Source organism: Cupressus sempervirens, chromosome 6 (assembly GCF_028749045.1).
Source record: "Cupressus sempervirens isolate cs-2001-9-10 chromosome 6, ASM2874904v1, whole genome shotgun sequence".
In the NCBI taxonomy this organism is placed as follows: Eukaryota; Viridiplantae; Streptophyta; class Pinopsida; order Cupressales; family Cupressaceae; genus Cupressus; species Cupressus sempervirens.
In genome coordinates this window covers 163,719,806-163,791,894 of record NC_143123.1, presented here as the reverse complement: position 1 = coordinate 163,791,894, position 72,089 = coordinate 163,719,806, and the positions used below count along the sequence as shown (strand labels likewise).

General features: G+C 36.1%; 1 protein-coding gene and 1 pseudogene across 1 annotated transcript; one reads left to right on the top strand and one right to left on the bottom strand.

The window, feature by feature from the left end:
* Positions 1-18,062: 18,062 nt before the first annotated feature.
* LOC149551765 (uncharacterized) lies at positions 18,063-28,364 on the bottom strand (annotated as a pseudogene).
* A 10,016-nt stretch (positions 28,365-38,380) lies between these two features.
* On the top strand, positions 38,381-65,814 carry LOC149551764 (uncharacterized). Its single transcript, XM_089787263.1, has 2 exons — positions 38,381-38,660; positions 64,736-65,814. Exons 1-2 carry the CDS (start codon positions 38,564-38,566, stop codon positions 65,404-65,406), a joined length of 768 nt encoding a protein of 255 aa, XP_089643389.1. The 5' UTR covers positions 38,381-38,563; the 3' UTR covers positions 65,407-65,814.
* The last annotated feature ends 6,275 nt before the right edge of the window (positions 65,815-72,089 follow it).

Sequence of the window (72,089 nt, the reverse complement as noted above, 5' to 3'; positions counted from 1 at the left end):
TCCCACTTTGATACCACTTGATGAGGGCATGAACCAAGAAAAAATGAACACAACAGGAAAGGAGAATATTATTATTAGAAATTATATGTTTTTAAATTTAGTACAATGAAAATAGACTCGACTACATGCCCTATGGACATACAATGATATCAGATTCTGGAGAAATACCCTTCTCAAAATACCTTGTCCCAAACTCTAAAAAACTGCCTTTACAATGCAAGAAATGACCTTAAGTAACTTGAATTAGGTTTAGGGTAAGGAATGAAATTTATAATATGCCATTTGGCATCCACCATCAAAGCAAAAGGTGGTAGAAGACACGTCAAAAATTGATGCAAAATTATGAGAATCCATAAATGATAGTCCAACTTTCAGCTAACATAACTTTTGAACCAAGACTCTGATTGACGAACCATTTACATTTTCAGAAAGGTCTCCAAGCACTCTATATCACTATGGAAAATATTATATTTTTCCCATTTTTGGGCCTGTACAAGGCCATTTAGTGCCTCAAATCTGACTTTGAATCATTCTTAGGGGATCTCCATGCAACTTAAAACTGCAATAATTTTCAAACCATAAAGCCTATTGACCTATTTCATTTTATAGAATGTTTTAAATTACAATTATAATAATCCCTCCTACTTATACCCTCTAACTCATCATAATTATGGCTCAATTTATAAATAACATATTTTCTACACTGGCACATATCCTGAGGTGCCCAAAAACACTAACCCAGAAAACCAATAGTGGAACTATGAGAGTTGGAATTTTTATTTGGCCCAAATGGATATCTAGAAATACAAACACATTAAACAAAAACTCACACTAAGCATATTTTTGGGTGATACACAATTGCCCTTACACCATTGGATGCTCCTACATCAAAGCTACGTAGGGCACAATATAGATTGAAATAGGTACCCTGAGCAAGGTATAAAACATCAAACTCTTATTTGATGAGAATTAGTTTGTCAAAAAAAATGAGAACAATAGCTCATACTTGAAAAGTGAATCGGATGATAAGATCTTGATTGCTAAAAATTTTGTTGATGATATTATATTTGGAGGACATGAACTAGTGTGCAAGGCATTTGCTAATGAAATAAGGCAATAATTTTGTTGAGCATTCCTTTTGTATGATGACAATGACATGAATTGTAATGAATAACAGGGTTGGAATATCCTCACAGGGATTCAAAGTATCCTAACACAGACTGATATGTACTGAATATATTTCATTAGCTCCTAACAGAGTCCATCCTCTTACAAGGAACTTATATAGTAGTACATCATTTTGTGGTACCATCCCCACAAATATTTTCCCTCTCATCAAGGGTTTCCCTAGTTAACATATATAATGTTATTGTGTATAGTTGTATTCTTATGGTTGTTGTTTATGTTGATCACATGTTTGAGAATTAATAAGTGGTGCAAGGGCACCTAGGTAGGCTTGTGAAAGACCTAGGGCTCCTAGGGTATTTTGGCTTGTAGTGGTGCTAGCCACACCACTAGGTGAATAATAGGGCTAGCCTAGTCGTAAGGTGAAGTTTTTAAGGGTAAATTGCTCATAGTTACTCCTAATTGCTCGATGAAGCCAAATGGAGCATATTTCTTGTTAATAGGGTAAGATGGAAAAAATGAGGATTTAAGGACCTTTTTACTTGTATCTCATCCATTTAAGGCCTTTGGCAAAGTTTAGTAATCACTGGATCAAGTTTTAAGGTCAAACTCCAAAAGATGTAAGTTGCTCAAAAGTTGGCAATGTTGTCATTGACAACATTGACAACTTTTTGTTGCTTCCAAGAAACTTTGTAGTTAGAGTCTTGTAACTATCTAAAATAGTTAGGGAGTGACTTGGGATGTGTTTATAAGGCCATCCTTGACCTTTTTGCAGGGTTGGAAGTTTGTGAAGATATGATGTGTATGGACTGAACAACCAATTCATTACCATAGTTTTATACTTTTTAAGATTTTGGCATTTTAATGTATTAGTTTGAGAACTATTATTGCTTGAAGTGATAGAGAAGTTTAATGTATGTATTTTGTACAGTGCTAGTTTGTAGTTTTGTAGAGTTTTAGTTGTTTGTATAAATTGTTTTGGTCTTTGTTATCATGTTATTTTGAACCTAGTGATTGAACAAAATGGAGTCATAACTCCATCTTCCACTATAGGATCTATATGACCTCTTGGGATTTTGGAGATGAATCCTTGTACATACTGTAAATAAAAGAAGGGCCCTTGGAAAGCAAATCAAACATTTCTATGATGATGCCCTAGGCGAGCCAGAGATGCATGGCTAGGGATCACAGTCAAATATGGAGGTGTTAGTGTGATTGATTGTTCTTGATACTTCAATCAAGGCTAGGTACGTGTTAAGTGGGTGTGTAATGAAGCTCCAATATTACTAGATCATTAGTTTACTAGATCCCTTGTTTAGGACTTTTGCAAGTTATCTGTGATTTCCTTCATTAGGAGAGCTAATTGCTTGTAGCCCTATTACAAGCATTTGAGTGAATTCTTGCTTGATTTTTGGAACTTGATTATGGTCTCAATTTTGATTTTGATTGTGGACCTTGAAGGAAGTCCAAATGCCTTCCTAAATGACCATTCAACCATTGGGGAGTCATTTGAGCAATTGGAGTTGATTTGAGTGGTTAAGAGTTATTAACCTTGCTAATTTGTGTGTGCTAGTTGAATGGCCTAGGGCCTCATGGTTAGGTTCCTAAGGAGATTAAGGTGATTAGCAAACCTATTAGGTCAAGTGGGAGACCTAAGGTGTCCCTTGAGGAAACTAGGGTGGAAGCAAGACTGATTGTCACATCAAAGTGGTATCAAAGCAATTTAAAGACTTGGGAAGAAGGTGTATGTCTGTAACTAGTGGAGAGTCAGTGGGTGAGTCAAGCATGGCGACTAATGCAGACCTAGCTAAGGAAGTTGATGAGAAAAAGGAGAAGAATAGAATCCTTGAGGTAGCCTTGGAAGAGGTGAAGATAAAGTTAGATGAAATTGTTGATGCAGCTAAAAGGAAGGAATAAGAAGACGATGAGAAGGGTAAGGAGGTAGTAGAAGAAGATGTTTTCCCTAAGACAAACCCTATCTTAAATGAGGAACCTTTCTTGAAAGCTATAAAATCCCTAGGTGGGAAAGTCATGGAATGTGTGCCACTATTCATTGGAAAGATGGATATAGATGTAGTGATGGATTGGTTGGATGGCATGGAGAACCATTTTGAGTGTGAAGGGGTGTTAGAGGCACAAAAGGTCAAAGTGGCTAAGTCAAGGCTTAGAGGCTCAGCCTTAACTTGGTGGAAATATGTCCAAGATGAGAGGATCAACATGGGCAAGAAGCCTATAGCCAATTGGAATGCTATGGTCACCAAATTGAAGGAGAATTTTCTACTTGAGGATCTTGAAATCTAACTTCACAAGATAAGAAAAGGATTGAAACAAAAAGATTTCGATGTGGCCTCTTATACAAAGGAGTTTCAAAGGTTATGCCTTAGATCCAAGAAGCAAGAGAAGGAACCAATAAAGGTGGCTAGGTATCTAGGTGGTTTGAAGTGGAATATTCAAGAGGAGCTTGGCTTATGGACACCTACTATTGTTCAAAGGTGTGATCAGTTAGCCCTATGTAAATTTAGAGGAAAAAAAAGTAACAAGAAAGGGGATTCCAACTTCAAGGAAAAAGGCAAGGGCAGAAATCAGAGAGGACAAAGAGGTTACCAAGGTAGAGGTGATGAGCAAGGGAACCAAGGTGAAAACAAGTTGATAGAGAAAGCCATTGAAAGCACTCCTAGATGAGGATATAACAGAGGAAGAGGCAACCAAGGAGGTATAAATAGAGGCAAAGGATAAGGCAGAATTAACTCAGATTTTGCTAGTATGAAGTGTTATAGTTGTGGCCAATAAGGCCACCTTGAATATAGGTGCCCTAAAAATCCCTCTTCTTCAAACCATGACAAAAGAGTGGCATATGAACAAGAGAATAACTCTGGCTGCAAGGAAAGTGAAGTGGATCACATAGAGTCAAAAAAAGGAGAGAATCTTATGTTCAGAAGAGTACTGATCAAACAACCTGCTCCTAATGAACCTAAGCATAAGAGGGCTCTATTTAGGATTGGATCCAAGATCCTTGGAATTTTTTGCAAGGTCATGGTGGATTCAGGTTCTACTAATAATATAATATCAGAGGAGGCAGTTGAGAAGCTTAAGTTAACTAAAATACCACAAGTGAACCCATACAAGGTAACTTGGCTCAACAAAGGTCAAAGCATACTAGTGAATGAGCAGACTTGGGTGGACTTCTCCATAGCGAGGTATAATGATAGATTATTGTGTGATATTTTTCCCATGGATGCTTGTCATCTATTGTTAGGTAGACATTGGCACTATGATAGAGATGTAGTTTATGATGGCAAAGAAAACTCAATATCCTTCAAGAAAGGAGGTAGAACTTTTAAGATCCAATCTTTGTTGGAGGGAGAAGAGCCACAGTCTAAGGTGTCTAGAGTGTTGTCATGCAATGGGAATAAGTTTATTAAGGATCTTAAAGATGAAGAAAGTCAAGGCTATGTAGTGGTGCTAAAGTCCAAGGGAGAAGACAAGACAGTCATAGAACTTTTACTTGTAGAGGTTCATACATTGCTCAAGAAATACAATGACATTGTGAGTGATGTCACTCTTGCTACCCTACCTCCTAGAAGAGTTATAAGCCATCAAATAGACTTTGTTGCTGGTGCATCCTTACCAAACAAAGAAACATACAAGCTCACTATAGACCAAAATTTAGAAGTGGTAAGATAGGTGCAAGAATTGATAGACCAAGGTATGATAAAAAAGAGCATAAGCCCATGTGTAGTCCCTGTTGTACTAACATCCAAAAAGGGAGGAAAATGGACACTATGTATGGACTCAAGGGCCATAAATAGGATCACAATCAGGTATACATTCCCTATACCTAGGATTGAGGATCTCATGGATTGTATTGGAGGAGCTATGTACTTCACCAAATTGGATTTGAAAAGTGGATACCATCAAATTAGGATTAAGGAGGGAGATGAGTGGAAAAAAACATTCAAGACAATAGATGGGCTCTATAAATGGCTTGTGATGCCATTTGGTCTCTCTAATGCTCCTATCACATTCATGAGGCTCATTAATGAAGTGCTTAAGGACTTCACTGGAAGGTTTGTGGTGGTGAATCTAGACGATATCCTCATCTTCAACAAGACCAAGGAGGAGCATATGAAGCATGTGGAGGCAATGTTGCAGAGACTTCATGAGGAGAAGCTTGCTATAAACCTTGAGAAGTGTGACTTCTTTAAGAAAGAGCTGGTGTACTTGGGTTCTATGGTGTCTAAGGCATCCTTGAAGATGGATCAAGAGAAGGTTGTTGCTATCCTCAATTGGCCACCACCTACTACATCTATTGAGGTAAGGATTTTTCATGGTCTAGCTCAATTCTAGAGGAAATTCATTAGGAATTTTAGTGTCATATGTGCACCTTTTCTAGACACCATAAAGTGTGGGGTCAAGTCCAAGTTTAGGTGGACCTTAGAAGCTGAAAAATTATTTAAGATACTCAAGAAACAAGTAGCTACCCAACTTATTTTGCAATTTCCTAGCTTTGAGAAACATTTCACCCTAGAGTGTGATGTTGGCCTAATAGTAGGTGGAGTGTTAAGTCAAGAAGGTAGGCGAGCAACCTTCTTTAGTGAAAAACTTAATGAGGCCAAAAAGAAGTATTTGTCCTATGACCTAGAACTATATGCCCTAGTTTAGTCTCTTAGAAAGTGGAGACACTACCTATTACCCAAGGAATTTTTTGTCTTTACAAATAATCAAGCTCTTAGCTATAGTAACACCCAAGAAAAGTTGAGTAATAGGCATTTGAAGTGGATGGAGTACTTATAAGATTTTACCTTCATAATCAAGCATAAGAAAGGGCAGATGAATAAAGTGGCAAATGCATTGAATAGAAGGTTACTAATAGTTCAAGAGGTATAGTTGCATAACATTGGGATGGAGAGCTTCAAGAATCTCTATAAGGAGGATGAAGATTTTGCAAAAGCATACACGGTATGTTCTAATTTTGAAAATCATTTTCATAGCAAATTCTCTAAGTTTATAATGCAGAATGGATTACTATTTAAGGGCAATCAGTTATGTTTACCAAGGGGAACAATAAGGGAGAACCTAATTTAGGGGAAGCACAATGGAAGCATAAGTCGACACTTTGGTGTGAGGAAAACCTTAGAACTAGTCCAAAGATTCTACTATTGGCCTAAACTAGTGAAGTATGTGACTAAGTCTGTGGAGCAATGTGTGGTGTGTATGAAAGCTAAGGGGGGAATGAGCAACGCAGGTCTCTATCAGTCCCTACCAGTTCCAAATAGGCCATGGGAGTGTGTGAGCATGGACTTTATAGTAGGACTACCCAAAACAAAATTATGATAGTGTCTATGTAGTTTTTGACAAATTCAACAAGATGGGGCACGTCATTCCATGAAAAACTACCAATGATGCAAGCCACATTGCACTTCTATTATTCAAGGAGGTTGTGAGGATTCATGGCCTTCCATTGAGTATAGTGTTAGGTAGGGATGTAAAATTCATGAGTCACTTTTGGAAGACCTTGTAGAGAAGACTTGGTACAAACTTTTCATTTGGTTCAACATACTATTCTCAAACTAATGGTCAGATTGAGGTGGTCAATATGGTGCTAGGTAACCTCTTGAGGTGCCTAACTAAGGATTATGGGAAGACTTGGGATGTAATCATTCCCCAAGTAGAGTATGCCTGCAATGATAGTAGGAACAAAACCACATGTAAAAGTCCCTTTGAAGTTGTATATGGAATGCATCCAAGGGGTGTGTGTGAATTGAGGGATCTTAGAGGAATGAATCATAGGAGTGGACATGTTAAAGATTTTTCTTAGATCATGAAGGAAATCCAAGAGAAAGTCAAAAAGATTATTCAAGATAATACACAAAAATTGAAAGCCAAGGTGTATGAAAGAAGGAGAGACATTCAATTTGTTGTTGGAGATTATGTCATGTTACATCTAAACAAATCTAGATTGTAAAAAGGTCTACCAACCAAGATGCAAATGAAAAGAGTGGGACCTTGCAAAATCCTAGCAAAATATGGAGAAAATGCCTACAAAATTGATTTGAACATCTCTCCTATTTTCAATGTACAAGATTTGGTTAAATTCAAGGGTACACTACTTCAGAGCAATCAAGGAATTATTATTGATCTAGAACCTATAGTAGCACCTACATCAGACAAGTTCAAAGTTGAAAAAGTGTTGGATTCTAGAGTGAAGAAGGCCACCAAACATCAAGTATATGTGGAGCACCTCATCAAATGGAAGGGTAAACTTGATTTAGAAGCAACTTGGGTTATTGAGGCAAATTTCAACAAGGCAGGCATTTCCCAAGACCTATTGTCCACAGGAGTGGCATAAGTTTCTTTTGTGGGGGAGTATGGTGTAGGGGCACCTAGGTAGGCTTGTGAAAGACCTAGTGATCCTAGGTTATTTTGTCTTGTAGTAGTGCTAGCTACACCACTAGGTGAATAATAGGGTTAGCCTTGTCCTAAAGTGAAATTGTTTAGGGTAAGTTGCTCATAGTTGCTCCTGATTTCTTAATGAGACCAACTAGAGCATCTTTTTGATTAATAGGGTAGGATGACCAAAAATAAGGATTTAAGGACCTTTTTACTTGTATTTCATCCATTTAAGTACTTTGGAAAAGTTTAGTAACCATTGGATCAAGTTTGAAGATCAAACTCCAAAAGATGTAAAAGTTGCTCAAAAGTTGTCAAAGTTGACACCTTTTTGTTGCTTTCGAGAAACTTTGTAGTTAGAGCCTTGTAATTGTCTAAAATAGTTAGTGAGTGACTTGGGATGTTTTTATAAGGCCATCATTGACCTTGTTGCAGGATTCAGGATTGGAAGTTTGTGAAATTCTGTGTGTATGGACTAAACAGCCAGTTCATTACCATAGTTTTATGCTTTTTAAGATTTTGGCATTTTGATGGATTAGTTTGAGTATTTTTATTGCTTGAACTAATAGAGTATTTTAATGTGTGATTATATATAGTTATAGTTTGTGGTTTTGTAGAGTTTTAGTTGTTTTTATAAATTGCTTTGGTTTTTGTTATCATGTTGTTCTGAACCTAGTGATTGAGCAAAAAGGAGTCATAACTCCCTCTCCCACTATAGGATTTGTATGACCTCTTGGGATTTGTGAGATGAATCCTTGAATATATTTTACAAAAAATGAGGGCACTTGGAAAGAAAAGAAAACATTTCTATGGTGATGCCCTAGGCAAGCCAGAGATGTATGGCAAGGGATCATAGTCAAATGTGGAGTTGTTAGTGTGATTGAATGTTCTTGATACTTCAATCAAGGATTGGTAAGTGTTAAGTGGGTGTGTAATGAAACTCCAATCTCAATGGTAGGAATTTTTGGAAGCTCTATGGTTGACAAAACTTGTTTCCTTGTATACAACTTGTTAACCCTTGAAAACCTTTATTTTAAGACATATTTTGTGGTCGTACTATACAAATAGTTTGGGAACCCTAGACCACCCAAACCTCTAAGTTATTTGAAAAAGGTGTCTAGATAATTAGTTATTAGAACCCTTGTTAAGAACTTTTGCAAGTTATCTATGATTTCCTTCATTGGGATAGCTAATTGCTTGTAGCCCTATTACAAGCATGTGAGTGAATTCTTGCTTGATTTTTGGAAATTGATTAGGGTTTCAAGTTTGATTTTGATTGTGGACCTTGAAGGAAGTACAAATGCCTTCCTAGATGACCATTCAACCATTGGGGAGTCATTTGAGCAATTGGATTTGATTGGAGTGGTGAAGAGTTATTAACCTTGCCAATTGGTGTGTGCTAGTAGATGGCCTAGGACCTCATAGTTAGGTTCTTAGGGAGATTGGGGTGATTAGAAACCCTATTAGGTCAAGTGAGAGACCTAGGGTGTCCCTAGAGGAAGCTAGTGTGGGAGAAAGATTGGTTGTCACATCAATAAGGTTAATAAAACTTGTATTGATCATATAACTAATTCACCTGCCCCCCCTCCCTAGTTTTCTTGGTGGACTTTACTTTCTAACACTTCCTTCTCAATTAATAGTGTTATAGCATACTTAAAAATGGAACTATTCCACATTTCAACTATACAATTCTACAATGGTGTCCTCGGTGCTGACAATTCTCTCCTTATTCCATTCTCATTCCAAAAGTTAGTAAACTCATGAGACATGAATTTGCCTCCTTCGTCAGATCTCAAACATTTCAACTGCTTACTTGTTTCTTTCTAAACTCGTTGCTTATACCATTTGAACTTTTCTAATGCATCGGATATTTCTTTTAGAAACATTACATACATCATTCTTGACAAATCATCAAAAAATAAGATAAAGTATTTATCACCATAGTATCTTTGCACTTTCATAGGACCATATAGATAAGTATGAACCAATTACAATACATCTTTAGATGAGTAAGACTTGCTTTTGAAACTTGACTTAGTCATTTTCCCAATTTTACATTTCTTATACATCACTTTATTAGGTTTTATCCAGCTTGGTAAACCTCTCACTCTTTCTACTAACCTTGATTATGTTTTCAAAATTAACATGACATAGCCTTTTGTTTCATAACCAAACATATTCAGTTCTTGCAACCCAATATGTATTTTCAATAGAATCCAAGTAGAATAGGTTACCTCTTGATTTTTCACCAATACTGATTAGATTTCCACCATCATCATATATTTTCATCTTTCAATTTTGAAACTTTAGTTCGTGACATGTGTTGTTTAGCTAAGCCATGCTCAAAAGATTATACTTTGGTCCTTGTATCCAATATGCATGATCACTAATATGACATTTTTTTTCTTTCATAAGAAATGGAGAATCATTTCCAAGTTTAACAAATCCACCATCATAATGTTTTAGATTCTCAAATTTACCAATATCACCTGTCATATGATGTGTGCAACCACTATCAGTAATCCAAGTGTCATTATTACTTACTTGAGAAATGGGAGGCTTTTCCTCTTCATACCTTTCTTCACTTTTAGAATTTTTCTTCATGAAAACATACACAACTTCCTCGCCTTTCTCTTGATCAACAATGTTATACTTGATGTCTTCCTCTTAAGCTAGGTAAAAAGCCTTCTTTCCTTTGTCTCTGTAGTCTCTATTTCCTCGATATACATTCTCTCTTTTATCATTCCTTTTAGCTCTTTTCCTATTAGGACATCTAGATGAAATGTGACCAACCTTGTTACATTTTAAACAAATCAAAGGTAGTTTACCTTTATACTTTCCTTTGCCTCTCAATAGTCTCTTAGTAAGTAGTGCTTCAAGATCTTCTAGGACAATATCATCTAATTAATAAGAACTATCATTTTTTATGTGATGAGCCTTCTTCTCTTTCCTTGAACTTGCAATAGTTAGAGATGTCCTAAATTTAGATTTAATCTTAGGTAATACACAATTATCAAAGTTATTCAACTCAAAAGCATTTAACATTCAACTCCTCCTTCAAAAACATCACTAATATTAGCATCTTTGAATCTCTAAAAGATAGCATTCCCCTTAACACTTGTATCTCTATCGACAAAATACCTTGTCCTATAAGAAGGAGTAAGAAGCCATATAGTTAGGGTTGCATGATTCTTACTAAAAAGTAATCATCTCATGACTTTATTGGTTCACTATGACTCAATACCATGTAACCTCATGATTTCCCTAATGGCATCAAATGCCACAACATCAAGAAGGTTGATATCTGGTAGAACTAATACCCCTACTTCTTGAACAAGTTTTTGTCCTTCCTCAAGGATAATAGAATGAAATCTTGCATTGATTTCATCTTTTTACCTCTTTTACAATGTCATTCTCAGGAACATCTAGTATATGTTCCTTCCTATCTTCAACCTTGTGGTTATATTCACAAATGTATCTTTGCCATTAAAACTACTAAATCTCTAGGAAATCTACCTATATCTCCTAGGATGTCAAGTCATGTGCTTGGGCAATCAACATAGGAGGAATTACCCCCCTCATCAGATTATCAAGGACAATGACCATATCCTCTTCTTCCTCCTCTTCTTCATAATCAAACTCTAGGCAATTTGTGTAGTGCCTTTATCATTGCCATTACTTACTTCTTACCTTGCTCCTTTCCCTCATCAATAGGAACCATAATTACTTGTTTTGTAGAAGGATCCTCGTCAGGGATCATCTAATGATGCTCCTTAGTAGGTTGAGGAACAAATGGAGGAGTTGGAGAAGGAGGAAACATAGATTTCCTTGGTGGATCATTAGCTTCTTGATCCCTAATTAACTCACTAGTTAAAGGTCCCATCCTAGGAACTTTCCTTTGATACAACATGGTCTCCTTTCATTTACTTCTTCTCTTTTATTCTTCATATTCACTAGGTTCATCACCCTCTCTTGGCCTCTTATGCATAGTATCATATTTGGAAACAAGGGATATAGATGCATCAACATCTTTGTAGACTCTACTAATACCACCTTGGCATTCTTGGATTTACCCAATTTCTCCCTCAAGGTTGCATAGATCTCATTGAAGTGCAAATAGTTCCATGGTTATCAAAGAGGAAAAATGATCATATTATGGGTCAAATTTATGGATATCATCCATCATTCTCTTGTATGTAAACCATTTCATTATTTTGTCATCTTGTTCCATAGGGTTAAATTGACTCCTGATCACCTCCTTAGGGAAATGAAAAATATACAAATCAGTTGGATTCAATTTATACCTTTCCATCACTATATTGTAAAAACCCTCTACATTATTCATCTTGGACACACTAGCCCCCATTCTATATGGTCTTAAAGTTTCACCAGTTTTGGTCCATCCCCCTCTAAGCATGGACAAGTGATAGAATGCTATTAATTTGGGGAATAGGGTACCCATATTCTTATTAGCCAAATCTCTATCTTGTGTCTTCCCCAATTGCCTCATTATCTCTAAGAGTCCCATCTTGAGGGTGACATGGAATGACATGACAACAATAAATCTTAAAAACCCAGACAATCTGAACACAAGACTAACAAATGATATCTCCTTAATTGTGAGATATAGGGGGAGAACACCTCGAGTCAAAAAATCTTAAGAAATTAATGAGAGGAGTTGGGATTCTCTCCATGCATATCATAAGTCACTTCCTTAATGCTATAGATAAATGGACATCAAATAAAATAAAACTTTCCCTTGGTTAGTCAAGAGACATGATAGTAGACCACAATTGGACTGTCAATGCCTCACCATCATGCTCAAGATCTAGAATCACACTCTGCCTGAAGTAAGCATATTTCTACATAAGATAATATGCATGAATAAAGAGTACCATGCAAATTTTAGTTTTATCCCCTCATGCAACTATAATAACCCTTCATTTATCTTCTTTTCCAAATAAGTGGGATAGTCACAAATGGTGACAAATCTAGGGGTTTGAATCTGGATGCACATCCATAAGGTTTTCCTATCAAAATATCCATTATTTGGCAACCTTAAGACTTGACTTAAAGAGGTATTGTGCATCTCTAAGAGGTATGTGTATACATAAAGAGGTATGTATATTATAGTGGGTTACCTATACCAGATTGACTAGACCATTGTCTACAAATTTCTAACCTAGTAGTTGGCATGAAGGAATCTCTAAGCCTTCCGCATTATATTTCAAACCTAGCCAAATATTTGTTCTCCTCTTAGTCCATTCAATAGTGGACAATTTCTCCATTTTGGACTAAGCCAATTAGTTGAGTAAATCATCAAAAACATGTCTCTTAGCATATTTTAATTTTAATTTTAATTTGTAAGAGTGGATTTTTTGAGGCATGGTTGTAATTTTACAATTCAAAGTACAAGGATTCTCATCTAAGGGTAATGTAGGCAATTATGACTCTTAGAGAATTCCCAACCCTCAAATTATAGCAATAAATTTTGGAGAAATAGGAAACCCTGACAGTAATTCGAGCTTTCAATTATAAGATTATCAGACTAGGGCACAACCACCTGTAATTCTCTATAGATTTGTCTCCAATTTTGCAACAAGACACCAATTTTGAACACACAGAGGTGAATCTATGTTAAATCAACTCAGGAGGCCAATAAAACTACAAAGGATGCAACATTAATTTCATATGTCAAGAGGAATAATCAATTTGGATTAAAATATTATAGTTTTAAAATCCCCCAATCAATATTCGTCTACCTTATCATCAACGACTTAGAATGATCCTTGACCTTTGTTTAACCTCCTTAACAATAGTTGGGACCCCTATTCAACCAATCATGATCACATAATGACTTGAGTAGAATCCATAATGACCATCTAAATTTTCAAAGCAATCTAGGGGACTAACTCCACATAAAAAGATATCGTGTTGCTATCAAGTTTAACAATCAAGCGGTTTTGAAGGTGACGAAAATATGAATTGTTGATCTTATAAGATAATTAACATCTATATTCACCTATGAACATCTTAATAGTCAAGCATATTTTCATTAGGATTAAAACATAATCATCCAAATTTGTACATGCAAAAAGGTGGTCCTTTTAGTAGTGTGGTCTTTAAGTATTGATGAATTTGCTTGCTCTAACACCAAGTTGACTTATCATACATGGACGAATGAGATCACAGGAAAGTTCCACCATAATAGGACCCACCTAGAAACTTCACTCAATGATTGATGACATGTGATCTAATCTCAATTAGATGCAACTATCCTCCCTTCAAACTATCCTATTGAGAAATTTTTTTAAAATTGAAGCATCATGGATTTTTCTAAAAATTTCAGCATTTGATAATGATGATCTGCATAATCTGTAGTGGAAAACAATCACTATGTTTTCGTGAATTTGGAAAAAAAAGTTTGACTTTATTTTGTCTTTAGTGCATTTTGTTTGGAGATTAGCATGTCCCCAATCTCATGTTGTTACCAAGATTAAACGTCAATCAACTATGAAGGCGACAAAGTGTTGGTTGTAGATTTTATCATTGTTTTTAACATCTCTGAAGTCCTCAGCCCCACTGATACATCCGATCCAAGTCATCGATCATTCTACATGGAAGCATCCTATAAAATTTTATCAGAAGCATTGACCAATCACATGAAAGGATCAAGTGAAGCAGCCCCAATTAACCAAGCTACATGTTCAGTAACATGTGGAGCAATCTCATGTTATCACCAAGTTTATCTATCGAGTAGTTTTGAAGGTGCTAACATGATGGTTGTCGAATCTTGCAAAAATTTAGACATAGCTTAACATGGTGGGCCTAGCAAATAGACAAGTGGCATCATGACACATTGTCACCTAAATATTGCTAACATTGTTGAAACATAGCAAAAAAACACGTGAAGTAACATATGGAAAATGCAGACAGAAGCCCTACTTAATAAATAAATAGTGATCAATGTTCGACCAACATTAGACTTAGGAAGATATTTATGTATACCATGGGAAAAAGATGTTAAGCTTAGGTTAAAAAGAACATGACCTTGCCTGATGTAACAAGGACCCTTCAACTTAAGTGAAAAAAGTAGCTTCAAAACATAACACATGAAGGGTACTTAAGGAAACAACGACGCATAATGTCTAGTTCCTGCCGATAGAAGAAAATAATATGAATTTTATGCAATAGTAAAATGTATAAAGTCTCTAAAATAATTTGTTGCATTTTGTGTATAAATAATTAAAAGCCCTAGAAAACAACAAGTCAATTTGTCAATAAATATATTTGCATGAATTAATATAGATGAAAGCTTTATAATTACAAAAAGTAATTGAATAATAAATTGTTTTGATTGGACAAACAAATAAAGGAAAAAGTTGCACTTCCTACTGTAGCACAAAACAACCACTCAAATTGTCAATAAATATATTGTGTCGAATTATTTTAAATACAATAAATATGAGAACTTTATAGCTCAAAAAGTAATTGAATACTAAAGTGTTCTAATTGGACAAACAAATTAAAAAGTAGAAGTGTATTGAATGTTATAGTTTCCTGCCTATGATAAGAACTAATAAGATGAGTCTTCAACAAGGGTTTTCCTAAGGTTTTTTCAACATGAAGCAAAACCCTAATCCAAGGAGATTTAGATCAAAATACTTAGGATAAATTTGTAGGAAAAGATAATTGAAAATTAACACTACAAGGTTGGATGAATCTTTGGAGATAAAAGATGACATTTTCTAAAATGTTGAATGAATTTGGTTATGACAATCTATGAAGTTGGTTGATATTGACAATCTAAGTCTTCAGGAGATGATAAACTCACTATGATGTTGACAAAGATGATCAAAGTTTTGATCTATGTAAGTTTCTAAGTTAAGGATGATAAATCTTGATAGGGAAACTCACTAAGATGTTTGTATGTTAAATACTACAGGTTTGATTTTTAATAAAGTAAACTTGGATATGAAAGATTAGAAGGATGGAGATGGAAATGATTTTCAAACTAAAGTTGATGTTTTCTCAAGGTATCTGATGTTTTTGGAACTAGAAAGTAGAGCTAAATGGGTATTGAAATATATTTTTGTTTTTGACTAAAATGTCCCTAATTGTTATCTATTGTAAATATGTAGGAACAAATGCAAAAATAGATTTGACCGATGCATAATTACACCATACAAATGCACAAAATTGCTAATTACAAATGCACAAAAATAATGAATTAATGCATAGGTATAGTAAAAAGATACACAAATTTGGTGAATTTGTATTTTCAATTTTATGATATTTTTGTATTTTTGGCAAGAAGTTTATGCACACACATAAAAAAAAATGATGATACCTAAATTTTGTTTCTAGAATAATATGTACAAACACACTACAATTCTAAGGTTGGCCAAGACAATATATGTCGAATTCCCACTTCGACTAGGTCTAACCATGCTAACTCAATATGGATAGCCCAAAGGGATGGAGGCATAGACTCCCCCTTATAGTGCACTCCCTTCTTGGGCACACCAAGATTCAAATTCCAAGAGTAATAAAATTCCAAGGAACAACTATCTCTACAAAGAACAAGTAGCATGGGATGTCTTTAGGAACCCTTTTGCACCAACTAATATAATGTTTTTGGATTTCTATAACAAGGTATTTAGTAAGGACATCCATTTGGAAGGTTATGATTTTGACAACTTATACCTATTAAGGGGACCTCTCAACCTATAAAGGTTACCCTCTATAGGTTTTAACGCACCATGCAAGTACTAAGAAAGAATCACATCCTAACATAACATTATCCACTTCAAGTAGCTTTAACCACAATGGGTATTTATTTACAGTGGTTTAGAAGACCACTTGGGTCATACCCTCTCACTTGTCCTTATGGGATGCTCAAGAGACACACCCTCTAAAGATTAATTCGAGTTTCTCTTACACCCACGATCCATGAATGAGAAGGGGAGAGGATACATTTGTATTAATCTTGGAAAACAAATACTTGCTTATTGCACAAAATACAACAAACATATATTCTAATTTATGAAGACACACACAAAAAAAAGAGTCATATTTTAAGCCCAAATGAAGATTTTAGTTTTCATTTTAATAACCCCTTTTAACATATGCAAATAAATGATTAGAAAAATAATACTTTTGAGTCTTCGACTTATGACTTGTAAAACAACCTATATTCTACCAACCAAAAAAATAATTTGTTAAGTTGTTAGTGATACAAAAGAAACAATGAAAATTATAAAAGAAAACTATAACACTATTTTAAATGCATAGATATGAGGTGTGCCAACGGAGAATCTATAGACATGTAATATGGCGATACATTTTTTTCATATTGCCCTACTTCTACTAACTTATCTATACTTATATATAACAAGTACAAAGTAATCCTTTAGACAACTATTTTTAAATAATTCTAACCCACACCCCAAAAAAAACCCCCAAAATTAATGATAATAATAATTAGCCAATAGGCTTTCCCTAGTAGGTTTCTTGCAACCAAAATTTGACTCACGTTGTAAAACTACTATCGTTCCCTATTAGGTTGCTTGCAATCGGAATTTGACTCACACTGTAAAACTACTACCGACAAATGGTTTTAAATTACCCATAAATGGTTTGGAGAACAAGGTTTGCCAAAAAGTCATTTTAGAAAGAAAGTTTGTTGCCAAACATTGATGTGTGGGCTATCATCAACCTGAAAGAATCAAACCAAAATCTATTTTTAGATTATGTTGGATCTCAAGAGAGGATTTTGGACGAGGAGTTTTTAAATCTAGCTGTGCAGCACAATTGAAAAAACTTTAATTTAATTTGGAGATTTGGAGATCATTTTGTATCTCGAACAAAGATTTTTCTTTGCCATTCTTAAAGTCTAGCTATGTAGCACATTTGAGTCTGAAATATAATCCTATTCTTATAATATTATTAGCTAATTGGGCTTCACCTCTTAGGTTGCAAGTTGTCTTATACCAGAAAGTTGTTGTTAATTTATTAGTCAATCATAAATAGTTTAAAGCAATCCTTTGACCTTGACACAAGCCACAAATGAAAAGAAGACACACATGGTAAAGAAAAGGATGAGGTTTGACTTTTAAGTAAAGGCTGAGTGTGTTCCAACTAGAAGTATGCGCCATCAAAGAGTCCAAGTTGGTTTTTTCTATTGATGGCAATGTAAATGGATCATTTCAATTTCTCAACCATCAAATGGTTTCTAGAATATACAACAGATTTTATATTAAAGATGCCATGCATCCATGGTACTGTTGGGCATCTGGCCATAATTATTTAGTCTTCAAAGCCCCTGCAATTTCATTCCATGTCTATATTTTCTCCTCATGCTTTGGAAAGCTTGGATCAAAATGTCTCTTTTATGATCTAGAAATGTCACTTGAGGCAAAAGTGTTGGTACTCCTATCTGCATTCATATTACAGAAAATTTTGAGAAAAATTAAAATAAGGCACTGGTCATCTACTATTGAAATCCAAATAGAGTTTCACCTACTACATTGCCAACATAATGCATTTTAAATCTGTAGCGCATTGATGTTTCTTTCAAGTTATGAAATGTATTGAAGCTTTCTTACTCTAGATCTTTGTGCAGATTGCTTATTTGCTAAAATCTTGGAAAATAAGAAAAACCTTATAAGAAGAGGAAGGGAAAACCCAATAACAAGACACCTATAGATTAATACCATTCAAGTGATTCTAAGAATTTGTATTTCAGGGCTTATGATTTAAGATGTAAATTGGAGAATGCTTACATCTTGACCCATTTTGGATCAATGTTTGGGTCAAGTTCCATTGCTAACGATGATGAGGACATCTCAATCTTGGTGGTCTGGAGTGGTTTCTCACTTTTGTTAATACTTTGAACTTCTAGTGCACTTTTGAATTGGCCATATATATTCATTACTTTCTCTTCCACTAAAGGCTCATTAATTCTATTGTGATCAGACAGAGTGGAGGGATTCTCATAGGTTGCTTGTTTGTCTGAACATCTATTATCTAGAGTAGATGTATGATGATTATGAGGATAAGAGGATTGGTTTGAATTACTTCTGTTGAAAGGCTCAACATCACTAAACATGGACATAAGTCATTGCTCATCCAATCTATCAAAGTCCTGAGATGCTTTGGAAGGTATACATGTTGCACTTCTACAAACTCATCTTCCTCTGCAATTTCCTCTGTTGGATTAGAATTTGTGTGGGCTTCCATAAATGTAAGTGAATCGCTCATTGATCACCTATGATGGACACTCTTCTTTACTGGTATCTCACAAAGCATGTCCAACAGATCATCTATCCATGATGGCTAGCATTGTGAGAGATAGCCTACTGAGGGTGTGCACTTATGTTTCAAGCTATGCCCTTAGAAAGATAAATTATACTATCCCATGTACATATTATTGTTATCTTGACCACTATAACCCATAAATGAATTGATTTTAGGGGCCAACTAAGGAAGCTTTGAGGAATTGAATCCCTAATTTGCTCAAGAATTATAACTGAATCCGAGCTATGCCTTTTATAAGAAATATAGGAACAAGCTTTTATTGATGGATGATAACATGCATTACAAAAGAAGATTCCAATGACACATCCTGCAATGCACAAGGTCTAATAATATCAATGCCGAAAATTTAAAGGATCTTGCAATGTCATTTTAAAAATAATGTCATCAAACATTAATGTTATTGTCTAGGCATAAATATAAAGTTAATTCCTAGGTACATTTCATAAGACACATTGCTAAGATAACTGTTAAAATTTTTTCTACAATGCTCTTAACATCACATTGTCTAGCACAGTTGAATGTATTATACAATGGCCACAAGATCTAATGAGATTAATATGAACAAAAAATTAGTCTTGCAATAACCACAAGGTTTTATGAGATCAATGCAAACAAACTTCAAGGTGCCAATACCTACATATTTTTCAGAGCATGATTTTTTAAGAATAGCAAGCAACGATGCCAACAATTTAGTTCCATAATTTCACTTTACACCTAACTGCATTTTCTTAAACACCTCCAAGGACTTGTCAATGAAAGCATTTTGTGCTTATCCAGAAATAATCAAATTCCACAAGGTGTTTGTGCACATCTTGCGATCATTACATCCATGAAAGTGTAACACTAAGACATCTAATCAAAAATGTAAGATGATTTGTGTGTGCTTCTACACTTTGGATACATATTTACCAAGCCTCTTGCAACTAGATCTAACATAAAGGGACAAACTTAAATTCTATAGTCCAAAACCTAAATAACAATCATGTATAAGTTTATTTGGACTATTAAAGATGAGAATTGTGGTGCCTAGAAAACATCTGATATTAGTTGTTTTCTCATATCAGAATGTAGAAGAAACTAGAAATGTGGGTAACAATAGATCTAGACTAGGAAACTAGAAACATCTGAGAACTGGAACAATAAATTCTCATGATCAATAGAATGTAGAAGAAACTAGAAATGTGGGTAACAATAGATCTAGACTAGGAAACAATGTAAACACTCATAATTACCATTGGCCACGTTTCAAAAGAGAGTGCAAGATGCATAAGCATGCATAAAGACACCTACACTTTGGACTTTTCACAAAATATCATGGTAGATGCTAACAACAATTGTCACTCAGTAGGACTAGCAGATAAAATGAATTATTCAAATGTTTTAAAAGATACTACTAATAACACTTTTCAAGGTAATGAATTAACAATGCTTTAGCTTCCTCAAAATTTTTAATAATACTTTCTCTTTATAATGGTAGATTGTATGTGTAATTTAGAAAGTTATACAATTATTTAACAAATGATTTTAAGCTATTACGATTAAAGGTAACTTCAAATTTAGAGATAATTTCCCAATTGTTACTAACTTATTAGTTCCTAGGTCCACAACATAAACTGTGATTAATCTTCTTTCCCACAACCAATGACATTTTTTTCATTTTCCTGCTCCTATGTTTATTTCCTATGTATCTTAGAAAAAGATGATTTATTTTTAAGGGTTATTGTTATAATACAAATGGTGTCACATTTGTATTGGGCATTTTGGAGGCTTTCCCAGGTTTCTATGCAAGAGGAGGGAAAATCAAAGTGACCATCTTGGGGCTATTGTTTTTCAGATGACCTTAACAACTAATCTTAATAGCTAGTGTGTGTTGGCTCTTTGCATGTTTTCTCTCCATGCAAGCGATATGTGCTTTGTTGCCTTGGATCCTAACATTGATTTAGGTGACAACATTCACCCATAACAAAAGAAAAAAATATATATAAAATTTTACTTGCAACTCACTTTAACAGTTGTTCAAGAGGTTACAAAGGTCATCTACTAGACTTATTAGTTTTTGTTAAAAAATAGAAAACAAAGAAAACTAGAATATGAGTAGAACCAAAAAAAAAAGAATTAATTTTATTAACTCATAACTATCTGTGATTGAGATACATATGTTACAAAGAATTCATTTATTTTGGAGTACCACACCCTTGGAGCCTATTTAAGACCATATAGTGATCTTCTCAATCTACATACTAGATGTTCTTCACCATCTTTAACAAATCCTAGTGATTGTTACATGTAAATCTCTTCTTTTAAGTCACCATACAAAAAAGTACTTTTTACATCCACTTGGAACATTTTCCATCCACACTTTGCAGCCAAAGAAATAATGGTAGGAATTGAAGTCATTTTAGCAATTGGAGCAAATGTCCTAGTGTAGTCAATACCTTCTTCTTGTGAGAAACCACGAGCCACTAATCTTGCCTTGTATCTCTCAATGGCTCCATCTAATGTGAACTTTGTTTTGTAGGTCCATTTGCATCTAACCAAATTCTTTCCTTCTAGAAGTGTTGTCAATTCCCAAATATCATTCTTCATCAAGGAGTTGTACTCGTCTTGCATATCTTCTTTCCATTCATCTTTTCCTTTAGCTTCCTCAAATGTGCTTGGAGTCTCAACGTGCATCACTTTAGCCATAAGAGCATGGTTAGCAAAGATCTTAGGGTTGTCTTGATAGGCTTCTTGAATGCTTCAAGTCTTCCTTGTCTTCCTTGTGTCCTCATCATCGCTGCTACTTGAATCTTCAACTTGCATAACTGCTCCTTCTGGAAGAGATGTCATATTTTGATATGAATCAATAGTGCCAATAGATTTATCTTCTTCAAGCAAAATTGGAAAATGAGAAAATATGGGAGATTTATTACTTTCAATATCTTCATCAAACAAACATTTCTTTTAACATGAATCTCCCCTGTATGAGGATTATATAGCCTATAACCTTTTGACTCTTCACTATATCCCACCATTATGTACTTCTCATTTTTTCTTTCTAATTTACTCCTCTTTTCATCAGGAATGTGAGCATAAGTAGTACAACCAAAAATATGGAATGAGACACAATAGGCTTTCTTCCACTCCAAGCCTCTTTAGGGGTTATATTCATAATAATCTTTGTAGGAGTTCTATTGAGAATGTAAATTGCAGTATGAATTGCTTTAGCCCATAGATTGACTTCTATATTTCTAGAATGAATCATACACCTAGCTATTTCCATTATAGTCCTATTCTATTTTTCTGCAACCCCATTTTGTTGTGGTGAGTAATAAATAGTTGATTATTTTTTTATGCCATTTTGTTTACAAAATCCCAAGAACCCCTTATTCATATATTTAGTTCCTCTATCTGTTCTTATGATTCTTAGAGATTTCCCACTTTGTTTTGTTTTGAAAATTGCAAAGAATCTTGTACACCATGCCAGGCCCAAACACATTGAAGTTCATCATCACTTCGTCTGTGACTTAATGGAGAGTGAAGTAGTGGACCTACACTTTTGTGGCACTGAAGATCAAATTGCAGATATATTTCCCAAAGCATTATCTATTATCAAATTTCTCAAGTTTAGAACCTTGCTATATCTCAAAGAGGTTGATGTTTGAATTCACTCTTGTAATAATTTCTCCCACTTAAAGATGCATTAGTGGTAGAAATTACGGGAAGGTGTTCGAATAATTCCACCATTGAATGAGTAATTATCGTTGTTTGTTACAACTAAACAACAAGTTGTTATTGACATCTTCCAGTCTATTAATTGGTGACTAAGCAAACTTGCAATTTTGTCATCTTTACCTTCTCCACACATGAAGTCAGTTGACATTTTCTTGGTTCTAGAAAATGTAAAAGTCTCTATATATAAAGAGGTAATTACAGTGCAATAATCTATCAATAAACAATATCTATCTCTTTCAATATGTTTTGTGTTGTTTTTCTTTTCTCTTCAGTTTATTTATGTTTTCTTCATATAGAAAAAAAATAGAATTTATTTTATTAACTCATAACTATCTATGATTGAGATACATCTGTTGTAGTTTTACCTATAATTTATAGACTCTCAACAACTCTACACTGTAAAAGGAATGTTTTGAATTGAAGGTATGTGGATGACTACAATGATGTATGACCTAGTCCAGAGGAAGACGTTTCTATTTGTTACCAATATTGAAGGAAATATGTGACACGATCTGTAGTTCAGTTATAACAACACGGTGATGTGGAAGAGGGAGTATTAATTTCTAATAGTTTTAAACTTATTGTGTATATTCCTCTTTACTTAAGCTTGGGGGATTGAACAGATTGCATGTTTAAAAATATAGGGCATCATGTCCATGTCTTATGGCTAATGTGTGCTTTCATTCTACTTAGTGATTTTGAAATTATGAGTTTGCCTTCTTTTCTTCATAGTAAGGTTTGTAAATTGATTTCACATGTGAATTTAGGGTTTATGTGTTTTTAGGTTTCTGATTTATATTAATCTTTCAAAATATAGTAGTAAATTTTGATTTTAAATCTATCATATGCATTTTTCTGATACCAAATATGAATATTACGATGTTGGGATTCCTTTGGATAGATTCTGTGTGCATTTTGCAAACTTGTATTGAAGTTTTTTTAGCTTTAAGGACGATCATGAAATATTTTCTGTTCCAATTCAATACTTAGTGGTAGAGTATTTCAAATATCTTTCAATCTCCACTACAAAATACATCCCCGTCCTAATATAATGCCATGAGGGAACTCATCTTCAATCTCAAACTGAACTATTTACGATAAAATAGTGAACACAAATAAATAAAATATTTATGCCTCTCATTTACATATGGATTGTTGTTCTTTATGGTATTATACCCACCCTATTTTTAGTTCTATTATAAGTAATTCATAATTGTCTCTTTACTTCAATAATTAGCTAGATATTAATAAATTATCATTTATATATTATATTAAGAGTATATTAAATTTTATTATTAAATCTCTAAATTATTAACATGTTTTTTTGAAACAACTTACAATAAATTGTGTAATTATATAATAATAGATATTGGTCACAACACATTTATTCATTGAAATTTCTAATTTTAAACCTTAAACCTACTTTCAACTTAAAAGCTTGTATAATATTATGTGAGTTTCTAGATGATATCAAACTACATTTATAATTTTTTATTTGTATTATAATTTTTTAAAAATATATATTACAAATGAAAATAAGTTTATATATATATATATATATAATATAAAAATAAAAAAATCTTATAAAAATCTTAATTAGACATAAAAAATGAAAATTGTTTTCAAACTATATAATTAGCCGATAGGCTATTATAGGTGGGGAGTTCGCCCCAAACCTGTCCGATGCCAGAAATCGTTTACCATTGAATGTTGCAAACTACTTAACATTCAATGATTTGCTTGATTTGTTATGATGAGTTGTGATATTCAAATCAAATCAAATATATTTCAATCAAATCAAATATCTGATCAAATCCAAATCAAACTACGAATAAAATCTTCGATCAAATCAAATTTGAACTGCAACTACATATATTTCCTATACCAGTGGGCCTTCTCCATAGTTGCAACAGGAAATTTTAGGATCCATTATTGAGTGCACGCCATTCATAGCCTACCTGATCTGTGACTCAGCCTTAACCAGATTCATTTACTCGTCGTTTCATAATGGGTATGGTCGCCAGACGACTAGGACGATGCGAGCAATATCAATTTCGCTCTCTTCAATTCAAGTGTCAACAATTTTTCCCAAGGCCAAGTTGTTCGCCAGGTTGGAAAAAGTGAAGGTCTTGGGGAAGGCCCACAAATCGGGCAGTTTGATTAGGAGTGAAAATCGGGCACATTGCGTGGGCATATTTTTTTCTTTGGTTTGGATGGTATAGATTCAATCCTAGGTCATTCATCACCATTCTTATGCCCTACAGTAAATAGGAGTTGAGAGGCAATAAGGTGCCACTGGGCATAGTGTGGTTACAACAACTCTCATTGGTTGTTTTGCGGCCCTAGCGACTCTTCTGGGGAGATGTTTTATTTTCAGGCATTGGAATGTTCTCAATGTCTGCAACATCCTTTTTGGTTGGGTTTCTACCATAGCTGATGGCTATTTAGTTGTTAAGCCCTGAGCTATGATAAATCATTCCATTTTCATATCACCACAAGTATGCATTTATCAAGTTGTCATGAAAACATTTCTCTCAAATTTAACCTTGCATAATTTCATGTGTATAAATTGATATCCATCCTTTATCACAGTTCAATGTTCACAAATTCAGAAGCATTTGTATTTACTCAAGGTTTCAGCCATGCACATCTGTCGCATAGGAAAATACTTCTTTTTAGGGCCCGATTTCCAAGACTTGTCCCTAGTCCCTATACCAACTACGTCTGATTGCATTTAGTGGTTCGGTCTTGTTATACAATTTTAGGGCTAAGGATGAATGAAAGATTGGGGGCACTATATCCCTTACATAATTGCATTCTGGCCTGCATCATCATGAGCACAATATCATAGTGGGTTTGGCCCAAATGTTTGTTTGGGGAAATTTGAGCAAGGTCTTCATTGCAACCATTGTTCTTCCCTTATACATTGAACTTAGGTTGCTTTCGCTATTAAGCCAACCAACTAAACATTCCTTCATTTAGGTACCTATTTATTATTATTATTATTCATGTTATTCATTGTTGAGTTGTCGTTTGACACGATGCTAAACGGTAGGAATTCTTGCAAACTCCTCTCTTGAAAAGTTGATCTTGTGAATCAACTCCAAGGTTCTGAGTGATCTTGCAACCTACTGGAACCCACCCAGTTGAAGATAAATGTGAATGTTCACGAGGAGGCTTTTGCTGGTTCATTTTGATTTTGGACAAAATGTAGAATCTACACAATGTTCCAAAAATACCACTAAAAGAAAACTATATTTTTGTATTTTATGTTTGTTATGAATGCAATCTAACAATGCAACTAATATGAGTTCTTATTCTAAAAAAGGGTTAGCAAAGAAAATAACAAAACTTGAAAGCAAATAACATGAAACTAAAAGCAAATAACATGAAATTGAAATCCTAACGGACATAAGCTATAGAAAACAACACACTGTGAGTTAAGCTTTCAAAGAGATCGGTAGGTAACCAATGAAAATAGGAGATCACTTCCTAGATTCCATTGATGCAATTGTCGATGGGAAATTTCAATAACCAAATGATGTTTCACTCTTCACCAAATCACAAGGCCACAGAAAGCGCGCTCATGCGAGACAAAGAGTTATGCAGGCACAATTTAGTGATTTCTTCTCGAGCTCGATACGTCAGCGAAATTTATAAATTTGTAGCAAACACTAGAACTAAAAGATCACACAACCAAAAACAATGCAATAAACCTTTGGCTCAATCATAATTCCATGAACAAAATTCGCAAAACAATGACACATTCAGGCAAGAATCACTACACTCCAAATGCTAGCACCAAAAACATAATTTTATTGCATAATAACGACAACCCTTGTTACATATTACAATAGGGTATTTATAAGAAATCATCTCCTTAATTTGTGTTGAGAGTGAGAGATATCTTCATGCAATAAAATGGCTTTTAAACATTAAAAAAAAACTAAATATATACAGATCTAGTGCTTAGTAAGACTCCATCCATATTTTATCCATTAATTGGATGCATGAGCATTTACATGTCAAAAACAAAAAAAATTAAAAGAGAAGAAAGAGGAGGAAAGCTTTCAGTCGAAGTAGGAGTGTTTAGAGGTGCCAAAATTAGAAGCTGGTCCTTCACTAGGTGTGTGTCAAAGTTAAACTACCGTCAGAATGAGTTCCTAATGCATGGAAAGTGTTATTTTTGGAACAAGTAGCTAACTGTCAGTGCACCTCTAAATTGCAGAGCTGCAGACCTGTGTACCTACGAACCTGTGCACCTACAGAGCTGTGGACCTAGATAGGGTCAAAATCTCAAAATTTTATTGAGTGTCAAAATTGAAATTCTGGCATCTGGGTTTTGTTCTTCTTCATCCCAAAGTTATGTTTGGATGTTTGCCCTTGAATTTCTCTTTCATCTTAGTAATTTTGGCCGCATTCGGTAAATCCAAAGCCTTATATTTGTCTTTGACCTTTTGTCTGTAATTGTCTACCTCAATTCGGGTATTAGCAAAATCCTCAAGTTTGGTATCCAATTCTAACAATGCTTCTTTAGTTCTAAAGGCTTGTCAGATATCCTCATCATCAACAACTTCCATAAAAATCTTCCTAAAATTCTCCACTACTATCTCTACAGGTAACAACTTTTCTCATTCCTCATCTTCAAAAATATCCAAGCATGCATCACTGTAGTGTCTCTCTGCTTCCAAAATTTGCTCTCGGGCTTGGTCCTTGAGCCGATGAATCTCCTCATGTAATGTTCCCATTACTTTATTGCTATATGCTATCTTTTCTATCTAGTCATCAATCATATTTAATTCTTCTTTGATACATACATCAATCAAAACCCAGTATCTTTGGCCCTTTATGACTTGCAGAGTTTGTAAATCCTTACTCTAGGCCCGTTCTTCATCCATAATACTGAAGTCCTGCTTCAAAATTGCTACGATCTTATTCACATTCTCTTGTGTAGCATGTAGTAACTTCAAATTCCCTGTGATGATCAAGATACCTTTCTCCTCAAAACTTTCCCGCCACTGCTAATAGGCTTTCAAAAATGGATCAATGTGCACCGCTCCCCCTTCTCTAAGAACAATATTCAAAGTCTGCTCTCAGTGATCGAGATCAAGAGAACCAACTACTTCGGCTAGATATCCCTTTAAGATCTTGACCTACCTTTGAAGTGCTTGAAGTTTGGCCTCATCCTATTCCATGTGCTTAAGGACCTCTTTGACTCCCAAGGTCATCATCAATCAGGCTGAATCCTGTGTAGGCCTCCCCAACATAACATCCTTCAGTTCATAATCCTCAAGACCAAGGCCTTTCGCATCTGTGTCTTCAGGAGGGATAGCCACTTGTGCAAACAATTCTTGGTTTCGTGTGCTGGTGACAAATGCCAACGATGTTGCCTCGTGTGATGGAAACTCAAGTTTATTTAAGATCTTTGTAATGTCACAAATGTCTTCTTTTGAAGCACGAAATTGAGGCTTAGTACTCCTCGTTATTTCCTTTTGGATCCACCTAGGGATGCGTCCTGCTGAGGACCTGGCTCTTGATGACGAAGGGGTATGTTCTACAACTTCCTTCCCTTTATCGCTCCTGCTCGGAGTTGTCTCTTGTTGGGAGGGCTCCTCTATTGCCTCAGTCTTAGTAGACCCTGTAGCTTGAACCTTAGTATCTTGGGAAGGTGGTTGGGAATATTCCACCATTTGTCCTTCTGACACTTCACTAATTGCCATTTGTTCTGGTCTCTCTTCTTGTGATGGTTCCTTCTGAACCTGTTCTTCTTCTAAACTCGGAGGTGGAGGAGTAATTGAACCCTTATCTACCACCATAATTTGTGGTGGAGATGGGGGAGTAAGATTAGAACCCTGTGTATCTGGCGGCATCTGCGTCCATTCTTCCTGTTGAGGTTCACCTGTAGGGGTGTCCCTGATCTTATCCCCAATCAATTTTGTACCCACGGGCATAAAATCAAAATCTGACATTGAAAAAATGCCATTGCCCTCTTCACTCTGCTCATCCACCGACTGTTGTACTTCATCTTTCAAGGAAGAGAGTTCTAAGGGTTTTGCTTGGGTGGATGGCGAGGTACCCGTGGCACTCTTTCTCCTTTGTAATTTTGCGACTCTTGCTAGCCGAGTTCTTCCTTGTAGGGGCACTTGTTCCTGGTCCTCTTCTGATTCTTCTTCTTCTTCCTCTTCGTCTCCCTTCGGAATGCTTTCAAGAATAGATGGGGAAGGCACCGATCTTCTGTTGATCCTTTGTCTCTTTTTCATCTGGATCTTAATCCTCTTCTTTTGTTTCTTGGAGGTAGAAGGAGAAGCTGACTCTTCTTGCGCAAGACGAATGGAGACTTGCAGAATCACTCCCTCTTTTGGTTGGCCAGGTACAACAGGAGGCAATTGAGGTTCATCTTGGACTTAAGTAGCTCTAATATCCTTGGACCCTTGTGCACTCTGTTCTTGCTGCTAGGGAGGCGCCTATTCTTCAGCTTGTTCTGCTTGAATCCTCTTAGGGGAGGTCCTCTTTGTAAGGAAACTTGGCAATAAAGAATATAACCGTTTCCACATAACCCATAATAGATTTGAAATAAACACAGAATTAAAATCCACATGCAAGAGAATAAACAACATACCCACAAAATGTGACACAATATATACCCTGGGAAACCCTCATTGAGGGAAAAAACCCAGCCTCCAAACGCATCCATCATCATGTATTATTCAGCAAAAAATACCATTGCCATACAACCATGGAAGCCTTCATGGCCATAGCCACAACCGAGCAAACTATGTGAACAAGCATGAATCCACACATCCCATGCCATGCTTTCAACCTTCACAAATGCTCCCTTGGCTAACCTGTCAAGCCTTGTCTCGCTTGACTCTTGCCTTTTGTCTTCTTCTTGTCACTCTTTTTCCCTCACACTACAACAACTACCCTTATGGCTGCTTATATAGTAGCAAGTCCCACAAAAACCACTAAGTGGTATTACATAAACCATGTGCTAAAAACCATGTGCTACCTAACCCACTGACCCCACATTTAATATTGGGCATTTAATTCTTTTCCCCAATATTAAATAATTACATGAAACATTATCACAATGTTACAATACAACTCATCAAGAATATTCCATGGGAATCTTTACATGTTGCACGTCCATCTAGGTACAACATTACATAATAAAAAATAAAATAATAAAATAACAATATTATGCAATGTGTGCAACACCCATTATCTCAACAATCTCCCACTTGTTGTATACATTGCATAGGGTCAATTCGTAGCCACATAAATGAACAAGGGAACAATCCCTCCTAGCACATCCACCATCATGGATCAAAATACACCAAGTGCTCCATCCTGGTACCCGCGACAAAATCAAAGTATCTAGCATCTCGAACATGAATTATCTCACCTCCTATTATGCCACTTCCACTGGACATACATAGAAGTCATCCAAAGAGAAAACCACCCAACTTGTCGCATTAGAAGATCATAAAATCCTGTACCAATTGAAATTTCAAGCACAAATAACCTGATCCAAAGGTAATCACATGTATCTGTAGTTGTCAAAATATCCATAGCTGAAATAGCACCCACAACAAGTGCCAAACCCATCCAACTATCCATACCTCAAAGGTATAACAAGTGAATCTTATATCACCAACATATCCAATCTATAACCTGCAATCACAAGCCTCAAGAGCAATACATGCCACATAAATACCAAGAAGCTCCCACTGCAAAAGATAATGTCAAATCTATAACCAATCCACTCAACACATCTCAAAGAAGTGAATCCATGTAGTATCAAGGACATCTGCAATACATAAACTAATATCCTGCAAGAACAACTCTCATAACAAGTCTCCAATGCTCTCCCAAGTTCACCACAACCAACAGAGGAAAGAGATAAAGGAATAACCATGTCATCTCTCACATGACATACATGAGCACAAACCAGTGATCACAATCTCTAACCAATCTCAAATCCAATGTAAGCAAAATTGAACATCCAGGAAGATAACCAAGACCAGAGAAACCATGCAAATCAAACCTGTATCATGTCCTTCTACACACACCTCTAGATGTAAACTGTGCAAGTATGATCTCCTCCATAAAACCCCAAAAAGAAGCCTCAACAACACCCAAACCATACCATATAACTAATCATGGATGTAAGCCTCTCACAAGAAGATCAAACTCAATAAAACCATTCCTAAACCAAGGAATAACCATTCGTAATCCAAGGAATATGCCCAATATAAAACCATCTCCCAAACTCAACCAGCATAACAACATATGCACATGGAGATAACCAATGCTAAACCATCTCTCAAATGAACCCTCCAGAACTAACTCATGTACCATAGCTCAAGATCCATATCCATGAAAGACAAGCATAAATATAATGTAACTGAGAGAAAAATAATGGGCTATACCTCTCAAGTAGAAAACTGCCGAGTAGACCAAGAGTGGGGAATGAGAATGCTCATCAAGATACCCAAGTCTCCAACCAAGACTCATCTAAGAAAAATCTCCTCTCAAGTCCATATCAGGTGACTGCCCCTCGGACTTCCTGCTGAAACCATCAACTTTTCCAACAAATACTTCTCTAATCCAAGAGAAATCAGCGTCACCAACGTCTCTAAGTATTCATGAGCACTTGTAACCAATCAATCCATGCCAACTCCAAATGCAACATAGCAATATCATGAAGTATTCAACTTATGATCAGTGTACTCAATACCAAGAAACTAAACCAAGATCAATGTCAAAGTTCCAACCATGGCCTCAGGAACATAAACATGACAACATGATCTTACCATCTCAACTAAAGAGATAACATGCTCCATATGAACATATCATAACATGTCACAACTCTAAACGTGTATCAAGAGTATACCATGACATAATAATGAAACCATCCTCATACCAAGGATAACATGCCAAATAAAAGCATAAACCACACCTTTGCCAAGAACCCTGTGAGTCCTCAAGATGCAACCATCTCCACACACCATGAAGAAAAACCATCTCCACATACCAGAAAGAACCATCTCCACACACCATGAAGATAACCAAGAACTCCATGAGTCCTCAAGATCTAACCATCTTCAAACACCATGAAGATAACATAACAAGTGCACCATGCAAATGTCAAAGATGCTTCTGCAGCAACAAGATCTAAAACAAACCTCCAACATCTGCAAACACTCAATAAATATATCAATGCCAACAACTCCCACTCAACTGTGGTACCAAGTCACCTATGGCATCATAAAATCCATCCTCTCCAAACCAAGAAGATATAAACCAAAACCAGGAACTAATCTTGCACTGTCACCCCATCACTGTCACAAGCTCCCACTAAACCATGTATCCAAGCTATCCATGACATCATGATGAAAACACATCCTCTAACCATGAGAATCAACCAAGGCATTAAACCATCAAAGAACTCAAAAGTGCACATCATGAGCTCCTCAAAAGAAAACTAAATAACCATGATCCTCAACCAAGAAGATATACCACCATAACTAAATCAGAAATCCAAGCTAATGAACATCAAGGATGTACCTGTATAACCAATCATGTCATGCCAAAATCCATGACACCATGATCACATCCATGAACTGAGCATCTGGCTCTGAAAGTGTCCAACCTGTCAGCATAAAATAGTCAACCACAATCCTCCACCATGACTGTACCTGGTAACAACATCTCATCCCTTCTACATGAAGATAAAATTAGCAAATCGTGTGACTCAGGGCATAGACAACCCAAATCCAAGCCACCAATCTGAATATGCATCAATAATGAAAGATCAATGGGCAAAGACAACCCATAACCAAGCTATAAATGCAACCTGTAAGTATAGACCGCTTACAACACTGCACAACTTGTAGACCCAACAAGTCATCATGCATATCCAAACCAAACACTGATAACCACATCATCATGAGACCAAACTGAAATATGAACTGAGTATACAATGACATCAAATCTTAAATTTCCAATGCCATAAACTCACAATGTTACCATAGTCAAAATATATCTATAAACTGTTCAGATCAATATATCAACAAATAAATCATGCCAAACCTGCACCAAATCTAAACCAATTTGTAGAGCTCTCCAAGAGTTTTCCCTTGACTACTCGAAGTCCAAAATCCGACTCCGTATCCCCAAGTTATGCCCTAATCCGTGCTCAAAATAAATAACATCTGACTTTAGGGCTCTTAAAACCTGACAAAATCTCAAAATCATAGAACCAAACCTACACCATCTTGTAGTGCTCTGAATTAGCTTTCCAATGCCTGTAAGAACTCTGAAATCTGATATTCTGAGAGAAAGTTATGGCCATTTTACTAAGACAGTCTTTTTACAATTTTCAGTATGATTTTTCATTTTTTATTTTTTTCAGTGACGAAAATTCCGACGGGATTAAATTTGACGGCCATCATGGGCTGAAACTAAAAAACTCTTTCATTTCCTCTAAACATGGCCAAACTAGGGCATATTATATATCAAAATTTATGGAAATGTTGACCCGGATCCAATGGTGAGGTCTGTTTTTACCCAGGAGGTCATTTTTGCAAGCTACCCCCCAAAACCCTCATTTAAATGAAACATTCGAAAAAATCCTTTTCTCCAACAATTTCACATGCCCAAATCTTTTAACATCCCATCATAACAGCAAACCCAAAACCCTCAGATCTGCAATAAAACATTAATATATCTTGCCCTTTTCTTTTTTTATCCTCTCATGCATTCCCATGGATTCAATCTAGGGTTACAATAATAAAACCATAGCTCTGATACCACTTGTAAGGAAACTTGGCAATAAAGAATATAACCGTTTCCACATAACCCATAATAGATTTGAAATAAACACAGAATTAAAATCCACATGCAAGAGAATAAACAACATACCCACAAAATGTGACACAATATATACCCTGGGAAACCCTCATTGAGGGAAAAAACCCAGCCTCCAAACGCATCCATCATCATGTATTATTCAGCAAAAAATACTATTGCCATACAACCATGGAAGCCTTCATGGCCATAGCCACAACCGAGCAAACTATGTGAACAAGCATGAATCCACACATCCCATGCCATGCTTTCAACCTTCACAAATGCTCCCTTGGCTAACCTGTCAAGCCTTGTCTCGCTTGACTCTTGCCTTTTGTCTTCTTCTTGTCACTCTTTTTCCCTCACACTACAACAACTACCCTTATGGCTACTTATATAGTAGCAAGTCCCACAAAAACCACTAAGTGGTATTACATAAACCATGTGCTAAAAACCATGTGCTACCTAACCCACTGACCCCACATTTAATATTGGGCATTTAATTCTTTTCCCCAATATTAAATAATTACATGAAACATTATCACAATGTTACAATACAACTCATCAAGAATATTCCATGGGAATCTTTACATGTTGCACGTCCATCTAGGTACAACATTACATAATAAAAAATAAAATAATAAAATAACAATATTATGCAATGTGTGCAACACCCATTATCTCAACACTCTTTCTTTTGTTCTTTCCCTTCCTTTTAGGAGGTTGATAATATCCAACCAGGTGATCAAGCTGGTACACTATCTTTGCTCTGATAGGAGACTGGGCCGCAAAGGTAGGAATCGTTACTTTCTTCCCTCTACCTCTTTCTGAGCAGGCATGTGCATGAAAGATCATTGTATTAGGAATTGGATAAAGTGGAAAAGATTTCTTGATCCAATCCTTCGTCATTTTGATGACATGCCTCGCCTGATGATTAGTATCATCAACCTCTTCCCTGTCAACCTCAGTGTTCATAATGGGTCTTTCACCAATTTTGTTTGCATTGAACAGGGGGTCCAGTAACTCCTTCAAATCCTATTGCCTTATCTCCTCCGGGATGTTCAACTGGAGCGCCTTCTCTGCTAGATACAAAGTCATCCTACAATAGTCCCTTATGCAGACATCATAATCATTTGTTGCATTCATCCAGTGATCTTCAACATCATCCTCATTGTAAAAGTCTTTTCCTGCCAGGCTCTCCACTCTCCCAACATTGTCAAAATAGGGCCGAGGAGAGTTGTATTCTTCAAGGGGATAATTCTCCCACTCCCACTCAAAGGACAAAATATCTTGCTTCCGCTTCACCTGATATGGTCCAATGACCAATGGCCATGCCTAACAAGGTCTCTGTTGTCTTTTTATCTTCTCATATGCCAACTCAATTTGCCAAGAAATCTCTAATAGCGCCAATTTGTCACTTGGATATCTCGGGAGCTTCTTAGGATTGATGGAGGCACCAGCTATCCGCAGATATGTGAATGTCTTGAACTGGATGAAGTAGGCTCTAAGAACTGTAATTTGTGCTTTGGCTTCATCGGATAACCTCTTTTCATAATCCCCCTTAATGAATCGAATGATTGCAAAGATGAACACATCATTCATGATACTGTACTATTTGCTCCGTGCTGAGAGTTTCTTCTTCACCAACTGAGGGTAGACTATGTTTGGCCAGGCATTAGAATCCTGCATACTGCCTCTCATGTACAAAATGAGGTAGTTTGTCACCCTCACTACTAGTAGGTATACCATGTAAGAAGTCATGTAAAACTTCTTTTTGTCCTTTATTGTCCTCAATTGCTCACACAAGTTCTCACTTAGTGTGGTGGCCCAATCCAGTGGTATCTTTGCTGCTTTGATGGTCTCAATGAAGTTGACCATGAAAGTGCTGAGATGGCCTACTATAGGTAGATCTATGACTTTGTTTAAGAGAATGATAGAATATCCAATGTCTTCCTTCACATATCCCCGAGTTATGTCTACTTTGCCTTTTATTCTTCCTCGAGGAGGCTTCTCAATGAGGTAAGAGGATTGTATGATGTTTGTGGCCTCCTACTGATGCTTCCTGTACCATCTCTCAACTGCTTCATATGATAGTCTAACAAACTGGTCTGCTCTCGGGAGATGGAAGACCCCCTCAATGTTATTGGGTCGAAGATCCAACACAACCTCTCTTGTGATGCTTTTAACGACCCTTTCTTCAGGAACAAAATGCTGTGCCAAGGCCATGATTAATTCTGCTGACTGCACTGATATGGGATGTGACGCTGCATTCACCAACCCATAACGAATCAATGAGGAGACTAGAGCTGATCTCTTGGTGGGCTTGTTATAGATTATGAGGAATTCTCCTAGATCCGTGTGTCCCAAGTCGGTATGTTTGATTTTTGCGTAATCATCATGGAATCTCGACTTCGAGGGTACGCCTTGGAACTTGAATACAACGGGTTTGGGTGCTACTCTAGATGTGGACACCATTTGATCACCTACGCATCATAAGAAAAAATGCTTGTTAGGTCAATGATAAAACTTAGAAAAAAAACGTAAAAAAAATTTGAATTTAAATAAACAAAAATGAAATGTCCAATTTGGGCATTTTTATTATATTTTCATTTTTTCATTTTTACAAATGTGTGCGGAAGCAAAATTGGGTGCACGAGGGTTTGAAAGCAGGCGCATGGCGCGCACGGTGTTGATGGTGGGGCGCGTGATGTTTATTAAGTGCACAACGCTATAGCCATAGGGGCGCCATGGGCATGCGCAGTTCTTGTTATCATGCACGTGGCGATGCTGCCCTTCCCTGCACCCAATGCCACATTACCAAGCACGCGAGCGACACTATCTTTTCATTGCGCAGTGCTACATTACCATGCGCACGGGGCACTGTCTTAACATTGTGCGGTGCCACATTACCAAGCGCGTGGGCGGCGCTTTCCTTTCCCTGCGCGTGGCACCACATTACCATACATGTGGGCAGAGCATTCCTTCCTTGCATGCAGTGCCACATCGCCATGCGTGCGGGCGACACATTCCTTTCCCTACGTGCGACGCCACATTACCATGCGCGTGGGCGGAGCATTCCTTACCCACGCGCGGTGTCACATTGCCATGCATGCGGGTGGCGCATTTCAAACGTACCTTGTTTAATGTGAGCATAGGGTTTGCAAAGAAAATTGGGGTTTCTTGAAGCGTAATGTGAAAATGACAAGTGTCTGCAGGGCAGCAAGGGGGTTTTACAACCCCCGCTACTCGCGGCCCCGCGTGGGTTTGAAAGTGAGTGCGCGGAGCCACCTCCCATGCGTGCACACGCGTGGCAAATTTTTTAAATAATTTTATTTTATTATTTTTTTTATGACTTTTATAATTTTTATACTTTTTTGATTTTTTCAATTTTTAGTCCTTTTCGAGTTTTCCATTTTTTCATTTAAATTTCTTTTTTGGGGTTTTTGTTGATTTTTAAAAAATGTTTTTAAAACCTTTTGACTCTAACATCTTTCATCGACTTTTGAACTGTGAGTTCGGGAGTTCGAAAAAATAGGGGGTCCCCATTCCTGACTAGGAATGGGGCGTGTGTTGTGAGACCACAACATTTATCTACACCAATTTGATTTTTATTAATCTTTTTCTTATAGATAAGGTCTGAACAAGTTTCAATTGATTACATGTTAGTCTAAGATACTCACTTTTATTGTTTAAACAAATTGAAATTAATGAAAGTGTGTAGAGGGGACATTTTGTCTTTGTTGTTTCATTTTATTCTTTTAAGTACAATTTTTGTTTTGAATACATCACTATTGTCTTAACATAAATGAAAGAGTGTTGAGGGCAAAGATGTACATTTCGTCTTTATTCTTCCCTGCTTAAATTTTTTGAATATTGAGGTTTGAACATATTATCATAATAGTAAATCATTTGTTGTATGGAAGGTTTATGTGATTGAAAAGATACATAGACATCAATCCTATGGAAGGTTAACATAAGATTATGTAAGTGAAACTACAACTAAAATATACTTAAGAGGTAAGAGAAATATTGACAAAATGTAAAGATTTGGTGAAGACAAAAAGGTCCAATTTTGGGATATTTAGGAGCCACAATACATATAGTAACAAAAAATCTAAGAAAGACTCTAACTGTAATTGTCATGACTAAGGTATGCTAATCATACATGCTCAACATCATGTGTTTGAGCCACATGCAACTAGTTGGAGATTTCAATGCTTATTTGACAATATAGATACCCCATCGTACCATATTCTAGGCTTATGGTGTCTAATTATAAAATATTTTTTTGTACATATGAAAACCCAAAGAATTTCCTATTTTCTTCCATTGGATGATGTATTTTTTCACTTATGCCTAATTAAAAAACTTGTAAAAATATATGATGTTCCAATTTAGTTTCATGGATTGCTATGGCAAAATATATGTTATTAATAATTTTTAAACATTAATTTTAAATAAATCATTATGTACAAAATTTCATAATATTTAGAAGAGAATTTCAATATATAAAAATAGTTAATAATATTAAAAATATAATTTTCACTTTTGAAAATAATTTATTTATTTATTTGCTAATATTTTTTCATTAACTAGAGAGATAAAATCTATAAATTAATTTTGTAAATAATGTTTAAATATTATAATTTATATATTCTCAATACTATATAAAAATACAATGGAATGATTAATGTTCAATAGCATGGAAGGGGAATGACTCTCTTTTACTACTAGCATTTGAATGATGGACTTAATCAACCTTCTCCATTCATTTGTATCCATTTGTGACTATGGTTTCTAAGAAAGAGAATCAATAGCTTGCATGATTTTAATGCACCATCCTATATAAACTTGCACTTCATTCTCCTATCGACATACCCCAGTGCTAGTATTAATCATGATTATGGTGCAACACATTTGTATAATGTCAATTTTATATACGTCCTACTATATATATATCTTTATTATTCTTTCAAATAAAAACTCTATCGGCTACCCTTGCACCTCCTTTTTGGGTGCAGGTGTTAGGAATAATAGACGTTCAAGTAGCTTAAGCGCTTCCTTGTATGACCTTCATAGCTTTGTCAAAGTTTTGCCAAAATCAATTCTCTGAAGCAAGACGTAAATAGACCAGAAGATTATTCCTTCTTCACGGCTAAAATTAATGGCGCCACAGCGATGGACATCCGCTATTCTTTCCAAGCTCCGAACGTCAACCAGGGCTTTCATGACATCTCCAGCTTTACATCACCAAGGTTCCAGTAAGTATAAGATCATACCTGGCTTTTGCATACGATAAACCTTAAACCCTAAACCCTAATGTGATGCTTGCGCTTTAAACTGCAATTGCATTTTTCTGTATCAAAAAAATGCAATTTATCAATGGAAAACCCAATTTGTTTGTTTACAGTATCTCACAGGCATCTTAATTTAAATGTGTATGGTTATGACTGGATTGACAATGAACTTTGTGTAGATGGTATGAAAAGGCGCAGTTTCTCAAATTTCCGATAAGATGAGAGATCTTATTGTAAAAACAAGAATGTTCTTATATCTTCAGTTGATCGGTTGCTATTTGTCTAGTTTTATAAATAGCTGTTTATGGCAGCTCAGAGATGCTTTTAATCTACGTGGAAGTGTTATTTTCTAGTGTTGTCCAGTCGCCTTTCAATTTACAAGGTTTTAAAATACCATAAGTTAACGTGTCTGAAATAGCGGCGTGGACTGTGCAAAAGACAGCAAATTGAATAGTAAAAATCTCTGTATTTTAAAAGAAAATAAATGGTCTTCCTTCTCAATCAACAATATTTGTTGATAAAATTCATGTTGAAAAATCAGTTTTGTTTAGACAAAGCCTTTGTCTGCTCTCTATTGACATTTTAGGAGGCAAAAAGAAGAAGATTTTTTTCCTAGTTTGGAAATTTTCTCCTCACTTTAATTGAGGGTTGAGTCTCAGAGTAGTATCCTTGAATTTACCTAGTCCTCTATACTCCTCTCTTCGGGATAACTAGAACTCATTTTACTTGACTTCAGAGTTGCACTCGTAAGTATTGCTGAATTGAATCCTAGTCCTCCTGATCAGTGTAGGATTAGTTAAATACTTCAAATTTTAGCAAATTTAATCAGAAGTAAGCTTTTATATAAGAAATGTTATTGTCTTCAAGAAATCTTATCAGTGAAAAAATGCACTTTCTGAAAGATGGTAAAAGATGGCTAATTGGTGAGAAATAACTCTTCAAGTTGTTCATGTCAAATTTTTAAACAAATTGGAGATAAATAGCAGGAAAAACATAATGAACAGATAGACACAAAGATTATCTTGGAAATCCCTTCAATTGAGGGTGAAAAACCCAGCCACACCAAAAAGCAACCCTTTATTGAATAATAACATAGTCTAAGTACGAAGCTCACAATCTCTTAGAGTCTGCAGACACTTAAAGATTACACAGTACTCTCTATACAAAAATAATGAAACTGCAACTGGAAGAACTACCCACATCATGAACACGACATACAAAAATATTAAATGCTAACATATGAATCCTGGTCTGTGTTTATTGTTCCATATTGTTAAAAGAGATAATTCTTTAGAGTCTAGACTGCAAAGATGTATGTATTCTATGATTATATGTTTGAATATTGATCATGAATTTTTATTATATTATTGGGAGTAGTGTATGCTTTTAGCATTGATCTCTATATTTCTCTTGTTATTATTAACCTCTTGGTTGAGGGATGGGTCAAGAAGCAATGGGATGATGATGAGGGATTATATGCAAAGTCAACATGGGGATGCTGCTTGCAGTCTATGCCAATCTTACTTCCCGTAGATTCCAAACTTTATGTTGATTTTTGGATCTGCTGCAAATGTATTGACACTGCCATAATATTCGGTATATGTGTTTCAAATGGCAGCGACTTCTTATTTATAATGAGAAAAAGATAAGAAGAGACATGTGCCTTCATGGGACATGTCTATTCATTAATTTGATAATTAATATAATAAAAAATATAATCATATACACACACACACACACATATATGTAATATTAATTTCTCTCGCATAATAAACTTTTATCTCATATATAATTATATATAGCCATAGTTTAATCCAATTGAAGCTACCAAACATCAATGCTCCCTCTTATTTGGGAAGGATAAACACAAGACATATATTACACCATTGACAATCTTTACGAATGCCACATTAAGGAAATCTTTGATTAGAAGATTTTGAGTATTTTAACATCACATTTGATATCATGAGTATTGGCCTTTAGAATATCAACATATGATATTCACCAAATACTCTAAGTAATGGTCTCCAGAATATCAACACTTGATATTCACCATGTATTCAATAAGGTAATGCTTTGTAGAACATCAACATATGATATTCACCGTTTTGATATAACAATTGAGTATTGGTCTTCAGAATATCAACATATGATATTCACCAGATACTCTTTGAGTAATGGCCTCTAGAATGAGATGCAAGATATTCACCAAGTACTCTAAGTAATGGCCTCCACAACATCAAGTTGTATGATATTCACAACCTACTTTGTGTAATGGCCTCTAGAACATCAATTTGCATAACATTCACTATATACTTAAAAAATGTTTATGAGGTATGTGCACGCACATTCTCATAATGCTTACCATATAAACATCCACCATGCAAGGTATAATCTATCATGATCTGAATAGACATTGTAAGATATCCATCATAATAGAAAAATAAGTAATTGTAAGATCGTCACCTTTCAATAACTTCTGCAATCACAAGTGACATCATTTGGAAGTTGTCACTTCCTCATCATAGGGGGTAGGCCCATTAAAATCACATAGTCATGAGGTATATTCATGAACTAAAATCCTCTTGACTGCTTCAAATCATTTGAGAATCCATCTCAACATGGTTTACTCCCTCTGAATCAATATGACCGGGATCACTGAAGGTTGAATGAATTATATCCTTTATTTGCTCCTCTTTCAAGGTTGCCTCTAATGAAATTTCAGGCTCTCTCTAAATCTCAATCTCTCTCTTCCTGCAAAAACATACTTAGATGCAAAGATCAAGGCAAATAACTCATATATAGAAACACAAATAATGAGTAGACAAATGTAATACTCAATAATAATTACTTATTTCACGTAGACAAAGAATGGCGGTAGAATGATGAATCCCCTTAGGATTTGAGATTGGTTTTATTTAAGAGAGTTCCTCCTCATCGGTACTCTACTTCACATACTCTCATTTTCTCGCTTACTTTTGATTCACTTATATTTTATATCTTTATTCTAACCTTTTATATTATGATGGTAACTTTTCAAAAATCTTGCCTCTTTATTATATCAATACTAAACATTATAACTTATTTATTTTGGTAAATTCATTATATATATATATATATATATATATATATTCATTCTCAATTATAATGTTTGATATAATATTTCATATAACCTCAATCATAAGAAGGAATATATTCTTAGCTCTCTCATGCTCATCCTGATGATGGATCATTGAGTATGATCCAAAACGTTGATGCTAATAAAAATCACACACAATCTCACCTAGAAGCATGAACATAAGGAATATATGTTGATTTTCTTGAGGATCGTTGCAAATGTAATTACATTGTTGGTAAAGTATATGTTTTCCAATGACAGCAATATCACTTTTATTTATATGAAGGAAGAGACATGGAGAGACATGTCTCCTCATGAGATATGTCTATCCATTATTATCTAATAAATTTAATAACAAATGATTATTTAATAATATAATATCTCATATATATATATGCTTTAGTCTCATAGTTTATCCAACTGAAGCTACCAAACATCAATACTCCCTCTTAGCTATGGAGGATAAACACATGACCATATATTATCTCAATGTAATATAAAGATATTGGAAGTAATGACTTCCAGAATATCAACTCATTTGACATTCACCACGTACTGTTTGAGCAATGGCCTCCTAAATGTTGAGTTGCAAGATATTCACCAAAATTGTGAGTAATGGCCTCTGAATGTCAACTCATTTGATATTCACCAAGTACTTTGTGTAATGGCCTCATGAACATCAATTTGCATAACATTCACCATATACTTAAAATGTTCAAAAGGTATGTGCACGTGCATTCTCATAATGCTTACCATATAAACAGCCACCATGAAAATTATAATCTATCATGATCTTCATAGATATCATAAGATATCCATCATAGTAGAAAATTAAGTTATTGTAAAGTCATCACCTTTTAATAACTTCTGTATATACAAGTGATAATCATTTGGAAGTTGTCACTTCCTCATGATGTACACAAGGGGGTAGCCCCATTAAAATCTCATAGTCACGAGATATATTCATGAAACACAATCCTCTTGACTGCTACAATTTATTGATCACTAGAGAATCCATCTCAACATGGTTTACTCCCTCTAAATCAATATGAGTGAGATCACCGAAGGTTGACTGAATCATATCCTCTATCTGCTTCCTATCTTTAACGGTTGCCTCTAATGAAATGTTAGGCTCCCTCTGAATCTCAATCTCCCTCTTCCTTATAGGGTTGATGCCCGACATCCTTATAGACCCCTGATATGACTTGGCGCTTGAGATAAATGTATCGGTATAGGTGTTACCTCCTATACCATTAACATCCTCGAGACTCGCTCTTTGGAATCCACATTTTTTTTTGGAAGGCTTGACCGTCGATAGGGACCATGTTTCCCTCCACCTCTTTAATATTTATTCCACATGGCTTGCTCGGTTAATGTTATGACAGTCCCTTTTTATTTCTTGTTTTTTTTTTTGAGCATATACATTTTTAGTCCTTGTGTCTTCTTTAATATCCTTTGAAGATTCCTTATATGCTTTATTCTTCCTCTCCATGCTGAATGGATTTAAATGCTGATACTTTATTCGATGAGCACATTGCTGGCTTAATACTATGTTCAAACTTCTATTCCTCTTCCGCTATATGTCAGACCTTTGATTCCTCGCAGGTGTCACCTAAATTTTCTCACTTCTAAATCTTCCCTTCACATATTTTTATTTGTGGCTCTTTTATATGCATCTTATTTATTTCATAATCTTCCCCATATAGGGGTCAATAGTTGTGCGTGTCCATAAGATGGTATGCTCCTATCCAAGATACTACACCGACTTTGGAGGCTGAGTAGAATTACTTCACTATCTGTTGACCAGATGTATATCATATCCCTTCCTATTTGCTCCTGTGATTTATTAATGCCCAACCAGCAACTTCCAGCCTTCGTGGCTATCTAAGCAACCAAACTCTCATACTAGTGTATAATTATTTATGATGATAGATCAAGTTTTTGTTTTTTTCCTGTCCAATTCAATAAAAGGTATTTATGTTCTTAGAATTTATTCAAAGATCTTCTACATATCTTCTACATACTCGATCTGAAGCAGCAATAAATATGTTCCAAAATAATTCCTTCCATGTTTAAGTAGCGACTATAGTCACTAGCAATGATCTACAATGATTGTGTCTATGACTCTATATGCATCTGCCACACCTCTTGTTTGAATAGTTCTTATTCTCTCCATGTCTCTTCCCTAAAAATAAATAAAAATGATATCTCTGCCATTGGAAAACATATACTTTACCAACAATGCAATTACATTTGCAGCAATCCTCAAGAAAATCAACAATCTAAAATATAAAATGAATATTACCCACTAAAACTTACTTTGTTATTACCTATATATTGGGTCCAAGTCCCATTTGCCTAATTCACGTGGACCTCTCTTAACTATTATTTATTTTCTTCTTTTCTTATATTTTGAGTTCCTATTAATATGGAGTCCATATTCGACATGATCAACTTCCAAGCGATCCTTGACTGCCATGACTTTGAACTCTTTTCCATTCCCTTATTCTTATCTTCTCCTCACAGTGGATTTTTGTTGGCTTTTTGATGCCTATCCTTACTATGAGGATAAATGAACACTACATGTTTACATTTATAAACAATATCGAGTTTGAAGTTTCAAGCAAAGGCCCTTTACAAAACTTAGACAAATCACCAAATGAATAATAGTCTGGATTTTGCAAGGAATTTAATAATTTCTGTGCACCCAATAATGAGTACTCCGAGTGCCATCTCCCTTCAAGTATTTTTTTCCGTCCTTAGTTCTTCGCCGAGAAATAATATGAAGTGGGCAATTAGCACCAAGACAAATTTAATAAATTAAGTTTGTTGCAAACTATAGTTGATGGTAATCTTTGATTTCAAGAGTGGAATTCCATCTATTAATTTGGGGCCCACAATAGCACAACAGTAATCAATAATCCTCTTGGAATTTAAATTTGTACCCATATGGCAAGTTTCAAGCATCTATTGTTGGTTGGAAGGTTGGTACGTTGTCATTTCATGTTGGTGTGACTATGGTGGTCTTTGTCCCCAAATAATATGAGAATATCTTGTTCATGCGTGTGCAAAGGAATATATTTTTCCCACCTATTACACTCTGTCAAGGTAGGGTCACGTTGCAAGTCATAGTAGATACATGGTGATCGTGTTACCCTTGTAAATGTATGCATGCATGATGTGTGATTCAACTCTTGCCATTTCCATTCCATGTCATCTACTTCCTTCAAATCATGTGTACATCTTATGTGAAGGTGATGCCAAACTGGGCAAAACTAGGTGCTCTCACAGTTATCTTGCAAGTCGGGTTCCAATCTTCACCAAAGATGGTGCCCATATGGAAACAATCAACTTTGTAGCCATCAACCCTGTGACCCTGTGATCGACTATTTTTGCGGAGCAACAACTTGCAAATTGGGTGCTTCAACTCTAGCAGAACGAGTGATTACAATGTGCATTTGTTGGCTACCTCAAGTTCATTATCCTAACATTCCATCTTGAATCAATAGTCATTGCCATCGGTTTTGATTGGCCAGTCAGATTTCTATTGCATAAAATTTCATTGCTAAATCTTCATGTATTATCACTTTTCTTACATTTGTAGTCTGGCTCTGGTACCATGTTGATTTTCGGATCTGCTGCAAATGTATTAACACTGCCATAATATTTGGTATATGTGTTCCAAATGGCAGCGACCTCTTATATATAATGAGAAAAGGATAAGAAGAGACATGTGCCTTGATGGGACATGTTTATTCATTAATTTGAAATATAATCATATATATATATATATATATATATATATATATATAAATTTCTCTCACATAATAAACTTATGTCTCATGTGTAATTATATCTCATATATAATTATATATAGCGATAGTTTTATCCGACTGAAGCTACCAAACATCAACACTTTAGTGCTGCTAAAATCTCAAAATCAATTACAAGATTGTTGCTTATGATTGAATCCTTCAGGACTGATCAATCAATAAACCTGGTAAAGATTTAGCAAACAATCTGAAATGTAATTTCTATGATTCTCAGACTTGATACAATAGTCTTTCTCAAAAAACAACTCAGAATAGCGCCATAGATGAAATAATCTTCCACACTTTTACCATAGCGACCAATGCAAGATAAGAAATAAACAACCAAGCTGCACTGCTGATAATGAAGATACAATCCTGTGCCTTAAAAAACAATCATTCCCAACACCGTGCCGAAAAGAATACTTTCGATGACCAAGAAGAGATACGAACATCATCCACTGAAGGGTCACCCAATCACTTTAATGGATGTCACTTACAAAAAAATGCAAGATTATGCTCAACCATGAGTGGTCACCTTCATAATCGACACTGCCAGCAAAGATAGAAACACACGGATAATGCTTAGTCAGTAGCCAAGAAGGAATATTGCTTAGATGGAAGCCAAGGAGGAATAACTGCACAAAATAATAAAGAAGAATGAATATGAACGGTGCCAAATCACAATACATCACCAATAGTCTGGCAATAAAGCACAAAGCAAAAAACGACATTACTGATAATTATGAAACCTCAGATGTTGATCAATCAATGGCCATAATAAGATGATGCCAAGTCAGCATGTGACTTGAACTGGCCAGAGAACACTTGATCATAGAAGACTGAAGAAAAGTGAATCAATATGAAAATATTTGTGAACGCCAAACAATGAGCAATATAGAAATAATGTAAAACAAACAGCAATGACATCTCGAGTAAAAGATCTGACTCAAAGCTACAAGATTCAACCCTCCTACCATACAAAATGCTTATAAAACGTCTTCCGCAAATTGCTAGACAATCAATTACAAATTGTTTGCAATATACACAAATAACAGAAAACAAGAATTACGACATCGGCACTTTACTTAACAATTAAAAAAAAGATAATAGACAAGAATACGACACGCCAATAGTCTTTCAACCAATATCGCAAGAGAGTAATAGGTGATACACAAAGGTGACTCCATGAAGACTAAACAAAAAATGGCAGCGTCTTCAAAAAATGTCGACACATCCATTAAGAGGATAGTTGATGGTAGATACTCGATGCAGGACTGCCAGCAAGGATGATGCTTAGATCCAAGTCAGTGATTACAAGGCACCAAGAGATGCAAACATGAAGAAGCATGAACACACATAGGTAACAGAATATAGATAGAACAACAGACCCCAGCAAAATACTTAGATAAAGCAGCTGCTGCTGCTCTAGCCAGAGAGATAATATGAAAACACTGCAAACTGGGAACATCTGAACCTAGAATAAGGAAGAGCCTCTACATGAAGAGGATCAATAACAAGATTAGAATGATTCTGCAACTCCATAGCAAAACAAAGGACAATAGAAACAACACTATGCATGATCACGCATAGATTTCTGAGCTCGTTCAGACAAATTCAGGTATAAAGATCTTTCTCACAGCTATTAACATTCAACACATACAGATTTCCTACAAAATACTCAATGCAGTTTACTACAGATACATGAACCAAAGAACAAGAGAATCTCCCTTAGTTTTCTGTTAGCTAACCTGCTCTGATATCATGTTAATGTTTCTCCCAGAAATAAATATAAACAATAATAAAAAAAAGGAAAAAAGAGCATGTAAAGACACACCAATTTATCCTAGGAAAACCCTCCAACTTGAAGGGGAGAACCCAACCACACAAGAAAAACATCTCTTTTATTAAATAATAAATGTCCAAGTACAATGCTATTAACTGAATACAATACAATACATACCACACAAGGCAATCATACATATATATTGAATTGAGAGACTCTTCATATCATAACCGGAAGTCTCTTCAATTTCCAAATGCAGGTCTCTTCATATATCCAAATGCATTTCTCTTCACACGACACAAGTCTCTTTATATAATAAAATTTCAGATATTTTGAGTGACACACCTAGCACAACTTGGATGTCATGTTGTGCTCACTTGGAAATATCATCATAAATCTCTTCTTTAGCTGCTGATGCAATATAAAGGCATTTTCTCAATTTCAACATATAGCAATATCAGACGTAAAGATCTCTATCAAAGTTATAATCTTCAACACCTGGGACCCTATAATAACATTTAACAGTCAGTTTTCCTAGTCACAATATTTCATTTATACAAAAAAATTAAAATATTAAAGTTAAAAATATTTTATAAAACTTGCATTTTAAATTTAAAGTTATATTGTAGAACTTAAAAACTATAATTTAAAAGTTAAAAACTTATGATTTTATGAGATAGACACTAAATTTTCTTTTAAGCCTAAGCTTTTAACACTCTTAAGATTCTTAATCTTATCTGAAAATTTCTAAATTTCCATGCAGCTGTCACTAACAGTATTAACAAAGAAACAAAAAACAAAAGCAAATGAATCTTAAATCGGCACATTTTATCATTCTTTTATTGTTACTTATGTGATCTCTTTGCTGCTTTATTGTATTTGACATTAATTGTTCATTGTGCGCAAAATATTTCTTCCACTCCATGATCATAATGGGAATAAAATAGTCAATGACAAAGTGAATTGTTGACATTGTCTAGTTTTAGTTGCTTTTCCCTTTTTTAATTCTAAGGGCTTTTTTGTTTTCTCTAGGTTCTTTCAATATTTAGATTTATTTTTTTGAGAAATATCTAGAGGCGGCCACATGATATCTTTGTTGTCGTTGGAGATGCACCATAGAAAGTGTCTCCCAAGGGATGTGAGATGCTTCTCCTTGCAACTATGTTAAGTTGAATTACAAACATATATTCTTATCACACACACACACACATCTTTGTTATCGGATTTGCACCTTGCGACCGGATTCGGGTCTGGGTTTGCACGAGTCCAGATTCGCGTCCGAGTTCGTTGTGGGTCCGGGTAGGGTCTGGATTTTGGACTGTGGGTTTGTCCGGGTTCTTACTGGCACGAACTGGGCAAAACCTAGGAGGGCCCACAATAGTAGGGTCCAAAAAATGAAATAAAACAACTTAAAGTAATTTTTAAAAATTTTTTTTATGTAACCCTAAAAGGAGCCTAATAAAAAACATTTCACACTAATCTCTCATTTTGGTGTGCCCATTTTGCAAGTTTTAAGAGAAGGTTGTAGAGATTGTTTATTCCAATGATGAGGATCTAGATATATTTTTAGCCAGGGATGAAGCCATTGATCCCTCACTGTTTAATGACCCATTTGACCCTTGAAGGGCATTTGATACTATGATCATTGATAAACTATTAAACACTCGCTATTCATCATTATGTTTAAAACTTTTTATTTGATGAACTACTCTGTGTTTTTAAATTTTATTTTGCAATTTAGTAACTCAATGTATGATTTTCTTTACAATCATGAACATATATTAATGAGCGGGTATTTAATGTTTATCTTTGACATTTGGCATTGATCAATAATCAAGCAACATGTATTCATACTATGAAATGACTAAGTTTTGCAACTATGCGTGTTTCTCTTTTTTTTTGTACACACACACACACTCACAAATGCACCCACAAACCCAAATGGAATTTATGTTTTGTTACCCGAACCCATGAACCCGAACTCAGACCTGAACCTGAATCAGTAACTTAGATATATATGCATATATACACACACAAAACACATGCACATATGTGTGTGTGTGTAATTCCATTTAAATATGCTCTCTGCTAAAAATTAGAGTTCCACCTTTTGGATAGAGTCTTGTCCCATTTTCTAGTTCTCATGCTAATGTTTTCCCTTTTCGCCCTCTAACCTCTGGCTAGTCTCCTATTTCTCAAAATTCTTTCTAATTGCTTCCTGATTTGAGACAAAATAGACAATGTTACCAAAAAGTTGCAACTGGAAAACAGCAATTACTGATACAGGTTGGTATGACTTCTAGGTGCATGTAGAATCTTTTGTTGACATTTTATTTCATCAATACAAGAAATGTTATGAAGTAGAACTAATCCAATCCCTCTCCTAAAGATTTCAAACCTATAATTTGAGCTACACTCAAGAATTCCAATCACCTGCTTAATCTCTAATTGGATGCCACAATGTCAATCTTGTTTTTGAATAGAGATACAAGAATGTTATTTATGGAGTTCCGCGTGGACATGTTCCCAGAGTCCTCATGACATTCCCAATATCTCAAGGACCTGGGGACTTGGAGGGGATGTTCCTATTGCGAATGTGATGTTTATTTTTGTTGTCATTGCTGTCAACATACCTTGGCTAATTGGATGGGGTTCTGTTTTGATGCTTTGGTGATTTGGATTGGTGTGCTCCAGATGTTGTGTTGTAATGATATATCTCTGGCCATGTTTATCCTGGCCCCATTCATATTCTAACATAATGAGATACACCCTTTTGGGTCTAATCAATCTTGAAATTGGTTATTTTGTTTCAGAAACATATTTAACATTGTAACATTTAAACTCTCTTCATTGGCTCTTGATAATATGGTAATTGGGTAGTTTGTTATTTTGAGCGAGGAGTTTTTGTGTTGTCCACATTTCATTCCTTCTCTGCCTGAATCTTTTGTCGTGACCTAATTCAAATTGTGTTTGCCCAACTTAAAAAATTATGAAGGCATGGAATGATATAAGTAAAAGATATTTCTTGTAATGATGCAAATCTGAAAGGAAATATCTAGATATTGTTAAGCATGCAAAAGTGTCTGCCTTGAGGTCATAAGGTTCCTCTAGTGTTGCATTTGGTGATTGTTGTTTCAGTGGTGGATTCCCTTTATTCTTCTCTTTGCAGTTAGCCTTTTTCTTTTGTTTGTGATAGTCGGGCTGTGAGCCCGTCTGCAATGAGCAACTTGGCAGTGAGCTACCCTTTGTAAAAATCACCTTGACTGGTGTCACCTTATTCTTCTTTTGGCAGTGAGTCTTTTTCAGTTGGTTGTTATAGTCGAGCAGTGAACCCATCTGTTATGAGCAACTTGGCAGTGAGCCACCCTTTGTAAAAATCACCTTGACAGGTGTCACCTTATTCTTCTTTTGGTAGTTTTTCTGTTGGTTGTGATAGTCAGCCACTATAACCATCCACAATGAGCGACTTGGCAGTGAGCTACCCTTTGTAAAAATCACCTTGACTGGTGTCACTTTAACTAGCATTTCATAATTGAGAATTACGATTCTCCATGGATTTTCCCATCATGGGTTTTCCACGTAAAATTCTGGTGTTCATTGTGTATGGTGTTCTTATGTTCTTTCATGTTCGTATCTGTTTTATTTATTTGATTTAATTAAGGTTGATCCATATCATTTAAGATTAAGATTTTTTTTTTTGATAAATGAATCACCCTCCCTTAGTTATCCACAGTGCTATTCAACAATTGGTATTAGAACTTTGGTTCCTCGAAGAAGAGCTTAACTGCTTGATGTAAATCTGATGATGCACAAACTGACAATTCTTGCGTTTGATAGGTCCAACTGTAGTTTCTGGAAAGTGTAGATAGGAGGTTTCCTGATTTTCCTAAGTTACAATACTTGGAAAGCTGTTGAGACAAAATATGTTGTACTGACAAATGGTCCTACTTCTGGGGATGAGATTACAGCTTATGAAGTGAATAAAAAAGCAAGGTACACAATCTTACAGTTCTTTACCAAAGACAGTTAACAAAAGTAATTGCTTATGAAATTTGAGAAAATTTGAAAGAAATCTATGAAGGAAATGATATAGTCAAATTTTAATGAAGTTGAAAGCAAAGCGTAAATATGAAAACTTGAAAATGGAAGAAGTTGAAGATATAGCAAGTCACTTTTAGAGAGTTGACAGTGCAATAGATTAATCAAAATTCAAGGAGACACTGTGACAAATGAATATGTTATGGAGAAGATTCTGATGATTTTACCAAAAGGCTACAGTAACAAGATCTCAGCTATTGAAGAAGTGTATGATCCAGAAAAATTCATCAGAGAGCAACTTTTTGACACTTCGATCTCTTTTGAGATGATGAAATTTTGAAAAGAAAAGGAGAAATTTGAAACAACCCTAAGAGCCACGAAGACAAAAGAAATCCAAATAATTATAGTTCAAACGAGTTAGAGGCAAACTTTTACAAGAAAACTGAAGAAAGGTATTGACAAATACAAAGGTATGTCACCCCTTAAATGTTTTAGATGTGGAATGATTAGTCATTTAGCAAGTGTATGGGAAAAGGAACAAGACAACAGTTTAAATAATTCATGTAGAAGACGTATTGTGTCAATGACTATGCCAATGTATCAGATGATGAATCAAATTTAAAGGGTTACTTATTTTTGGTTGGAAAATGAACCTAGATTTGATATCTCTAACATTTGTCCAAAATCTGATGTTTACACTTTTAACTGCATTACATATTAGAAGAAGTAGAGATGAATGGTTGATTGATATTAGATGTTGAAATCATATGATTGGTGATAAAAGTAAGTTTGTAAAACTTGAGAAATATGTTGGTGGTTTTGTTAGGTTTGGAGATTTTCAAATGACACAAATTGTTGGAGTTTTTTCTATTACTTTTGATGAAAAACATACAACTGACAATGTTTACTATGTCAAGGGTTTATATCATAATCTATTTCAGCATTAAACAGATGTGCACAACTGGTTATAATGTTGTTTTGCAAGATGATGGTTGTGAGATCCATAAGAGTTTCAGAACTGTTGTTGCAATTAGGAAAAGGACAAGTGGGAAGATGTATCAATAAAAACGATCTACACAGAGATGCTTATTATCACAGTTAAATGATAGTTGGCTTTGGCACTGGAGGATGTGCGACATTAACTTCGACAATTTGGTAAGGATAAGTTCAACAGTGTAGTTAGAGATTCGCTAGGACTGCAACATTAGCTGCAAGGAATGTCAAGAAGGAGAGGAGTCAGGAGAAATGTTTAGAGGAAAAGAACAATCATCTACCAGATTGTTGGACCTAGTACACACTGCCCTATGTGGCCCAACCAGAATAAGAAGCTTACAAGGTGAGAGATATTTCGTGTTTTTAATTGATAATTATTCCATATTAACTTGGGTAGCATTTTAAAGAGAAAAATTAGAAGCATTAGAAAAAATAAAGATATGTAAAGCAAGAGTTGAGAATGCAGAGTTCACTTTTGATGAATTCAACTTTTTTTGTGAGAAACATGACATGAAAAGGTAGCTATCTGCCCCAAGAACACCACACAAAATGATGTAGTAGATAATATAAATTTATTAATGTCCAACAGGATGATGAATTCAACTTTTTTTGTGAGTAACATGACATGAAAAGGTAGCTATCTGCCCCAAGAACACCACAGAAAATGGTGTAGTAGATAATATAAATTTATTAATGTCCAACAGGAGACCACAAACAGATCTAAGGGACTGCAAAGAGTACAACAGGTCCGCAGCCAGCAGTCCGTGGAAAGAACAAAACAAGAAAGCAAAAAATAAGGAGATAGAACAAGAGGCAAGAAGAGCTTAAGTATTTCCCGCAGGTGAGAAGTAACCAAGAACCGAAGGATAAGACCTGAAGCAAAGGCAATTACAGGTCCTAGGCTGCCTCAAAGAACCATATGTAGGGTGGAGTTGCCGAGTATAACCACTGTGAGGTCTCATTGATCTAGTATGACTCTGAGAAGTAGAGGGACGACTGAGCAACCTCTTCGTCTCTTAGGTAGAAGGCATGGGAGTGAAGGAGGAGGTGATGAGTTGATGGGAGTCTCGATTTAGAGGGCACTGAGACTCGAGAATGTGGGCCTGGAGTCATATAGCTTCTTGCATGTAAAGCATAGGGTACTGCTGGTCGGTGTATCTGAAAAACGAGGATAAACTCCCACACCCTCTAAACAGGTAGTAAAATCTCCCCTTGATCTCATAGTAAATGGCGCAATGAAAGACAAAATGTGTTTCCGACTCCGCCTCTCTAAGAGAATAGAGGCAGCAAATCCTATCCTCTCTAGCAATCTGATGGTTTCTCTGAATGCGAAGGCACCTTGAACGAGCCCAAAGATATGCAAAGGGCATGGGTCTAATAGTGAGTGAGGTACCAAGGGCAAACAATGATCCCATCCTGAATGTCCATGTAGTGCTCAACGTAGAAGACCATCCTCGGTCCGAGACCCCCATAGGGGTAATCGAAGTCGTGCCTGATATACTGTCTGTGGATATCTACTCTGACAATCCTGTATAGATCCTGCCGGGAAGGGAGGAGGTGAGTCGAGGCATTGAAGGAGAATTAAAAGGGGGGGAGATGATCAATCAAGATCCCAATTGAACCAAGAAGAGCAGAAGCCTTAGCGAACCAACAACTAGCCCCACCAGCAGAGTCGGACCCAACGACCGTCATGGAGGAGCAGTATGCCAAGTGAGAATATCTGTCGCAGCTCTCCGAGGACTCAGCGAAGCCTTGTAACTGATGAAAGAATGAATTAGATAGTTCAAGAAGCAGCTAGAACAATGATAAAAAAGTAGGTTTACCAGAGTTTACAAGAGAGAATCTATACGCACAGTAGTATACTCTGGCAATAATGTGAGGGGCAATTGATGGTACTTGCGGCCGCTCTTACCATGGAAGTAGTGGTTTGGACTTCATTGTCATGGTCCCTCTTAGTCTCAGCCTCGGGTGTATAATTAGATTTAGTGTTTTCATTGTGAACCCCAACCTCATTTGCGCTCATGTCTTGGGAACACATTATAACACTAGACTAAACAATACAAATTTTATAAGTTTATACTAAAATTAAAATTCAAACTATGCATGCAAGTTACAATATAATGGAAAGGATTAAGATATAAGGTTTTCTTACTTCAGATTGAATGAAGTGTAGAAGTAGAGAATGCACCAAAGTTTCAGCCTAGTTTGACAAACTTGAAAATAAAATTTAAATTTCAATGTTGAATCTTGATGACAATATGAAAAATAAACAATGAACTTCACAATGAATTATTGAATATGCACTTGCATCCATATATAGTAAAAGAAGAAAACAAAAGAAATTCAAAGAGCAGTCAAAGAATCTTATGCTTGAAAAAATCTTCCAACTATTAAAACTTGAGCCCAGAAATCAATGAAGATAACTAGCAATAAGAAAGAGACAAAATTGAAACAAAGAACATCAGAAATATCCTAGGAAAACCCTTCTAGAATGAAGGGAAAAACCCAACCACACAACAAAAATATCATTTTATTGATAAGAAAATTCAAGTGTACAATGCCTGTCGCTTGATGCGATATAAATAACTTAAGGAGAGACTCTTCACATTCCAAACAAAGGTCTCTCCAAATTCCCAAAATGAGACCCTTTATTACAATTACAATAACAACTCTTCTAATTTCCATGCCTCAATGCATGTCGAATGACACATGTCATTACATTTAATATTACAATTGAAACATAAGTGTCCTTTTCAGCTGAAGGTGACAATGAAGGTAATAACGTCCATAGTTCCAAAGATAAAGATCTCTATTGCAACTACAATCTTTAACACTCCCTCTTAGCCAGAGAGAGATCTTTATTTAAATAATCACACAAGATTGCAACCAAAATGTCAATAATAAAATCTCATTACATAGATCCTATAAAATTCATGGAATCACTCAACATGAAAACTTGTAACAATCGCTCATATTCATGGAATCACTCAACATGAAAACCTGTAACAATTACTCATATTCATGGAATCACTCAATATATAAACCCGTAACAATTAATTATATTCATGGAATTACTCAACATGAAAATCTGTAACAATTACTCATTAATGATCATGGAATCACTCAACATGATAGATTTGTAAGACTCATAACTAAGCCTTTAATCACAGACTCTCTCAACATGAACTGCCATATGGAATCTCTCAACATGACATCCAACTCCCATCACGAAATCTCTCAACGTGATGGCATCATGGACTCTCTCAACATGATGTTCACTATCTCATACTGAAAGAGTTATCATAACTGATCTTATAATCTCATTTATCCACACAAGAATAGAAATAGGCATAACAAAATAAGACTCAATTCCATTTAGTTCTCAAATTTTACAAATACCACAAGCATTATACGTATATATGAAAATGAAGGGGATTCCATAAGCACTCCCTTTTAATTATCAAGCCTCGCTCTGAAGCTAAAATCTCCTTCTAAAAGTCAACATCTCCCTCTTAATCAAAGCAACATTCACTCCATATTGCTTCTCTAGTTGTATCCTATAACAAAGGGAGATTAATAACATTAATCCATAATAGAAGTCAATAACCATTGATGCAACCAAAGCAATGATAAATCCTAAATACTGCTCAATTGCATAATAAAAACTTATCTGTCATAATCTTTGTTGCAGACTTCAATTGCTTCTACATAGATTGTCCACTTTAATCCCAATTTCTTGTCGTCTTTTGAACATATTTTCTTTCAGAATCATGTAGATCTCATATTTCCCAAACATCAAGAAAAATAGTCATATCAGGAACTCAAATTCTATAATACAACAACCATTAAAAAAACATATATAAGAAAGGCAAAGATAAAATAGAGACTCCCTCTCTGCAACATCAACTACTCGGTAGCCAAAGCTTACAAATAGTAGCTTGCCAATTATCATGCAATTGAATGCATAGAATGGCCCGAGATCTTTCCTCATGAATGACAACACCCGACAATTTGAATCCCCTGCAATTGTATTCTTGGCAAGAAAATGTCGATAATCAAGAGAGTGCTCTACACATAGTTGTTACTTTGGTACTCATGCAATGATTCCTGATGCATGATTCTAGTCATCTTGAGAAACGTCTTCTTTAAGCTGTTCTTTAAGCTGTTATAGAGCAACTCTTGAAGTAACAAAAAATTGACAAAGTGGCCAACGTCGTCAGGAATCATCGTGAAATTGATGATGTTCCTCCATTGACTCCTTTGGCCTGTAAATCATCACACATTCATTCCACGTTACACACTCAATATTCTCCACTCTAGCAACGTGTGATAGCTTATAGGAAATAAATAGGCGCATCAAATGATTGATTCGAGTCCAGAGATTTCATGTCTTTGCCATTGCTCAAATCTTTTCCTTGAAAACCTATGAAGAAGGAAACATATAGCTTGAAAGAAAGAAACCTACAAAGTTGGGAACATTAACAACAAAATATAATTGTACATTTATTTCACTAAATAAGGATTAAATCCATGAAGGATTAAATTTGAGCTTTCAAACGACACGAAACATGGAGATAAAAAAGTTATCAGAATGAAGCTCATATGATCGAACAACACAAGTTGAAGCATGAGATGCTCGAAAATACAATCCCATAGCAAACTCATATTTGCGATAGAATGCCTGAAAGAGCATCATCTATGGAAATCAACGCATCAATTTCGTAGATAATGCATATACGTGTATGTACCATAGCTTTCCAAACACTCTTCAGTATTAAATCCAAACCAAACTAAATGCATAAAACCACATAAATGTTAACAACTAATTCTACCAGAAAGATGAATCTAGAAGAATAAACAACAAGAAAATTAATAAACAAACAACCAGCTCTTGCATGCGCACAAATACTAAGCTCCCAATCACCATGCATAAAGCCAATATATTAACTCGAGACTACTGCAGTGATGACGACCGTGAAAACATGATGAGGATCATATAGAAAAGATGACATCATCTAGAAAAATTGAAGGAATGCAACCAAATATATGAACAATGATAATACCAGAAAGGGACAGAAATGAAAATATTTATTTAATCACTATATTGAAAGAAGAATCAAAAGATGGTCCACACCGAATCATAAAACAAACATACGAGATGCCAAAAAATAAGAGACTTGAATGCAGCTATGTTAACCAACACGAATAGGCTTCTATTATTGCTAAAAACAAACCTGGCTTTGATACCATGTTAAAATTGAAACCCAAAAATCAATGAAGATAACCAACAATAAGAAAAAGACAACTAAAACAAAGAACACCAGAAATATCCTGGGAAAACCCTTCTATAATGAAGGGAAAAACCCAACCACACAACAAAAAATATCATTTTATTGATAATAAAATTCAAGTGTACAATGCCTATCGCTTCATGCGATATAAATAACTTAAGGAGAGACTCTTCACATTCCAACTGAAGGTCTCTCCAAATTCCCAAAATGAGACTCTATTACAATTACAATAACAACTCTTCGAATTTCCATGCCTCAATGCATGTCGAATGACTCATGTCATTGTATTTAATATTATAATTTCAACATAAGTGTCTTTTTCAGCTGAAGGTGACAATAACGGTAATAACATACATATTTCCAGAGATAAAGATCTCCATCGCAGCTACAATCTTTAACACCAACTAGGTGTAGAATCATCCTCCTTCCTCTTCCTCTTGCTCCTTGTCTCAACTCTTGCACTTGTAGTCTTGTAGAACTTCAATCACACTCTTTCACTCCACTCACTCTTTTGCTCCTTTTCATCCTAAATGTTGAAATTAATCTGTGAATGAGGGACATGGAGTGTTAAATAGAGTTTAGGAGGCGTTAGTGGGGCTCATTAGCCATTAGGGTTCAGCCCTGGGCTTTTATCGAAAAAAATGATGAATTTTTATTTATTTTTGATGTAATTGGGCACAAGGCTCTTCTGGGCATCCTTGGGGTGGTTAAGGGATGTCTAGCCACCCTTGGGACGTCTCGAAGACATCCAGACATCCTTGCTGTGTTGATGGTGTCCCTAAGCTTTCGACGGAGGTGGTGGGTGCCTCTTGCATGTTTATGTCTTGGGAGACATTCTCTTCGCCGAATGCCAAGATTGAAAAAAAAATTAATTGTAGGGGTAGTGATTCTGTGGAATAATGCCCAAAACAGTTCTTCCCATTGTGTCCAGATTGCCCAAAAACCTTAATATCAATTGTTTAAATGTCAAAATCCAACACTTTTTCCCCAAGCCTCCAGTGATCTTTTTGTTTGTATAGTTGTACAACTGTTCATATTGCATGATTTGTACACAGTAGTTGGCATCAACAGCAGTTGGTAGATTGCATGGAATATTCTTGGCTTCAATTTGTGGCACGTTTTATCACAATTGTTGTCACTCTACAAGTTCTGCATGACGTGGTATGTTTGCCAATAGAGGTATGGCTATTTTTTATAAATTAATTATACATTTTTTGCGAGTTTATCTAAATGATTAGTGCCTGGTTTTTGGGTGCTTTGTCACATTGATTAACGTTGGGCTAATTTCGAGTAGGCAGTGTGGCTCTGCCCTCTGCCAATCCACCACAGCAGCGCCACCCCTTTACTCCATTAGGGGGCTTGAGAAACCCGTTTTCAAAACCAACAACATTGTTTATTTCGACAATTGTGTGCCAACACCTGGGGGTTTTACACATCCCCCACCCATCCACAAAACTTGAGTTGGGCCTTTTTAAATTTTGTCACAACTTTCTGCCTGGGTGTTGAAATTTCACAAGTGAGATATTGTCAGGAAGTTTGTTTTGAGCACTTCACAATAATAAAAGGCTTTTTTTGGTTTATTCTGTTGCAGGTGCAATCAATTGTTATTTGAAGTTATACCTTTGTTTTGGCTCTCGAGTTTACAACTTTTTGCCACAATATTTGATTTTCATGACTCTGGTTGTTGGAAAGGTATCACAAAATTCTATCAAGCTATATTTCATGTTAGTTTTTACCATATTTGCATTCTGGATGATCACTCGGACATGCTGACACTTGAGATGTTGTTTTGATTAAATTATTTCATTTCAGCCCCATTCCATGTAGTGATCTCTAATTTTATCATTTGAGGGGTGTACTGTTGTAATAATTATGGGCTATGCTATTTGTTCTTCTCTATTCATTCTGACTAAGGATGATTATGAGTCTTGACAAGAAGGCATCTTGGGATTCTTGACACATTGCAGGCGGCTCAATTTTTTGCACCATCTTTATGGACTCATCCATGAAACAGAGACACAATGGAAGAAATCATTTAGGGTAACAAAATTGATCACGTCATAGTATTGATTTCTACAACCATTAGTACATGGATCTTCAGGGAGACATACTATTGTATCTCTGGAATCAAGGTCCCCAAAATGGTCTGGACCACGATTTGAGATACCTATGGAGATCCACATAATCTTTCATTCCTAGATGATCCTGCATTAGATTGCCTCATTCCTCTTGATGATGTTGGTAACCTACCATTTGGTGAGGATACATTAGAGGAGCTTGAATATGATGCAGCACTTGAGCCTGTTGATGATCAAGAGACCTCTTGTGTTTGAGAGCTTTTAATGCATATATTACTTGACAAATATTTCAGTCTTTTTTTTGGAATCTCACACATCTAATTTCGAGCCAATTTGAAGGGTTATTGATGACAGTCATGGCAGAATTGTTGTTACATCATCTGTGTCTTTGGATCTAGTTCAACAGCAGTTAAGCACTTGATGTTGGTTTGTCACCTTCTACATTGAATGGGCACATCATTTGATAGTGGCATCATTATCTACTGTGGACTTGACAACATGTGAGCAAATTTCAGAGACAGTCTTCATGCATCTGGATTCTTCTTGCTTCTAATTCCTATTCAGAATGAGAAGTGTTCCTGCATTTGTACTTGGTCCATCCTCTTCCCAAAGGATGATATGTTGTTTGTAGCTGATGTGGTAGGATCACAGCAAGGTCCTAGTTCACCCACTAGACACTCCTAGACTTCTCTATAAGCCTCCTAGGATCTTTTCCTTTACCCTAATCTAAGGGAAACTCTTCTCAATTACCCTTCACCTCTGATCCTCACCAATCAATTTGAACCACCACACTATCTTTGAAACTCACCAATGCCTTCATTGTGTCAAATCTCCTATCTGACCACACAGGGCACTTCTCCTTTCAAGATGGCACGTAAAGACTTCTCTCATAGTCCATTCCATAGATTTTAAGGTTATCTTGGTGGTTAGGTCCATAGTTTTCTTACCGATCTCATTAAACCTTCTTTTAGACCTTGTAGCCCTTGAGCCCCCAATTAGGTCTCCTATTAATGATTTTAGGTAATAACTCCTTAAACATCTTGACAAGGTGCGAAACAAATTTTGGATTGTGACACCCTTTTGGACCATCTTCAAGATTTATCAGGTTTCAGGCCTGCAACTCATCCGTACAGTACTTTTCTAAACATCCCCTAGTTTTAAGGGTTTTAGGAGTTTATAGCAGCCAGTCTTTGTTTGTGAACAGTGGACACCCAAATGAGCTCAACTGATCACCAAATGCTGACCTAAGGACCTCCATTCAATGTTCTGCACATTCATACTCCTGATTGGCACAAACCAATCCAACCGTCCTAACTTTCAAGCTCTGCAACATCTACAAACACCTAGCCGGGTATAGCAGTCTCGCCTAGGGCTTGATTGCAAAAATAGCAAACCAACTTGTAAAGCTCCCAAAATGCATATGTACAAAGTATATACAATGCTCTTCTTGATTCCAAGTGGCCATAGAAGTTTGACCGTTGGAAATCAAGATAGAGCCATAACTATGCTGCTAACTAATTACAAACCAGTAAACAGGTCACTGTGAAAGAATTTATCAAACACCTATTAGACCAGTTTAACTTTCAAACTCAAAGGTACATTAAGAAACTAGATTCAATACCCTATCCAACCATGTGAACACAGAACCCCACTCAATCCATTAAGGTGTGGATGAAGGGCTTGAAAGCAAGACCGAAACTAAATTGCTGGAATTTGCTCTTCACTTTGAACTTGATGTCCTTGGCTTGGAGAGGTGTTATATAGACCTTTTGCACATGTGGCAACTAACTATGCCGCTCCTCAATTGTTCTTGATTGGTTTTGCATTTTATTGTCATGACAACTTTGCAAAGTTGCAAACTTGTCATGAGCAACTTTGCAAGATTTTTGCATTTCTTTGTTCCGTGCCCTCAAACTAGTTAGGAGTGTAGTTTAGTTCAATTTCACTAGCTAACCTCATTTCATACCTTTCCCACTATTTTGGGACTTTTGGTCAATGCTGACCATGGTTGACCAATATGAGCAACTTTGCGCAATTTGCCACTAAATGAACAACTTATTGACTCCAACTTCTCACACATCTAACAACCTATTTGCAATGACTCTCAAACACACTTGGAACTTTATTCCAGTCCGTTCTTGGTGGATGGCTAAAACCACCTACAAGCCAAAATTTGCATAAAACTTGTCAAGTTCCTTAGGTGCTCCTGCACTAGTAGTCTTTGGATTATGTTTTGTCTTCAAGCATTCACCATTTTTGTAGGACACCACACAATGTGAGGGGGCTACATAGTCTCTCTTTCCTTCCTATATAGGGATAATTAATTGTATATTTGTGATGGATCTCATCCACGGGGATCTTGTCTACTCCATCCATCACATGTTCATGTGGCTTCTATCTTTTATCACTTCTGTAGAGGAGTTTTGTCCCATTGGGTTATTTTCTTTTGTCCGAATGTGAGAGAGAGTAGTGTGAAGCGTGATCATGTTTTGCATCATTTGCATTTGTTTACATTCTCTTTAAGTTTCACTATGTTGATGTGGATGAGTGTTTCCTAACTGATTTCCCTCTTTGTAGTATGCACAAGGGACATTAACTAACTAGAGATCGGATAGGCCCTTTGAATATGTTACATTTACTAGGGGATCTCAGATCTTTTGAGGTGTTTTTTAATTTAATCATATCTTTAGTTGTCTTGTGTCATAGGTTAAGACACGTGTCCAAATCTTGTCTAATCCTATCTCTTAACATTGCCTATATAAGCAAGGCATCATGTGTACATTTTTTGATTTAGTATCCAATTCAATCTAATACATTGTGCCCATAATCAAACCTTATTTTATTTTTGCTGCACTCATGTGGAAGGCATCCTTTGTGTTTGCAGGTGATCCTAAAGACTTGAGTGCATTGGTGACTAACATAAAATGAGTTATTATTATTTTGTCAACTCATTATACATATCAATGTACTTAATTATTAGATATAAGCTCAAAAGTAATCCTTTATCTTTATAAAGCCCTGAAAACCATCCCAATATGAACTCAAGGATGAGTGCTATGTGTGGAAGGGGAGATGTTTTCACTCACAGTATAATGCTTATGAATTTTCCATGTTTGTGTTTTTCTTTTGTATCTTTGAACACATCTAAGATGGTCTGGCCATAACCAATACAGTTTCCAACTCCAGGAAGCCTTTGGATATGGATACCACTAAGATCAGCTGGTCTGAATATTTATCGGATGCATAGAATTGCACATATACGAGAGGGGAAAAGAACCTGGTAACATATTATTTTTCTTTCAGGTTCTTGTGTTGTCGCTTTGACCTCACTAAGAACAAAAAACCCAAACACAAACCAGCAATTTAGTTCCAACAGTTTGCGTATAACCAGTAATTTTCATAAACGTTGTTTTTCCTAATTTAAAAAAAACTATCTTATTGACTGCCTCATTATGGGATGTCCTTGTTTCAACTCTTGTAAAGTAAGTTACATGTAAGGTTGCTTTATGTATGGAATTTTTGACTACAAATTCTTTATACATGCTTTGATATGCTGCAGCGTCCTTGTGATTGTTTCAAAACGTCTTGATCGTGGTTCCTAAAGCCTTTACCTGCTAATGCTTTTACTGAAACTATAGCAAATCACATTTTGGAGCTCGTGTTCTTGCAAATTAACATAATGATAAAAATAGAGCCAGTGACATGTGAGAACTGCTATTGTGGAAGTGCTTTACCTGGAAACTATACACGGCATTTCTAGTACAATTGCCAAGAAAATAATGTGCAGGCCTCAGCAAGTGTTTTAGTAGAGCCAGCACTTTTAGTACAATTGCAAAAAAAAATAATGTGCAGGCCTCAGCAAGTGTTTTAGTAGAGCCAGTTAACTTTTGGTCTGTTGAAATATTGTTGCCAGTTGTGACGTTCATATTGATCATCCCTAGTATTCAAACATATTTCTTTTTTGGCAATATAAATTTACTTACATTATGAATATTGCAGCAATTGTGGATGTTTTACCGGGTAAACTGCAAAAAGTAAGCATGCTCAGAAAATCTGTATTGCTGAAAAAACTGATTTGTATGTGATGGTTTCCAGAATATAAAGCTGTCAATCAAAAATAGTTAGCCATTTTAAAGTGTTAGTGACAGTTGTTGTAGTGCTTTTCTGAATTTGTCAGTCTTAGTTTCATCTTTACTTCCGAAAGAATACCCCATTTAAATTTTTTTGCCCTTTCTTTTAATTTTTTTTAATTTTTAGCTTTTGATATTGATAAATTCAAGAAAAAACTAACCTTAAGAGCTAGCAGGTTTTCACAATCCACAATTGTATACTTTGTGCTTCCGTATCTTGATTGTGTAATTTTTTTTTGAGTCAACGTTTCAGGTCACACTCTTGACACATTTATCACCTCCTTGAGCTCTCTTGTCCTGATGATGGTTCACAGAGTGTGACCTGACATGTTTCAAGATTTTTTACACAATCAAGATCTAGAAGCACAAGGTATACAATAACTACCCTTACTATGGGCACTAAAGAGCTAAATTGTCACAACTGTCCAAATTGCAACTGAAGTGAAAACCCAAAAAGTCTAAAACCAAGCTTAAAACTGTTCAGTGTCTAAAAATAGTAATTCATTCGCTTCTTATAAAAAATCACATTATTACTCAGTTTAGCAACTACTTATCATCTGATTTAGTGATGACTATATGTTCTTTAGGAGAACATGAATTAGCTGGACTTTTTTTTTGATTTTCCTCTTTTTTTCATCTACAAAAAAGGCATTGTAACTTCTTATCTACAACAAAGGCATTGTAACTGAAAATTATGATTTGGTGGTTTTATACGGTTGTTAATTTAGATGCTCGAATCATATTGACATATATTTCTTTGAGTTTTTAATACTCCTTTTGAATGCATAATGATCAGGTTATTTCTCTCCTGTTACTGATGTGCAAAATCGATGCTCAAGCTTCAGTTCTCACCTGTCAGAGAAATTTCTCTTTCTGAATGGGAGATTAATGTCTGTCAGGATTCCTTATTATCAGAGAAGCTATTCTTCAAAAACTGGTGTGAATGTGTTTGACAGAGATGAAAATAAAATAACTATAGGGCCACAGGAGTCTGCCAAGAGGGATAATCATGTTGTATATTATGGTCCAATCTCTGAAACAATTAGAAGGGTTAAACTTCTATCACTTTCTACTTGCTGCTTGTCTGTGTCACTTGGTCCTGCTGTTACTTTTCTTACTTCCCCTGACATGAATATAATTTTAAAGGGGGCTGTTGCTTCTAGTGTTATTTTTATCAGTGCATCCACCACTGGTTGCCTGCACTGGTTCGCTAGCCCTTATGTTCACAAGCTAAAATGGCAACCTGGTTCTGACAGCTTTGAGGTTGAAATGTTATCATGGCTAGCAACATACATACCTAGGACGATTCAATTTTCTGATGTTAGACATGCAGAGACAAATAGGCCATATGTGACGTTCGAAGCAAAAGGAAATTACTACTACATTGATGCTGACCGATTCCCAAATAAGGCTTTGCTTGCAAGACTGACTCCAAGGCCCCCAACCCGGACCTTAAAGAATTTATAAGAGATCTTAATGGGGAAAGCGCATGGCAGCATTTTTACCAAATTCAGCCAGATCCAGAATGTTTGGACTGGTAGGATTGGTTTGATGTGGTCTGGAATTTTCAGTTCCTATAGATTAAAAAAAAAAAAATTCAACATTTCCAAAAATTTTGGTCTCCCAAGCGAATTTATTTTTTCCAAATCTTGTAACTATGTTCGGCAGATATATTTCAGTTGTGCTAGATAGCATTGTTGAGTCCTTTCTTTGATAAGAAAGTTTTATCCTGGTGATTGAGAGGATGGGCTACCATTGCAATGATTTGAAAGTAAGCTTTTGAGCTTCTATGCTTTGAAATGTTAGATTGTACTGGTTGTAAGTAGCCAATTTCGCATTATGCAATTCCTTTATAATCTTCATTTTAGACTTTAATGCATGGCTGGAATTGAATATGATTTTTCATTTTCTAATAAATGGATCCTTTACATTTTTTTATTAAGGTAAAAACTTGTGCCTTAAAAGCAATGAAAAAGAAAAAGCCTTCATAGTTGAAGTGATTTTAACCCTGCTTATATATAAATATTGTAGGTGAAGATGTCAAAACCTTCACAGGTCAATTTTATTAATTTTTAATCCTGCTTGGTCGTTTTCTGCCCTGTTTTGAAAGCACATATAAATGTGTAAAATTAAAGTTCCAGGGACATGGTACCCAAAATGGGTGTGGATGCTTTTCAAGACCAAATCTGGCTATGACAGGATGTGGCAATATATACCATACAAATATACACGATGATTTACCTCCTCAGCTCAACGTACATAGGATATTGTGATAGAATACATGGCGTTTATCATGTAGTAAAATATAAAACTATGGCATTCAATTTTACTTACTGAAGACCTGAATTCTTCTATGTTTGTGTCTACCACATGTTTATGGTTCACAAGGCGTGCAGTTTGATTCAATTGTAAGAGCTTTTTCAGTTTTTCTTTTTTCTATCGTGGTTTTGCATTTACAGTAGCCATGACATTCTGGTTTTATATTTTTTTCGTTGGAGAGAGACAATGCTTGGAAGTCCTCCGTTTCATATTTAAGAATTTATCAAACTGCCATTGGGCATTGATCTTCAAGGAGTAGATGGTTTGTTTAGTCTATTGGTGTAGACGGACAAGTGATAAAACTTAAACTTGTCATGTTGTAAATGTTAAGATTTTACCTTTTTAGGATGAACTCCAATTTTTTTTTTTGACTAAAGAGATCATATCAGTTATTTGGGTTGTCATTATGTTCATTTTGTTAGACTTATTGAGATGTTGACATTGGTTGTCATTGATGTCAAAACCTTCATATTGATATTCTAGCAATATGGGTTGGTTCTTGACAACTTTGGTTATTTACATGTTGGTCGCTTTGGTTATTTACATGTTGGTCGTCGATTATGCAACAGGGGTTTCGGTTATGAACATGATAGTGTTGGCAATTTGGCTAGGTTAGCATGATGTTGTCATTTATGGCAAACATATAAGTCATGTGAAGTCAGCATATTATAAGAATGAAGTTTTGGGATGTATACTTGGAAATTTGTGTAAGTGTTCCACAGTTATCTAATAGAGGAATTAGAGTTTTGATCACCGTGATTCACAAAAGTAATATTGACACATGTAGAGTTAGGTACAACTAGTAGATAGATAGATAAGATAAGATAAATTTATTATTGTCCAACAAAAGACCACAACGTGGGTCTATGGGACTGGAAGCTTACAATAAGGAAAAAGCAAACAAACAGAGCACCAAACGGTGTCCAAAAAAGAACAAGCGCAACAAAAGAAGAAAAAAGTAGGTAACATCACGGAAAAGATTAGGTATCCGTCTTCACAGGGAAAAAGTCCAACGGTGACTGATTTGTGCGGCTACCAGAAGCCCTGTAATGAAGCTAAGTGCTATGAGAGGAGTGTTGTTGGCAAAAAGGTTCCTTGCGGGGTCTCATCGATCTGGAACAGCCCGTGTTAGGGAAACTGTATGGTCGCTTCACACCCCGAGCTGGAGTTAAGGGCGAGAAGGTCGTAATAAGCTGTGCCTGGGTGTGAGTCCTGGGAAATGAAAGCTGTAAAGTATGGTCACGAAGCTGTAAGGACTCACAGAGATAGAGTGCAATGCAACGCTGATCGGTGTACCTGGAAAAATTCGAGAGGGATCTGCAATCTCTAAACGGACAGTAAAATCTCCCTCTAATCTCGTAGTATATGGGGCATCTGAAAAGAAAATGAATCTCAGATTCTGCCTCTGCTAAGGTACAAAGTGTACACACCCGATCCTCTCTAGCAATATGGTGATCGACCTGAATTCGGAGTATGTGCGAGCCCACCCTAAATGAGCCAAGGGAGATACGCAGGGTGTGAGTCTAGTATCTATGTAAGTACTCAGGGCGTACAATAATCCCATCTCGGATAACTAAGAAGTGCTCAGCGTAGAAAGCCATCCTTGGACGTAGTCCCCTTGGAGGATCCACCTAGGTTTGTGTGATATACTTCTTGTAAATGTCAAGTCTGACATGCCTATTCAACTCTTGCCGAGAAGGGAGTAGATGAGCAGGGGCATCCAATGAGAACTGGTAGGGAGAAAAATGATCAATGTCGATCCCCACTGAACTCAGTAGGATAGTAGCCTGAGCATACCAACCGTGGGCTACAGTGGTAGGATTGAAGTCAGCAATAGCAATTGAGGAGCAGTAGGCTAAATAAGGGCCTCCGTGTTGGCCTTCCTCCGAGTCAGCAAAGCCACAAAGACGGTGGAGAAACTAGATCAAGTCAAAAATGGCTGGAAGTCTGAATGGGTGAGCACCGAACTCGGCCAAAATAATACTGTGGGGGGTAGAACTCTGAGATCTGATAATTTGACGGAGGAGCATAATTTGGGTACGCTCGATCATGGCCCAATCTGAGTCTAAAAGAGGACCCCAAACCACCGAACCATAGAGCACTGTGGGTCTTACTAAGGAATCCAAGAGGGATAGCTTAGATGATGTATCATGAAAGTGGTGTCTGAAGCACTGTCTCTTGAGCATGGCAAGGGAACCCAACCCTTTATTGATTCGAGGCTGAATAACTGATCTCAAGCTGAAACGAGATCCATAAAACTTAACCCCAAGGTATGTGTAAGATGATGTAATCTCAACTTCCTGACCTTGGAAGTGAAAATGGAGATGTGAAGTCTTCAGACTGTTGAAGACCATAACCCGAGTCTTCTCAAGGTTCACAACCAGCTGTCACAAAAAGATGCAAGTCTATCTAAAAGCCTTTGAAGACCCTTAGGAGAGGAAGCAAGAAGAATTGCATCATCAACAAAGAGAAGGATGGAGATCAATACCTGGTGTAGATGACAACCATCACCTGGAAGCGAGGAGTCACTAAGAAAAGCTTCAAGTTCATCAATGTAGATCCCAAACAAGGTGGGTGAGAGAGGGCAGCCCTGCTTCACCCCAATGGTGCTCTAGATAGGATTAGAGAGGCCCTCTATGGTCCTAAGTCTACCAATCATAGTCTCATATAACCTCATAATAGTTGTCAATAAAATCTCAGAAATACCAATATCTCTCAGTCTCTGAAAAAGGGCTGCTCTGGGGATGGAATCAAAAGCCTTACGAAAATCCACAAAACAACAGTAGACTTTCTTTGAGTGATGTCGAGCCTCCTCGATAATAGCTCGCAGTGTAAAGATATGATCTATGGTCTGGTAGTTTGTCCTAAATCCTGCTTGACCCTTAGCCCTGCAATTCCTCCTATCAAGCTCACTGGATAAAATAGTATTCAAAGTTGTAGCATAAAGTTTGGCAAATGTATGCCCAATCATGATGGTCCTATAGTTTCCAGGATCAGAGGTCAGCCTAGACTTATGGATCGGGTGAATAATGTGTCTAGACCAAGAGTCTGGAAAACCAAAACAAACCACTCTATTAAAGAGCGTAGAGAGATAAGGGCCCAAGATCGTGGTACCGAGTTTGAAGAGCTCAGCCTGAAAACCCTCCTCATCAGTCGCCTTGCTGCATCTCATAAGTCTGATGGCCTTGTAAATGCTGGAGGTGGAGAATAAGTGACAATGGGGGAGCGGGTTGGGAAAGGGGTGAGCTGACCCAGGATGTCATACAACGTGGAGATATGGGAAGCAAGGAGGTGAAGGTCGGGGGTGGACTGGGGTTGGCTATGCCTGGGGAACATGATGTGCTAAAACAACTTGGGATACTGAATAAGCGTGTCTCGGAGGGATCTGCCCTGTGAAGCAATAAATAATCGCTTCTTATGGCGAAGAAAGCGTTTGTAAGAGAGCCGTAAATTGGTGAAAGAGGGGGAATGAGTATCAAAAGCCAAGCGCAAGGAGCGGTGGAAAGTTTTATAGTCATCATCAAACCACTGATTCATGGGACAAGTATTTCGTTGAGTCGATTTGTGAGTGCTGGAAATGGAGCAGTGAGGGATAGAGAGGAGAGTCGACTCCCAAATCGCAGTAGCTAGTGAGTGAAACATGGTGGACACCTGACTGTGATTCGTGAAGCTAGCTGGGCAGAGGAATCTTCTCAAATGGAAAATGAAGAGGTCTTGATCACTATCCTCGAAACAAAAACGAGTGTGGGGGCAGAACCAGGCAGGATGAGTAGAGATGGGTGATAAGGGTGGGAAGAAACACGGACCAAAAGGCTAAGAAGGGCATGATCAACCAAGGGAAGACGAGAGGGAGTAAAATATTGGATGGAGGGGAGGGAGGAAGCAACAACGAGGATGTAATCCACCACGCTCGCACCCCCACTATGAGGCCAACACGTAAAAAGCTCAGAACCCGGGAAACAAGAGAGGCCATTCAGAATCACCAAGTTGGAGGACTCACAAAGCTGGAGAAGGTGGCGACCATAACAAGTTAGAGGTCCACTGTGATCCTCGGATAAATGCTGAAGCCCCATACTAGTAAGATCCCTCTTAGTAGTACAAATCAAATTGGACCCACGATCATAGTGGGGGGTCTGGAGATCTTTAGTCCGTGCATTAAAATCTCCTAAGATGATGATGTCGCCCATAGCCCCAAACTTGGAGATGCTCTCGAATAGGTCTGAAAAAGGGTTCCCATCCTCAACACTATGAATGGCGTAAGGTGAGGTAGTCGGCGGGAAGTAACAAACAACAATGAAGATATCTTTCTGACGGTGACTGATACCTCCAACTTGGATCCACATAAATCTGGCATAAGTGTCAGAAAGAACCAATGTGGTAGTACTGAACAGATCATCTCTAATCAAACAAGCAACTCCACTGGAACCACGTACACCACTCGAAGCTCAGACCTCCTCTCTGCAAACTGAAAGCCACTGATACCCTGTGTAGCCTGGAAGGGGCCGAGCAGGACTCTCATGAGTCTCGGTAATAGCTAACAAATCAGCATCCCCAACTGCGTCATGAAGTAAACTTGGCAAAGACCACATGGAACCATTGCCATTCCAACAATTGACAATTAAAGAGCCAATGGAGGGCTTAGACTTGCCAAACTGTTGGTGCTCAGACTATCATTTGGCTTGGGTATGTCTCTCATCCCAACCCTTGGGAGGTGAATCACGAATAACTGCCTTTAGATTCCTTATTACTGCCCATTTCCCGTTACTCCTTGCTTCTACCACAAGACTCCTGGAGTGCTTTAGTTCAGCTACCTGTGATTTTGTGAGGTCCTCATCAAGAAATATCTTTGTGGGAAGAAGGAAGAGCTTCTTCTTTACCTTGAGAGCTTGTAGTCGGTCAACTAGTGAGAGAGACCTAAGAAAAAGGGTGCCATCATGTCCAAATCATGCTCTGTCTAATGTAATATCTGAAATACCCAGTTGCCCGTTGAGGATGACGTGTGCAAGAGCATAAAATAGTACGATCAATACATACAGAGTTATAGTGATTTTATCAGTTGCAATATTGTATAGGCAGAACAAAGCAAAATAAGAAAATGAGTATTTTGGGTTAAGGAATTATTTTCTTTACCAAATAATTACTTAACTAATTAGAGACAACATCATAGATGTTAATCCTAAGCTAGCAAGAGTTAATTTTGTATTTTGATTAGTGTAATAAAGGTATGAAAGGTTGACATAGTAGATATTTGTGAAATGGCAAGGTATAAAGGTAAGACTGTAGATGCGTAGTTAAGTGTAATGTTTTTGTGATCAACTGAAATTGTATATGATGCGATTTTTGATGTATGATCAAAGGAGTGCAATTTGTGATGAGCAACAAAAGCAATATATGATATTGAAGATATCAATTGCAGTGCAAAGGTTTTTGTATTTATCTTTTGTATTGAAGAAATTCATTGTACATTGCATGTTTGGGCAATGGGCTCATCTTGCATACATTTGTAAATTGTATATAACGACTCCTAATAGGGTTGAGGCTTCTAACAAGACCTAAGTCCAATAACAAGGACTGAGACACTATATGGATGTAATAGACTCCTAATATGGTCAATATCTTTGACAAGATACTTTTGATTAGTGGATCATTCTGTGGGTACCCCCCCCCCCCCCCCCCAGGGTTTTCCCTTGGCCAAGGTTTTCCTAGTTAACAAAGTGCGGTGTTATGAGTTACTTTGTTTTATGGTTATGTTTACTGTTCAACTTACTTAGTTTACTTTCTTATGCAAGTTACAAAGTTATTAAAGATGTCCAATATTTGGGCAAAAGTTT

Excerpts from the sequence above, each read along its gene's own strand:
- LOC149551764 (XM_089787263.1), top strand. The coding sequence starts at position 38,564 with ATGGCGCCACAGCGATGGACATCCGCTATTCTTTCCAAGCTCCGAACG. Across the intron at positions 38,661-64,735 it reads TTTACATCACCAAGGTTCCA|GTTATTTCTCTCCTGTTACT; the intron begins GTAAGTATAAGA and ends CATAATGATCAG.